A 72,089-nucleotide genomic window follows, 5' to 3' on the forward strand; every position below is an offset into this window, starting at 1 on the left:
TATAGAAATAGCTTCTTCTATATTCAATAAAACAGGTAACATAAAAGGCTCTATTTCTGTATTTATGTGGAACTAAGTTTCTTTCTCCCTTTGGACATGGGAAAAAATTGTTGGGCATGAAGCATTTGCTATAACAAGAAGATGTCAAAACAATAAAAAATGCAACATTGTAGTTGTGAGACTTTATAAAAGTAATTGAACGTTCTTGTTCTCATAGAGGCATTGGGAGGGAAATATGTAGCAAAGCAAAGCTCCGACATATGAAAAATTGTAGTAATGAATTTTATCCTCAGGCATCAGAAACAATGGGAGATGGGAGAATTCAATGGAAAGTCCAACATGTTCAGATGTGTATTGTAGAAACCTCTCTACCAGCTGTACATGATTACTATCTTTTGATGATGATTACGAATTTAAGGGATTTTATTTAGTGGAATATAAATGAAAGATAAAATTAAACAGTAGAATGGATAAATAACATGTGTGTGTGTGGGTTTCTGTGGGTATGTATGTGTGTGTAACAAAAGGTAATAGGGCAGAGATAAGGGCCTAGAAAAAATGATTAGTATAAAAAACGAATACAACTAAGATTAAATAAAAATTTGTCAAATTAAAAATGTATATCCTACAAATTAAGAAGACTAAGGGAAGAAGTGGTTAGGGGAGAGATGGGTAAGAATGCTGAAAGGGATGAAATTGGCCAAGATTCATTGTATTTGTGAACTGCTTTATTAGCAGGAAACTCCTGTGTACACTAATAATAATAAATAAATAAGTAAATAATTATAACTAATAATAAAATGATAAAACACAGAATGATTTAAAATTTGATGTTTACAGTTAGAAGAATTAAAATTATGAGATAAAATTTCCATTCTTGCCAAGATACAATGATCACCATTGTCCTTTACAATTCAAAAAATGGCATTAACATTTACGAGTTTCTTAGCACAAGAGTTATATATTTCTGTCAAGTATTCCTATTTTTTTCTATTTAAGAATTCAGCATAATCTGTGAGATCTATTTCTAATGTTTTCCTCAAACCATCTCTCTCTGTCTCTCTCTGTGTCTCTTTGTCTCTGTCTGTCTCTGTCTCTGTCTCTGTCTCTCTCTGTCTGTCTGTCTGTCTCTCTCTCTGTCTCTCTCTCTCTCTGTCTCTCTCTCTCTGTGTCTCTGTCTCTGTCTCTGTCTCTGTCTCTCTCTCTCTCTCAAGTGATTTCTTTCCTGGCCTAAGAAATTACTGGATCTATATTTAGCCTAGTTAGCATCAATGGGTTTCTTTCTCACTGGCCTCCTTTTTAGTGTACTGAGTCATTTAATCTATTATTTTCTAATAAACCTGATGTGCAAAACAATCTGATGATACCACACCCTGTCTTAAAGTCTGAAATACATGATCATTTAAGATGAACATCATTTAGACTCCATTCACGAAGCTAATATTTTTAGCTATGTTAGCAATGAATACATATTTACCTTTCCACTAAACAGGTGACAAAAACACACAATAATACATAACAGTAATTTGGAAAATGATAATATAAGCAGTATTACATAAGACAAGAACTGCTTAGGACCTAGCGGAACTTCTATACCAGGTCACAGGCAAGATAATGTAGTTTGTTTGTAGTTGATCTTGGTTGTAGAAACAGAGTTCAATGTTCAAATGTCAAGGCAAACAAATCTGAAGCATAGGAGAAAACAATGTAGAAAGATTCAGTCCTCTGGAAGAATCCTCTTGAGTCTTACCTGAGCCTTTAGCTGCAAAAAATGTGGACATTTCTATGTTAGAAAAAGGACCCACAAAAAGCATCTGGAGAAAATGTCTGCAGCATACAAGGCTGGTTTTAGTACATGTTTCCAGTCAGAGCGTAAAGTCTAACAAGTTACATCAGGGAGAAACTCAGAATGCTAATTAATGACTCAATTATGAGGATAAATGAACTCTAGTCAGTCTAAAGGCTACTCTCAGACATACTTACCAAAGCTAAAAGTCATTCCTTGATAGGATTAAATTGAGCCAAATTACTTCACAAAATTTCAAGGCTTACTTTGCTGACAGAAAACTGATAGAATTTGATGCTCATCTTGGGAAATTAAGAAAAAGAATCACTCCAGGTTTGAGGATGTGTCTGAGTAGAAAAGTAAACCATATAGGTCTTTGAAGAAAATGCATGACAAAAAATAGACACAAAAAGGGTGAAAAACCCAAACCAACCAGAGGCTATTAATCATGTGAGAGTCAAATATTGACCTCTTAATGATTTTAGTGATCTAGGTTGTAGTATTGGTCATTCTATAACAAAATCCTAAAGAAAATTAGCATTTCTATGCTCTGAAAGTATTCTTAGGGAATAAATAACTATGAAAACCTTTAAATTTCCTGATCTGGAGAATAATTTCCAAATAAAATTCAACAAAACTAATGCTAACACTACAAATATATATTAAAAATAATATTCCACCAAATGAAATTCAGGAATATATATTGCAGACACCCTAAGTGAAACTTCCTTCAGTAATATAAGGCTGGATCAAAATTTGAAATTCCATATTGAACTTCCTCAAGTAATATTAAGAATAAAAATCTAGTCGTAGAGTGCTTGCCGAACATGCACGAAGCCCTGGGTTCAATTCCTTACTACCACATATCCAGAAAAAACCAGAATTGTTTCTGTGGCTCAAGCGGTAGAGCACTAGCCTTGAGAAAGTTCAAGGACAGTGCCCAGGCCTTGAGTTCAAGGCCCAGTGCTGGCAAAAAAAATCTTGATAATCAATGAGGAAAACTAATTTTTTAGTGGTAAGAAAACTAAGATGCACTATGTTTAAAAAAACATATTCAACATGTAAGACTTCGTATATGTCACTTCTGATTTTTAATTACAGGTTCTCATTTTAAAATTATTGGAGGTGGATAAAATTGGATTTTATTAAGGCTTGAAACCATCTTGGGTATACCAGAAGTTGTTCTATTAAACTGTGTCACAGATTTCAGGCATATGTGATGTGACAGAAAACATGGATAAGGTGTTTCTGTCTCTTATTAAGAAGGCAAAACATTCCCATAAACCCCCTAGTAAGAATCATTGTGTTTGGCATTTACCACTGGATTCAGCCACTCTGTGGCTTGGGGAATTGTTTCCATGATAGGCCAGGGTCTATAATACTCATGTGAACTGCTGGTTTGACAAATATGTGAGAATAATCCATTTTACAATGTGATCATTCATCAGGGAGCTGGCGACAGTTTTCCTGAATTAGATACATAAAATAGTTATAGTTAGAGGACACTAAAGGGCAAATCACTAGTATTGGTAATTACTCTTGTATGATGTACTTCACACATCAAGAAATAAAATGATGTGAATATGGGAACAGCTAAGGCGATATATGAGTGTTCCCCCAGCTATGGGAGACTACTTTTCCTTGCCTCATTCCACAATGTCATGCACTTAAAGTTATGTATTATGGAAATGTGACACAGAAGGAATACTTTATGCTTCAGAGCCCAATCTATACAACTGTGGAAGGTGTAGCATTGCACAGCCAGCCACCTTCCAATTTGGAAGGTGCTTGTAAGTCAAGGCTGTGTGGTCTACTGTCTTTCACCCAAAGTTTTCTTCAAATAAACAGAATAAAGAAAGACATTCCTGAATCTAATGCATTAGCTGTCTATCAATTTGCAATGTTCTTCCCTGTAAATGGTTGTGGTTCAGGATGGAATTCTGACTCAAAATTATTGAAGAGTAAAATAATTAGGAGACCGTTTTTCTTTAGTCACATCTTCAAGAATTTATGATGAATTAACCAAACAGTAATATGAATCAGGATTATATTAAATGTGCACAATGGAGAAAGAAGGCTCTTTAAAAAAAAGTGAACAAGAAGAACTGTTAGGAGCTGATGTGGAGTGGTGAGCTGATAGAAGTTAAAAGTGCTATTCTGCATCTTCCTGGCTAAGAGATGAGAGTGTTGAATTTTTCTCCCTGGAACAATTAGAAGCAAAGTCATTTTGCTGATGTGGCTCACGTAGCAGGCTCATACTGTGACAATAATTCCAAAGTAGAAAATGCAGGAAGTCCAAGCTTTTGGCATTTTTTTTTTGGCACAGATTATTCTTGGCTCTCTCCGTTCTTCTCTTGGCTTGCCTGAACCTGACAGCCCTATCCTACTTTCTGGGGTACCTGTCATTCTTATTCTGAGCTTGGTGTCTTGTTGCACATTGATAAAGGTTTGAGCAACCATGCTTTCAGCACTAGTAACGTGGTGGATGTGCTGTGCTTCTAGGAGACATTAATCAGGAAGATGGATTTATTTGACCTGACATTTTCTATTCTGCACCATTACTTTTTGTTTTGTTGGATTGTTTCTATCAATATATCAAAAATTCTTTAGTCATCTCCTGCTTGAAACCACAAGCAAGACCTTGGATCATCATTTCTGACCCATACTTGCCATCTAGCATGTTGCTTGTACTCTCCTTCATCTTACTCTTATCCAGATTCTTATATATCTGTGGTTAGAGTTACTGTATCATCTTCAAATGCATTGCTTCTCTCGATGTATGCAATCTTTCAATATATGTTTATACAACATTCATAGATGCCCTACAGATTGTACCATTAAAATTCGTTTCTTATTGTAAAGGTGATATACAGAAGGGTCACAGTTACATAAGCCAGGTATTAAGTACATTTCTTTTTGAAGAGTGTTACTCCCTCCCTTATTTTCTCCGAGTTTTTTTCCTTCCAGGCTCCCCCTCCATCCCTCCACAATTGTATAATTCATTTCTAACATAATGTCTTGCAAGTATGACTGCTGAATTGGATCATCATTTGTTATATTTTTTCTGTGCCTGCCCTTCTTCTCCTCAAAATAGATAAACATATACAAGAAAAAAGGGTACAGAACTTATAAACAGGGACAATGAGGGAAAAGAAAGAAAGAAAAAAAGGGAAGAAAGGAAGGAAGGAAGGGGACAAAAATACCTGCAAATAGTAAAAATCCTCTTGTTTCCATTTATTGGAGTTCATTTCAATAAGCATCATTTGATATGCTTTCCCTCTATTTAGAATGAAACCTAGGCTCCTTTCACAAAGTTTCTATATACTTGAACCTTTACCGTTTGCTTTTTTTCAGCATTGTCTCAATCTATGCTGCTCCCACGTTTTCTTTCCCCAAATACATGCATCCTATTCACTACATTCCAAGTTCATGCAATATTCACTTTAATTTCCTATTCTTCAGTCTTGGATTGCTGCTTTGAACTTTGAATGGTACTTTTTCATCCATACACAGTGCTAAACTCAGCCATTGACTTCAAGATTTGATTAGAATTAGAACTTCAACCTACAAACTTCACCCCTGATTGAAGTTACTTTCATTAAATCTTTAACCATGTAATTACTTTGTTTTTTTTAAATGAGAGTACTTTTATTGTAATTAATAGAAGGGTTATATTATATTCACCAAATAGAAGGTGCATTACTTCACAAACATTGATACCCTTTCTCATGACATGGTCCCCATTATCCTCCCACCCTCCCCCGCTTATCTTGATTTCCCCCCTTCCCTATTCAATTACAAATAACCAATTAAGCACATATAAAATATATCAGGTAACAAGGTGAAATATTATAGCAATATGAGATAACCAAAGGATGACAAAAGAGATGAGAGATAACATAGTACATTAAGGACAACAGTCACTCATTATATGGCTTTTGTTTCCTTATCCTGGAGGTCCTTACATTTAATGTCATACTATTTGGTCTAATGTCTCTAGATTTTGTTCTATTGCAAATCTCTGCTAGTAGAGCCCAAGGTTTCTACTGATTATGACAAATGAGGGAAACCATTGACCCTATGTGCATTTGAGTCTGGCTTACTTCACTTAATATGACTTTTTCTAAGTCTTTCTATTTCCTTACAAATGGGGCTATGTCATTCTTTCTGACAGCAGCATAGAATTCTTTTGTGTATAAATACCACATCTTGTTGATTCATTCATCAACTGAAGGGCATCTGGGTTGGTTCCATATCTTTGCTATGGTAAATAGTGCTGCAATGAACATCGTTGTGCTAGTGGATTTAGTATGCCCTTGTTTCTGGACTACTGGGTAAATGCCAAGTAGTGGAATTTCTGGGTCATAAGGGAGCTCTATGTTTAGTCTTTTGAGGCACTGCCATACTGCTTTCCATAGTGGTTGAACAAGTTTGCACTCCCACCAACAATGTAGTAGTGATCCCTCCTGGCCATATCCCCTCCAGCATCTGTTGTTATTAGTTTTCTTGATCTTGGCCATTCTAACTGGAGTGAGGTGGAATCTTAGAGTTGTTTTTATTTGCATTTCTTTTATGACCAGAGATGTGGAATATTTCTTCATGTGTCTATACGCCATTTTTGTTTCTTCTTCAGAGAAGACTTCTCTTTAAGTCTTTGGCCCATCTTTTAATGGGATGTTTGTTACTTTGGAGATTAGTTTGGGAGTGATTAATTTTTTGAGCTGTTGATATATTTTAGATATGAGGCCTTTGTTCGTTGTATGGTTAGTGAAGACCTTCTCTCATTCTGTAGGCTTCCTAATTAATTTACTAGCTATGTCCTTTGCCATACAGAAGCTCTTCAGTTTAATGCAGTCCCACTTATCTAGCCTTTCTCTGATTTGTTGTGTTTATTGAGGAAGTTTCAACCTGTGCCAAGGAGGCCTACTGTATCTCCTATTCCTTCTTGTAAAGTTTATAGTGTGTCAGCTTTTACCTCGTCTTTAATCCATTTGGAGTTAATTCTAGTGCAGGATGACAAAGAATGATGCAACTTTGGTTTTCCAAGCTCCTTGAGCTGATTCAAAACTTTGGAAAGTTAGCAGGGTATAAAATTAACCCTCAAAAATAAACTGCCTTCCTATATGCCACAGTGACAGGAACTAGGCAACAATAAGGAAAGCAATTCCTTTTGCAATAGCCTCAAAGAAAATAAAGTACTTAGGAATTATCTTAACTATGAATGTAAAGGACCTTTTTGATGAAAACTTTAAAACCCTGAAAAAGGAAATTAAAGCAGAACTGAGGAAATGGAATAACCCCCTATGCTCCTGGATTGGAAGAATCAATATCGTGAAAATGACAATCTTGCCAAGGGCTATCTACAATTTCAACGCAATACCCATCAATATCCCAATGTCATTGTACGAAGAAATAGAAGAGGCAATCCAAAATTTCATATGGAATTATAAAAGACCCCGTATAGCAAAAACACTTCTTAGCAGAAAGAACAGCACAGAAGGAATTTCAATACCAAACTTTAGACTCTATTACAGAGCTATAATCATCAAAACAGCTTGGCACTGGCACAAGAACAGGCCTGAAGACCAATGGAATAGACTCAGCAGCCAGATATTAAACCACAGACCTATGGCTACCTAATCATTGATAAGGGAGCCAAAAAAATACTATGTAATCACTTTGATCTACACATTCTTCGTGTATTTCCTCTATTTTTGTACTCATAAAATACAGACTAACAGATTAAGTGGCAAAGTATAAATATGGGCCCAATGGTCCAGACATCTGGGTCAACTTTCAGACTCCTAGGCCTCCTTGCCAAACAATTCACAAAATTCCATGACACACATTAGATGGCTAATAGACATCAAATGTAGAGCTTAGAAAGCATGTCATGCATCTTACAAGCAACAAAGGTGATTTTCAGAACAATCAGTAGTGTAGATAACTCTACTTTCTGTATTTTGTAGAAGACACAGCCAAAGCAAAAGAGAACCGTCTGTGGTTCCTAGTGATTTTCTCTAAGAGAAGATGCAATGTCTTTTTTGAGGGAGGGGTGGAATTTGTAAAACTTTACTGTAGTTTAGAGGGTTCAAGATGTACTGTCTTTGACAATAACAGATTATTTCTAGTAATAAAACACAAATATAGGAGAGGATAAGTCTAATAGATGGAGAAATGAATGAATATTACAATAGTAGAAAGGATGAGATAATTCATATGCTTTCGATGCCGTCTACTTTAATTGCAGTTGGTTCAGAGGAGAGAAGGTTTAAAGAACACTTGAAAAACACAATTTAGATGCAGGAGAAGAAGGAAACAAGTAAAATATTTTTCTAACAGAGCAACCCATCTCACTTTTTAAAATTTGATTTTAATTAATTGCATTATTTCCACTGAACTCATTTTCTTTCACTTCATTCTTTTTTATTTTTGTAATTCAATGATTATTGATACTTTCTCAAAGCAAAGTTCTTTGATGTTGGGAGTAAGATGAGTATTATAAAGATAAGTGCTTATTTTCCTCAAGATGTTTGAAATCGCAGAAGGGAGTAATTTATCTCTAGGAATTAGATAGCTCTACTTAAATTGTAGGAGTCAAATAATCAGGCTTTTTAAAAATTAATTTTCATGAATCAAATTATGTGCACTTATGTGTGTATGTATATAGTCATACCTGTTGAATAAACACCTACAAACTGTGACATGGTAAAGTTTTCTCTCTCTTCTTAAAATCCTGAAATAATGAAGTAAGTATTATATAGGATACTGTTTACAATTTCAAGAATTTCTGTCGGAATATGTTTTATATTCACAGACTAATGTCTTTAATATTGACATTTCATATTGGCTTCCCATTTATTATATATAATAATGAGAGTCTAGTTTTTAAAATATCTTTTTAAATCAAAAGTTTGCTTGAAAATTCTTCCTGAAAACTAAGTTTCAGAGTGAAATGAATTGCCACACATAGTGATTGGTTAACATGGTTATCTTCCTTGCTATGCCTTACTTATTGCTTTAAAACATATTTACTAATAAAGTTTTCTGTACAATGACCATATCCTCAATAACAAATAAGTAATTCAGGAAATATTTGACAAAATATTTTTAAGACTGAGTTTTTTTCTACCTTTGATCCTCCCCTCCTTCCTTCCTTCCCTTGACAATTATATATCAAGTTCTTCTTATGACACATTTTTTCTCAAGAGCTTAATTTCTAATTTTGACAAAATAAGTATAATAAGTGGTGTACCATGATGCTTCAATCAGTTAACTTCCTTTGTTCTTATAATCTTTTTATACTTTTTTAGGGGGGGGTGTTAATCTGAGGATCTGCTCAATGGTCCCATATCTTTTCTCTTCAAGGTTAGCTTTCTATCACTTGAGCCACAGTTCCATGTTCACCTTTTTTTTTTGCTGTTTATTTAGAGATATAAATCTCACAAACTTTCCTGCCCTTACTGCCTTCACATTGCATTCCTCCAAGCTCAGCTTGCTAACTAATTACAGGTATGTGCCACCAATGACTAGCAACTTCAGAAATTAATCAAACACATGGGCAACAAACACATAATCACAAACATGTGTACACATGTATCCACAAACACACACTTTAAAAATGATCTCTGGGGAATTTACCCAGGTAAAGGGCTAACATTTAAAACTAAATCTGTACCTTAAAGATAATATGATTTTTATCAATACTTGACTAGAATTAAAACAGAAATGATCTCTGGGGAATTTGCCCAGGTAAAGGGCTTACATTTAAAACTAAATCTGTACCTTAAAGATAATATGATTTTTATCAATACTTGACTAGAATTAAAACAGAACGGCCTAAAATAGAAATAATTACATAATTTGAAGTGCAATATTGTGTAAGGTAAAGTTTATTGAGGTACTTACAAATTTGAAGAATGGTCTCCACAAAAATTATCTATAGATTCAATACAGAGAAATTAATACTAAAATTCATTAATTAAACTGTGTGCCAGTGGCTCAAGGCTTCAATTTATAATACTCAGAAGGCTGAAATCTGGGATAAAGTACTGGAGTTTAAAGCCAGCTGAGGAAAAAGTCTGAGACCCTATCTTCCAGCCAAAGGCTAGGCTGCAGGTTTTTCTGAGGTAGTAGAATACCTGTAAGCAATTCTGCACAAATAGGAGTCCTAAAGGACTCAAATCCTGGTACTGGTGAAAAATTAATTTTTGGTGTAAGTCATGGACTACTAAATGATGACATAGTGGTGACAGTGCAATCCTAAATTAATCAGTGCTTGTAAAATTTAAATTTTATAAATATCTTGCGTGTGCTATTGTATATCTAATTGTATCTTTAATATCTTTAAAAACAACTGGTTGCTAGTCTTATTTTTTTCTCTACTTTCTCTCCAATCCTTGAAAAGTCATTCAAAAGATATATGACTCAGTACTGAAATACAAGTCTTGGATTGTATGGCTCAGGGATGTAATAAAGGATGAGGAGGAACTGTCATTAATTGCATGAGCTCTGACAGCCTGTCATTTCACCCTTACTTATGAGCTGAGTCTCTCTCCAGAGTATCCAGGAGCTCTTTGTACTTGAGGAAATACAATTGTGCGAGCTTCCCCTTAGCTTCTCCATGTTGGATATTGAGTCATTTTTCCTTGGAGAAGGAAACTTGCCAGAGAATTACAGGAAACATTTAGAAGCTCTCAGTTTCTCACATATGTCACCACATATAAACGAGATTAACATCTGACTTGTTATGAGAAATGATGTGCCAAGTAGATTTAAAACTGTAAGTAATTGAACTGGTGTATTGAAAAAGGACTTTTAGCTAAAAGAAGAGAAGAAGGGAGTGGCATGGCCAACAATTTGGCTGAAGCTTGCAAAAAACTGAAGATAGGATAAGTGGACCCAAATAAAACTCATATTGCATTATGTAAGGTGAACAAATATATAATATGCATATAAATAATGAAAGAAAGTAGCTAATGTAGAGATACATCTATTTATGTATTAAAAAAGAAAAATAGAAGAGGGAAGAGGTGACACAAAGAAATGGGCTCATTATCTGACTTATGTAACTGTAACACCTCTGTATATCAGCTTTACAATAAAAACTAAAAAGAAGAAAAAAAAAAGAAGAATCAACAAAAAAGCTCCAGAGCATCCATTTGCCATACTGTCTGTAAGAGTTTAGTTGTAAAATAAATGAAAGAGAAATTATTACTTCACGGGAAAGAGAAAAAATTGATGCAAAAAAACCAATGTGTGTGTGTGTGTGTGTGTGTGTGTGTGCGCGTGCGCGTGTGTTTGTGTGTGTGTGTGAAAGGGCTCTAAGTCCAACTGCCACAAACAATAAAAGATTCCAAATAAAAATGTATGGATCAAAATGATTTGTGGATCAAAATCCATAAGGGAATGAAAATGAACAGCAATGAAAAAAGAATTCAAATGAAAAAAGCTTCAGAATGTGTGAAATGACAAGAATATATACATGAATTAAGTGCATAGTGGGAACTTTGCCAGGAAAGAAGAAGAAAAAAAGAAAATAGGAAGAATCAAGGGAACAAAATGTATCAGTTTGATTTGAAAATAATTTATACATGTAAGTGCTCATTCAGCTCTGAGTGGAAAAGCACAGAATATCCTCATCAAGACACAAAATCCCTGTAGGAGTAAAACTTCACATTTTGCAACACATATATGATTTTCTATTAGACACACTGTGACTATACTGTAACTGGTATGAAGGTTTTCTTTGTAGATACTGGACAGGCTCCATGGTTTATTGTGTTAAAGTCAGAACTTTAAAAGTATAGAAAACAGTAGACTGAACATTTACAGTATTTCTTGTTCCCTCAACAACCATACACTTAGATACACTGAGATTATATGATAATAATTTTCATGTCTTACACATTAGCCTAATTTATTACAACTGAATATTATGCAGGTCATAACAAATCACTGAAGGTGATATTGATAAAGCATATACTTCTCCTGATTTCACTCTTCCTTTCTCAGGAATCCCCTGTGGAAGAATAAGATTCTGGTACATAAATTTCAAACTAATTCATCCAAGGATCCAGAATTACTAATTGCATAAAATTGGTAGAATATTTTAGAAAATTTTGCTAGATTATTTCATTTCTTTCTAGATTTGTTTTTGCATACAAAGAGCATTCTCATCTAACAACATTTTAAAAACATGTTTTGTAACAAAATGGTATATAGGTTTACATGTAGGAGTTTTGCTCTAACAGGAACAGTAAACTTCACCTGCGAGGAATGAAATATAATTGCTTTCAAAGATCTAATTTCCTTGATTTCAACATGTTCCAAATAAGTTGACTTCATTTCCATGGCATGCACCTGCATACACTATTTTAAGCAATGCATTCCATCACTTTACATTAGCATAAACTCTATATTGTATCGTAATATCATATTGCTTATTCTGATTCTTAAATATACATAAGTAATTCTCTGTCAAGAGATTAAGTTAAATTTACATTCCTCTTCCATTTAAAGAAAACTGAATTGCATTTTAAAAGTAATGGTTTTTTTATTTTCATAATGAAAAAATACTCTTATACATTTATAAAAATCCACAGAAGGTTTTGTATTAACATGTTTAAATCTTTCCTATTGAGGTCATTGAACACCAATTTAGAATTTTGGATCATTTAAAATGATGGCTTAATTTTAACACGATTAAAAATTTTATAAGGAGTCCATAGACCTGCCCAGCCTTCCTTTCCCTCCCTCTATCCTTCCTTCACTCTTTCCCACCTTCCTCCCTCCCTCCCTCCCTCCCTCTCTCCCTTCCTTCCTTCCTTCCTTCCTTCCTTCCTTCCTAAAATATGAAACACTTTACAAATTTGCTTGTTTCTCATGAGATGAGCTGATGGTAAGTTTTTTAGCATACTATTCTTAGAATATATACTGCTAAAGCAAGCTATTTTATTTATTATGTTAAACTGCACTTGGTAATTAATACTTACCTTATTGGTTATATGAACAATGACTATAGATGACATACTACTTTTAATTAAGTCTGTGTGCAAAAAATAGGCTTTTGCTTTGATAGTAATAGACTGAACTCAGAGGCGTTGGCACTCTACCATTTGAGCCACACTTGCAGCCATTTTGGGCTTTAGGGTACAATTTAGGTGCAGTTTTATCTTAAAGATGGCCTCAGACAGTGGATTACCTCTCTCAGCATCCTACTTACGTAGAATTACTATAATAAGAAAAAATAGCATTTTGTAGGGTAAAATTCTCACATGTCAAGATGTGATTGAACTTAAATATACATGATATAATTTGTAATATGTTGAGAAGTGGTAAGATAAAGGTGCTCTACAAAAATATTTGGTAATAAGGGACTTATTTAATAATCTGGAAAGATTTTCAGTAAAAAAAGATACCTCATAAAATACACTTGTGTATAATAAACTGTAATTATTGTACCTTTATTTTAATCTTTATTCTTTTAGTGTATAACATGAACATATACACATAAAAGATGCATTGACATTTAGTGGGAATTTTGTGTTGATTATAGAAATTATTGGGACCATTTAATTCTATACACACATGACTATCTCATGAACAACAACATGTGTGTATAGCATACTAGATACTATAATATATTGTCACTTTTTATTTGTATTTTATTGTCAGGGTGATGTATAAAGGGGTTACAGTTACATTTGTTAGGTAGTGAGTGCATTACTTTATACTTCATTGATATACCTTCTCATGTTTTTCTCCCACTTTTCCTTCCCCCACCCCCTCCAAGTCACTTTTCCATGTCACAAAATATTATTTCTGTGAAATACATATGCGATTTTTGCTCATGTTTATAGCTTTCATCACTATCTGGGCTTCATCATCTTTGCCTATGTGATTCATATAAAAATTATGAAATCTAAATTTGAGCCTTTCAATTAAAATATAGAAATTGACAATAGTTCAGCAATGACCACATATCATATAAATTTGAATCTCCTTTGCAATTCCCTATAGCGATTTGCTAGAAATATGTGTACAACTAAATATTATTTTTACCAAATAGTTAAATTTCTCTATAGAAAAACTGTAGGAAATAACATATAGCATCTTATTTATATTGCCATTTACTATTGTCAATGACAATTAAAAAGTTTATCCAGACGCAATGGCTAGTGGCTTGTGGCTGTAATCCTAGCTACTTAGGAGGCTAATATCTGAGGATCATGGATCAAAGCCATTGTGAGCAGACAAATCCTTGAGAGTCTTCTAACCAGCAAATTCAGAAGTGAAGACATGTTTGGCTTAGAACACTAGCTTGAGTGAAAAAGCCAAGTGAGGGTAAGAGGCTCCAAATTCTAGTGTTATTATTCTCCCCCCACCTCTCTCTCTCTCTCTCTCTCTCTCTCTCTCTCTCTCTCTCTCTCTCTCTCTCTCTCTCTCTCGCTCGCTCTCTCTCTCGCTCTCTCTCTCTCTCTCTCGCTCTCACGTGCACACATACATAAACACAACTAAATCAACTTACAAATAAGTCAACTTTTTATTATTGTTGTTGGTCATAGGGCTTCAACTCTGGGCCTGGGCAATGTCCCTAAGCTCTTCAGCTCAAGGCTAGTATTCTACCACTTTGAGCCACAACACCACTTCTGGTTTTCTGGTGGGTAATTGGAGATAAGGGTCTCACAGACTTTCATGCCCAGGCTGGTCTTACACCTCGATCCTCAGATCTCAGCATTCTGAGTAGCTAGGATTACTAGCATGAGCCACCAGCATCTGGCACTTCCTTGATATTTTTAAGCAAAAAAAAAAAAAAAAAAAAAAAAAGCTAAGGGATGTACCCAGGCACTGAGTTAAAGCCCCAGGACTGTTGCCAAAGAAAAAAAAAGAGAAGAGGGGAGGGGAGGGGAAGGGAGGGGAGGGAAAATTTAAGCAAAGCAACCAGAGGTATGGAGAGGGGAAGCTTACTAAATGTGGCTTTTTATTTCCCTCAAATTTAAGAATTCTCTCTCTCTCTCTCTCTCTCTCTCTCTCTCTCTCTCTCTCTCTCTCTCTCTCTCTCTCTCTCTCTCTTCTCATCTCTCATTCTCTCTCTCTCCCTCTCACATCCACACACACATAGAGATCACATACAGATCTTATTTATGAATTCCTTAAGACAGAAAATTTTTAAGAACTCGTCCACTATGATAAATACAATTTTTGTTAGTGATTCATAAGCTATGAATAATATACTAAATGATTGCTAAAAACTTGCACTTTGCAGGAGATATACTAGAAGAGCTATCAATTTATAATTTAGAAAACTAGTGTGTCAAACAAGTGTTTGCCTCCAAGGATTTACAAAGGAAAACTTGTATCAAATTAAATTTTTAGGACTATTAATTGATACCTAAAAACTTCTCCAAGATTACTGAATATATCCATCACTATGAATTAGTTATTCTTGCTCTTAAATACACAATGGAGGCTGGGAGTTTGGCCCAGTGGTAGAGTACTTGCTTAGCATGCGTGGTACCACATATATAGAAAAAAGCTGGAAGTGGTTCTGTGGCTCAAGTGGTAGAGCTCTAGCCTTGAGTAAGCCCAAGGACAGTGCTCAAGTCCTGAGTTCAAGCCAGGACTGGCCCCTCCAAAATTTTAAAAAACACAATGGCTTAGGAATAGCACTATTAAATTTTTATAGTATCTTATTCTCAGAATAATGTATAGAAGGTTTACAATTACATTATTTCTCAAACTTGATACACCTTCTCATGTATTTGTCGCACTTTCCTTCCCCCACCCTCTCCCAATCATCTTGTTTTCCCCCTTCCATTCCCCATTTCAAATAAACAAATAAATGTATATACGATACATCAGGTAACAAAATCAGATACATTAACAACAACATGAGATTAAGCATAAGAAGAAAAAAGAGAAAACAAATAATTTCACATAGTACATTAGGAGCAATAATCACAAAGATAAATCACATGTTTCCTCATCCTAGAGTTCATTTCATTTAGTCTCATCCTGTATGACCATATGTACATAACTTTTGAGCTATTGTGATCTTCTGCTACGAAAGTCCTAGATGTGTACTAATTATTACAAATGAAGGAAACTGTGGAGCCTATGTTCCTTTGGGTCTGGCTTACTAAGTCTTTTCATTTCCTTATGAATGCTGCAATGTCTTTCTTTCTGATGGCAGCATAGAATTCCATTTTGTATAAGTACAAAATCTTCTTGATCCATTCATCTACTGAGGAACACCTGGGTTGATTACATATCTTAACTATGGTAAATAATTATTCAATATACTAGTAGCTTTAGTATGTCCTTGTTTCTGGACATTTGGGTAAATGCCAAGGAGTAGGATTGCTGGGTCATTGGTGAGCTCTATGTTTGGTCTTTTGAGGAATCGACATACTACTTTCCAGAGTAGTGGAACAAGTTTAAAATCTCACCAACAGTGTAACAATGATCCCTCCTGGCCACATCCTCACCAACATATGTTATTTTATTTCTTGATCTTGGCCATTCTAACTGGAGTGAGGTGGAATCTCAAAGTTGTTTTATTTGCATTTCTTTTATGGATAGAGATGTCGAGCATTTCTTCAAGTATCTATTGGCCATTCTTATTTCCTCTTTAGAGAAGGGCTCTCTTTAGGTCTTTAGCTCACTTCGTAATGGGATGGTTGTTTCTTTGAGGATTTGTTTCTGGAAGATTTACATTTTTTGAGTTCTAAGTAGAGCTATGAGGCCCTTTTTGGTTGTATTGCTGGTGAAGTTCATCTCCCAGTTTGTCGGATCTTTCTATTTAGCTTGCCAGCTATGCAATAAAAATAGACCTCTCCTTGGATCCAGCAATTCTATTCTTGGGAATTTACTGAAACCACCGCCAAAAAAGGCCATACTAAACTATTTACCATATCTAAGCTGTGGAACCAACCCAGGTACCCTTCAGTAGATGAATAGATCAAGAAGTGGTATATATGCGAATTCTATGCTTCCATCATAAAGAATCACATAAGAAAATGAAAAGTCTTGGAAAAAATAATATTAAGCGAAGCAAGGCCCAAACAAAAGTAGGTTACATAGTTTCCCTCATTTGTAGTAACTAGAATATGTCTATGATATTCTTGAGAGGCTCACAATAACCCAATTACTAAAGACATAGGACTATATATAATGAAACATATCCAAATCAATTCCAAGAATTGGAATCAAGAGATACTTATTATGTCCTGTGTACATTAATTTCTATTTTTTCTGTTTTAACTTTCCTTATCTTTTTTCTTTTATGTAAATTTATCTGGAAGAGAAGGAGAATCACAGAAATATTAGGACAAATGGTAAGCTAATACAAAAATGATACTCATTAGATACTATTTTGGAAATAAACTATACAATTTGTGTGGGAGAGGGGAGTAGGTGAGGGTTCTAGGAGGAAGTGGAGGGGGTAACAAAATTTTAAAAGAAATATACTCAGATGCAGCAGAAGATGGAATAATAAAAGACCCCATATAGCAAAAACACTTCTTAGCAGAAAGAACAGGGCAGAAGGAATTTCAATACCAAACTTCAGACTCTATTACAGAGCTATAATTATCAAAACAGCTTGGTAATGGCACAAGAACAGGCCTGAAGACCAATGGAATAGAACTGAGGACCCAGATATTAAACCACAGACCTGTGGCTACCTAATCTTTGACAAGGGAGCCAAAAAAATAGATTGGAAGAAAGATAGCCTCTTCAACAAGTGGTGCTGGCAGAACTGGTTAAGCACCTGCAGAAAACTAAAGTTGGATCCTTCTTTGTCACCCTGCAGTAGAAGTAACTCCAAATAGATCAAAGATCTGGAGGTAAAAGCTGACACACTAAAAACTTTACAAGAAGGAATAGGAGATACACTAGGCCTCCTTGGCACAGGTTGAAACTTTCTTAAGAAGAACCAAGAATCACAACAAATCAGAGAAAGGCTGGATAAGTGGGACTGCATTAAATTGCAGAGCTTCTGTATGGCAAAAGACATAGCTAGTAAATTAATTAAGAAGCCTACAGAGTGGGAGAAGATCTTCACCAACCATACAAGGGACAAAGGCCTCATATCTAAAATATATGAACAGCTCAAAAAATTGAGTCACTCCGAAACTAATCTCCAAAGTAAAAACCATCCCATTAAAAAATGGGCCAAAGACTTAAAGAGAGTCTTCTCTGAAGAAGAAACAAAAATAGTCTATAGACACATGAAGAAATGCTCAACATCTCTAGTCATAAAAGAAATGCAAATCAAAACAACTCTAAGATTCCACCTCACTCCAGTTAGAATGGTCAGGATCAAGAAAACTAATAACAACAGATGCTGGAGGGGATGTGGCCAGGAGGGATCACTACTGCACTGTTGGTGGGAGTGCAAACTTGTTCAACCACTATGTAAAGCAGTATGGCAGTGCCTCAAAAGGCTAAACATAGAGCTCCCCTATGACCCACTACTTGGCATTTACCTAGTCATCCAGAAACAAGGGCATACTAAATCCACTAGCACAACAATGTTCATTGCAGCACTATTCACCATAGCAAAGATATGGAACCAACCTAGATGTCCCTCAGTTGATGAATGGATCAACAAGATGTGGTATTTGTACACAATGGAATTCTATGCTGCTGTCAGAAAAAACAATATTGCCCCATATGTTAGGAAATCGAAACACTTAGAAAAAAACATATTAAGTGAAGTAAGCCAGACTCAAAGGAACATAGGCTCAGTGGTTTCCCTCATTTGTCATAATCAGTAGAAACCTTGGGCTCTACTAGCAGAGATCTGTAATAGAGCAAAACCTTGATACATAAGGCCATATAGTATGAAACTAAGTGAAAGGACCTCTAGGATGTTGAAAGAAAAGCCATATAATGAGTGATTCTTGTCCTCAATATACTATGTTATCTCTCATCTCTTTTGCTTTCCCTTGGTTATCTCATGTTGTTACAGTATCTCACTTTGTTATCTAATATATTGGATATATTTGTATTTGGTTATTTGAAATTGGATAGGGAAGGGGGGAAAACCAAGATGGGAGGGTGGGGGGGAGGTTAATGGGGACCAAGACATGTGAAAGGCTATCAATGTATGTGAATTAATGCACCTTCTATCTGGCAAATATTATCTCACCCTTTTATTAATTACAATAAAAGTATTAAAAATAAAATAAAATAGAATTGTTAAAAAATGAGATGGGGATAGAAAGTAAAATAACTGGTAAGGAAGATCAAAGTACAATACACATTACAGGAACATCACAATGAAACATATTTATACAATTAATATATGCTAACTAAAACTAAAATAAAAAAGAACTCAATTTGCCTTCACTATTCTATTAGTCTATTATGCATACATTTATGAATTAAATAACAGAAAACCAAATGTAAAATAAGTGATCAGAAATTAAATAGAAAGTAAGCCAAATATTAATGCTATGTATGTGTATATATGCACGTACAATTTTAAGTAGGGCTCAAATTTAAGCCAGGGTCAACACAGAGTTATTATTTTTTTTCATTGTATTCTATTGTTGGGATAATGCATAGAGAGGTTACAGTTACATTCATTAGGTAATGAGTACATTACTTCTCAAATCTTGATACCCTTTCTCACGTTTTTGTCCATCTTTCCTTTCCCCAACCCCTCTCAATCATCTTGTTTTCCACTTTCCCTTCCCTATTTCAAATAAACAGATAAGTATATATATATATATATATATATAATACCGAATAACAAAATCAGATACAGTAACCACATGAGATTAACCATAGGTTGACAATTATTTTAACCAATTATTAATAATGATTAATTGTATAACATTCCTTGATTAGATAAAATTACCCCATCTTTTCTCTCCCTTAACCCATTCTCTTTTTCTGAAACTAATGTCAATAAACTTCATTGTTCCATGTCAAAAAAAGAAATATACTCATTACCTTACCCATGTGATATAATGCCTTTGTTCATCATCACCTTTGCAATGAATAAATATTCATTGTACATAAAATAAAGATATGGAAGTATTTTTTAAAAAAGAATGTGAATTTGCAATTTTATGCAGGAAGAAATATCTGATTAAGAAAATTAATGCATTTCATTTACCACCAAGGAGTTTTTAAGTCTCCAAGGAAATAAAGCAGAATGAGCCATTAATTTTTCTGGCATACCTTTAAGAAACTGCCAGTTTAGTATACCAGAATATTGTTTAGAATTTTCCCATATCATACTTCCACTGCACTTTTAAAAAAATTAAAGTTGATGTACAGAAACATAATTACATAAGTGAGGTAATGAGTGCATTTCTTTTTGTAAATTTAATTTTATTATAAATATGTACAGAGGCGTTAGTTAAATACATAAGGTATAATATTTCTTGAATGTTGTTACCCCCTCCTTTATTTTTTCTTTCATTTTCCCTCCCCTACAATTGTAAAGTGCATTTCTAACATATTGTCTTGAGATTACCCCGTCCTCCCTCATTTTCTCTTAATCTTTCCCCTCTTAACCACCTTCTCTCCAACTTTTTCATTTCCAACCTAGTGATTACTGGACTTCACTGCTGAATTTGTTTACCCTTTGTCCCATTTTTTTGTGCTTCCCCTTACTCTCTCCAGATCAGATAAACCTGTATAGAAAATATATGGCACAGAAATTTAAAACAATACGCTGCTTCACTTTTAATATACAAAAATCAAACTTCACGTACCACAGCTATTTGCTGAAGCAGTAAACCTAGACTTAGCTTTCCTGTAGATTTTCAGTTCTCTTAAACTCTAAAATGTCATCACTTTTCTTCCATATTATATAAGAATTTTTTTTGGAAATCATTAAATGGTTTATTTTTCACACGTTTATGAAATGACTGCTTTTGTCATAAATTTAAGTGAGGCAATTTAAGTGTGGACAAATTCTAATTTTGATGTAAATTGTCCTCTGAGTTCCTCAAAGACACAAAGGTCATGGCAGTGTTCCCAGAGGGGCAGAGTTTTATAGCGCAAATACTGATATTAATGTGAATATCTGTATTCACACATGAACTCACTCCATATCATACAATCATTCCCTCTTCCACTTCAGAAATCTACAAATTATGAGAGCCTATACACATTGTGCGATCATCCCACAAGAAAACAGAATTAAGATAAAAGCAGTATCACAGGATAGCACAAACTGTTCACAGAAATCTGGAGGATGTAGCCATCTTATAACAAGCTTGTGAGATCCATGATGGGATTTCCATTATGGTAGAATTACCCAGGCTCGAAGAGCATATTAAGGCATGAAGAGGAGACAGGGCCTTGATTCTTTCACCCCAAAATGGGCCAATATGGCAAAAGTTATTACAAATGAACAACTCAGTAAATGAGAAAATGGAAGTATTTTCACAAATAGTCAAATTTCTTATCTATTGCTGTGTGGTATGGATGTTCAAATTATGCCCCATTTAGAAGGCTGGAAGCATAAATAGGAAACTGCAGAAAGTTGCATTCATTTTTCACAAAGCCTGGCTTTCTAACAAGCATGACATGTGCATAAAAACCACTGATTTTAAATTGAGTTAAATTAGATGAGAAGAATTTACAGAGTTGTTCAGAGACAAGTATTTGTTTCATACAGTTGAAATGTGGTCAAATTCCCAATTATTTACAACCTGCTTAATATTAATAAAGATGTACAAGGGTTGTTTATTACCAAGCTATCATGATTAATTATTACTAAGATCCATGCTGCTTGTTTAGACAGCAATAGGTGCTTTCTTAATTGTAGTGATGGAGAATTAGTTTAGATTCCTTTTATTCATGAGATTATGAAATGGTGTTTGCTTCTCCTGAAGAATAATTTTCCTCCTCCTCCTCCTCCTCCTCCTCCTCCTCCTCCTCCTCCTCCTCCTCCTCCTCCTCCTCTTCTTCTTCTTCTTCTTCTTCTTCTTCTTCTTCTTCTTCTTCTTCTTCTTCTTCTTCCTCTTCTTCTACTTTTTCTTCTTCTTCTTTCTTCCTCCTCGTCCTCATCATCCTCCTCCTCTGGTTGGGCTTAAACTCTGGGCCTGGGGCATTGTCCCTGTTCTCCCTGAGCTCTTCTTCAGCTCAAAGATAGCACTCTATCACTTTGAGCCACAGTACCACTTCCAGTTTTTTGGAGATAAGAATCTGAAGAAGTTTAGTGCCTGATCTGGCTTTGAACCATGATCCTTAGATCTCAGCCTCCTGGTAGGTAGGATTACAGGCATGAGTCACCGGTGCCTGGCTGAAAAATATTCTTTTTATATATGTGTGCTGCTTCTGGGGCTTGAGCTCAGGGCTTGGGTACTGTACCTGAGCTTTTTTGTTCAAGGCTAGTGCTCTATCACTAAATTGCAATTCTACTTCTGGATTGCTTTTTTTTTTTTTTTTTTGGTGTTAAGAGTCTTATCACCAAAAAGTCTCATGAACTTTCCCTTCCAGCTGCCTTCAAACTGTGATATTTAGGTCTCAGCCTCTTGATGATGAGATGCATGAGGCATGAGCTACCAGCAGCTGGACCTTGATGGACATTATTTAGAATTTTATTAATTACTTAATTTATAACCATTTATCAATAAGTAAAGATACAGGGATCCAAAACTAGGTATAATTTTTCCTTACTTGTAGAAATAATAGAAGTTTTGAAAGCCCACAAAAGTCGCATTGACATTAAAGTCAGTTGTGTTATTGTTCACTTATGATTAGTAGCAAATATTTCAGTTACTAAAAAAAATCTGAAAACTGTACAGATGACTTCATAATTCTAACAAGGGCTTAAGAAAATTCATATATATATATAAAAATTTTTAAATTCTTATATTAGAACGAGTAGTGCATAAAATATTGGAGTTATTTTCCAGTGTATTTTTCCATAGACTTTAGATTTTTCTTCATTGAGTTGCTTGTAAGTAAAAATTCCCACAAATAACACAAATTACACAATAATGAAGTGATCACTGATTGAGAAAACATGAATATTGCTAAAAATCATAAAATTTGAATAGGTTTCAATGATTCAAGATAAAGTTTCATTTAGGAAAAAGAAATGAGACTAGAAATGTCCTTAGAATAGACTAGTGTCCTAGTTTAGCTCAGAGGCTTTTATCTATCCTATGTAGCATGACAGCAATGTTAATTCAAAATTATGGGAAATGATTATATGAATTATTGAATGAGCTATTGAAACTTTTAATATTGGAAATCAAAATTGTTTAGAAATTAAAGCCAAACTTTGAGTTTAGGATATAATGGCTTATTGAGTAAAACTAGAAGTCAATTTAACTTGCTAAGAAAAATGAATTATTTTCTTCAAAAAATAAATATTAGTATCATTTACAAATGAACTCAGAGTGTTCTGAGAAATCTGTGAGAAATACACAGACTAGTTTATGTCTTCTATCAACATGTAATTTTTATCACATAGTGGACACATGTTTTCCTTTTTGTTTAATATTATGAATTCTCTTCTGATATATGGGAATCATGAAAGATAAACATTAGTAAACATTTGAAAGAAAAAAATGTGGCAATACACTTAGGCAAAGGGAAATTGTTACACTATATTTCATAGTTTTCAATAGAATTAAAAACATTTCATCTTAAATAAACTGTAATAATTTTCCCTAACTTTTTGTTTTCCTTTACAAAGATGAAAAATCAAATAAAACTGACTTATTACTCAGAGTTAGACAAGTATTTTCATTTTTTTAGTTCATATGAAAGCAAGTTCCTACTTAATTCTAGTAGTCAAGGCACCAGTCTAACTCATGTTCATGATATCCTGTAAACTGGCTTGTGAATATATTAGGAAAAATTTTCATGCAAGTTTTAGTTACTAATTTTAAATGAAATTCCCAGAGGAATCTATTATCCTATCATACTTACTACTAACATAACTCCAGTATGTTCTTATAAGACTATTTATTAGATGGATTAATGGTAGCGTGAATTTCATGTTCATGCTCTTGTCAACCTAAAGAATTCAATTACCTGTTTCTCCATATTACCAACATCTTTACATTATTAAAATCCCAGCAAAAACACATTATTTTTCTTAATATTTTATTTTCAAAATAAGCAGAATTTGACCAAATTGGTATCTTCCTATCCTGTATTAACTGTCTAATTACTAATTGCTACTGACTTATCTATTATGTATAAATAGCACATATTTCAGTTCTTGCATTTCTTCTTTATAATAATATTTTCATGTTGCTTTCTTTTTTTCATTTTGATTCTGTTATGCTGTTTCCAAAGGTAAGAAACATGAGAGCAGATTCTCCATAATAGACAAGTAGTAGTGGTTGAATAAAAATTTGCAATCAATATAATGAACATTTGCTGTGTTTACAATGCTACACTTCATTCATTTCTTGTTCTCTCAAAATGTAAAATGCTTTGGGCAAGACACTGCACAACCAGTTTTGAACGATAGAGTTTCACAAGTTTGACAAGCTTTAAATTAATCATGCTTAATTATTTGTTCAGTGCTCACCCAGACAACCCACTAATCAGAGTAGTCTTTAAACCTAAAATCCTGAAGAGGAATCGTAATGCAAACATCATAGTACCAGTATGTGCTATTTGCAGTGTGATTAAATATCCATCATTTTGGTTTCTTAGCAATTATCTGTCAGACCTGCCCTATAATTAACTCTTGAAATCTGCTGAAGTTAAAATGATCAGGTAAAAGGAGATTAGAATTTAACGACACTGTCATCCAGAGTGGAGTCCTTAGCGACCAATATTGTCATTAAAAGGGAGCACCCCGGGGGGGGGGCATGATAATACTTTCCAAGAAGAACTCAAGTTATGTTACACAGGGCATGGGTCAGTGAGGTAGAAATTCTCTAGTATCATATGAAACCTAAGAGGTACAGGTCTCAAAGAGGAGGGCTCTAATGGATATTGCTGAGAACTCCTTTGCTGCTATCCAGCTTTTATGGATTTGGCCCTGGGGCACCATAGCTCTTGTCTCAAAAGCATAATAAAATAACCCCTGGCCCTCGATCTATCTTTAGGGAAAAAATATTTTCGGTAAGTAGTAAAGTGCCTTCCAGATAGCAAGATTTAAAAGAAACTTAATGGGGAAAAAAGCAAAAAGAAAGTGTGACATTGTCCAAAAGATATTGTACTCATTACCTGACTTATGGGATTGTAGACTTTTTGTACAACTCTTTAATAATAACAAGAAACAAGAAAAAATAATACATGAAATGCCTATCGACATCAATTACCTTGTGAAATAGTAGATAAATAAAAAGAATTACACAATTCTCATCTCCTCAGCAGCTTATAGTTTGAAAGGGCAGCAGGTAAAAATGACACAGTACCATCATAAATGCTGCTGGAGGAAGCCAGGAGAACTGCACCAGAGTACTTGGGAAACTGTGGGAATGGCCAGTATCATATCCAACTACTTCTTACCAAGTCTTATATAATCTGAGTGCAAAAAAACAAAATGATAAGGAAAAGCCAGACACTGGTAGCTCATGCCTATATTAATAGCTACAAGGGAAGATGAGATCTGTAGATCATGGTTCAAAAGGAGCAGAGGAAGGAATGCTTGTGAGACTTTCATCTCCAACTAACCCACAGAAAACCCAAAGTGGCACTGTGGCTCAAAGTATTGGAACATTAGTCATGTGTGGAAAAGCTCAGGGACAGTGGCTAAGCAAAGAGTTCTAACCTCACAACTGACCATAAGAAAAAAGATAAGAAAAGGGAAGAAATCTACCCTTTTTTTAAGTTTATTCTGAAATCCACTTTGCATCTTCTGTTTTATGTGCTTCTAATGAAAACAAAACGTAGAAAATAAAAATGCGAACAGAGAAATGTGATTTGAGTACTCAGCTTCTGTGATGGTGTATAATGTGAAACAGAATACTTCTGCACTTTGAGAACAGTTTCTCTGAAGGAATTCCAGCATCAGGTGGTGCAGAGAAGTAAAAAAAAAAAAGTTGGCATAGATACAAGAATGTAACTACTGCTTCTACTACAGTGTCTTACTTTCTGATATTCAGTGTAATCAGATGTAAAATATCACTGAAAGGAAGTTTGTGTTAACAGGATGAAAAATTAATGTTAAATGCTCTAATGCAAACTAAATCAAGCAAACTATTATCACTGTAACTTTTATTTGATATTATGTAGAAACTTCACATAATTCACTACCTTTATAATGAGATTCTTAGACTGGTTACTGTGTTTCTGATCCATAAAATTAATTGTTGATAAATTAATTGTTTGAAAATAATGACTCTGTAAAGAATACGATGAAGCAGATACAAAGGCAAATTACAGACTGGAAAATATACATCCAAAGTTTTGACTGACAGTAAAAAGGTATCTATAAAAGGAGGGAAGCAAGATGGTGCCAAAACAATAGGGACCCAGCCTAGCTCTCTCCCACAAAAAGAGAGGATCAGGGAATCCCATGAGCCAACTACCATAAGAAATCCACAACAACAAATTCAAGAAGCAATGGAGAATTATACAAACCAGAAAAGAAATCCAGATAAAGCTTATATCCAACGTTCCCACAGAATACGAAATGTGAGGATTCCTCCCCTACCCCTTGCTGCTGATCCAAGCTGCAAAAGCCACAGCAGAGGGTGCCAGGGCCTGGGAATCCCTGAACTCCAGCAAGTGGCAGATTCCAGATGCAGGAACCCACATAGATCGGGCACAAAGGCAGTGGTGGCCAGCGCCAGTGCCAGGAAGCCTGGAACTGCAGCAAGTGGTGGATTCCAGACGCAGGAACCCCACACTGACCGGGGCACGGACAGCACAGATAGCGGCAGAGACCGGAGGGGAAGCGAACCACCCTGCAACACTTCGGAGCAGCTCATAGCCAAACACCGAAGAATAAGTAGTTCTGTGGGTTCCCCAAAACCCATCAGATTAGCAGAGCTGGTGGCAAGCTACAGAACTTAACCCAGACCCCTCCACGCTGTGCAAGAAAGATTGGCAAGTGCAGGGAAGCAAGGAATTCAGAATTCTGTCCCTTCCCCCAACAGCCTCTCCCCCAGGACATTGACTGGAGACTGAGAGACGGATGGGCACTAAGACCCAGCACCCCAATAAAGGGTGTAGAGGTGTCCCTGCTCCCATCTGCCCAACAGCTTCCTCTCCCAGGCCACTGAAACTGGAGACTGAGGGGCACTGAGACCTGCCTTCCAACAGTGGGTAGAGGTGTGCATGAGTCTGTGTGCCAGCATCTCACTGAACCAAAACTAAGTGGGGCACCCTCCTGCTGGGAGCCACTGGCAAGCCAGCATCAGGGGGCCCCCCATGGAGTCACAGAAAGACTGTCGGACAAAGCAGCCCAGTACTTCCCTGAAACATAGCAGGAACTGAAGGGCAGAACAGCTGGGGGTGATCTTGCCCTCAGAAAACCAGAAAGGCATGGCTTTGCCCTCAGAGCCCACCTCCTCTGTTTGGCCCCGCCCCTGGGAACATAGCCTCAAGTTAGTCGGCGCCCCTGGAAGCTTCCGAACCTCCCAAACCCCAGGCATTCGGCTGGCCCCACCCTAGGGAATAGGGTGGGCAAACTAGCTGCTGGGCCCTGCGGCCGAAGCCCCCAAACTGTGCCCACAGCAGTGCCACTGGTTGGACTAGCTGTGTACAGGTACACAGTCTTTGGAAACAGGCAGACACATCTGTACAAGCTGCAATCTCTGATCTAGTCAGCAACTGAACTAATTTGGCTGAGAACCACACATATAAACAGATTCCCAGAACCACCAGCCCTGAACCAAGTAAAGACTGCCTCCTACTGACCACAGAGCGAACCTACAACAACAGTCTCCAATGCATTGGAAATCGCAACAACAAATCACGAAATGTATAAATAATCAAAGTCCCACACAAAGCATAACAGGAAACAAGAGTGAAGGGACTAGAGAGATGTCACCATCCAAAGAAATGTCACCTGAAGAGACAGGAGACATGATCTTGTTCAAGGAGATGATTGTGGACATGACTAAAGAGATCAAGGCAGAATTCCCAAAACAATTCCAGGAACATAAGCAGGAATCGACAAGAAGCTCCTCGATCTCAAAAGAAAAATAGAACAAAAATTATACTTCTCTAGAAGAAAAGATAAATTCCCTCACAACAGACATGATCAGTTCATTGTCCACAATGCAAAAAAAAAAAAAAAGGAAACATTAAGCAACAGATTGACTGAGACGAAGAATAGGACATCAGGAACAGAAGACAAAGCAGGAGAGATGGAACATAGAATCATCCGTCTGGAGAAATCATTAAGAACTCCGGACCTGGCAGACACAGCCAAGAAATCTAATCTTCATATAATAGGAATAGAAGAAGGGCAGGAGTTTCAAAATAAGGGAATACAATCCATATGCACCAAAATCAACCTCAAAAGGGAATATACTTACATTGTTGAAGGCTTCAGAACTCCAAGCAGGCAACATCCTAGAAGGAACTCATCTAGACACATCATAATAAAAACATTAGATCAGAATACTAAGGAGATGATTATTAAATGCCGCAAAAACAAAGAAAGAGCTATACTACAATGGAAAAAAATTAGAATAATTCTCCATGCAAACCCTAACTGCAAGAAAAGCTTGGAAAAATATCACTCAGGCCCCGAAGACCAACAACTTCCAACCCAGACTGATATATCCAGTGAAACTAGCATTTACATTTGAGGGAGAAACAAGAATATTTCATTCCACAGAGAAGCTATATAAATACCTGCACATTAAACCAACATTACAAAAAATATTAAATAATCAAGAACAAATTTCAGAACAGCAAGAACCCCCATCAAGAAACAATCACCTAAAAATCACTAAACACAAAAGGGGAAAAAAGAAAGAGAAAGAAACACAGAAGTAAAAATAAATAATGACAAAGGACACTGACCATTTCTCCATAATTTCCCTAAATGTGAACTGGCTGAAAAATCCAATCAAAAGACACGGAGCGGCAGACTGGATTAAGAAACACCATCCATCCATATGTTGCCTCCAAGAGATTCACCTCACTGCCAAAGACAGAAACAAATTCCAAGTAAAAGGATGGAAAATAATTTTCCACTCCAATGCACTGGTCAAAAAAGCAGGAGTAGCCATTTTTATCTCTGACAAAATTAACTACTCAGTAAAATCAGTACATAAAGATAAAGATGGCCACTACATATTAGTAAAGGGTATAATCCATACCCATATTATTACAGTTATAGACATTTACTCCCCCAACACAGGAACACCCAAATTCGTCAAGCAAACTCTCTTAGAATTAGAGAACAAGATAGATTCAAACACAATCATAGTGGGAGACCTCAATACACCACTCTCAACAAATGACAGGTCAACTCAACAAAAGATAAGCAAAGACACCATTGACTTAAACAACATCATAGCCCAGCTGGGCTTAACAGATATACACAGAGTCTTCCATCCAACGGTGAAACTTTATACATTTTTCTCAGCAGCACATGGAACACAATACAAAATAGATCATATAATAGTTCATACAGAAAACTTTTAAAAATTTTTTGATATTTTTATTGTAATTAATAAAAGGGTTACATTATATTTTCCAGATAGAATGTGCATTAATTCACATACATTGATACCCTTTCACATGTCTTGGTCCCCATTACCCTCTCCCCCAACCCCCCATCTTGTTTTCCCCGCTGCCCTATCCAATTTCAAATAACCAAATACAATTATATCCAATGTATCAGATAACAAAGTGAGATACTGTAACAATATGAGATAACCAAGGACAGCAAAAGAGCTGAGAGATAACATAGTACCTTAAGGACAACAATCATTCATTATATGGCTTTTGTTTCTATATCCTAGAGGTCCTTTCAATTAGCTTCATACTATATGGCCTTATGTATCAAGGTTTTGCTCTATTGCAAACCTCTGCTAGTAGAGCCCAAGGTTTCTACTGAAAACTTAAGCAGATAGAAGAGGACATATACAATCCCATGCATTCTATCTGATCAGAGTGGTGTTAGACTAGTTCTGAACAATGCAACAAAAGTAAAAAAAAAATTCAAACACTTGGAAGCTGAACAACACACTTCAGAATAACTTCTGGGTTACAGATGAGATCAAAGAAGAAATTTAAAACGTTCTTGAATGTAATGACAATCAAGGGATATTACAAAGGAACTTATGAGACACAGAGAAGTTAGTTGTAAGGGGAAAATTTATCGCACTAGGAGCACATATTAAAAAGACAGAAGAAGAACTTGAAGCCATTTGGGAGAAAGGAAAAGTTAATTTTAAAACAACTAGAAAGACAGAAATAACAAAAATAAAAGCAGAAATATCAGAGATCAAAATAAGATCCACTATACACAAAATTAATAACTCAAAAAGTTGGTTCTTTGAAAGAGTCAACAAATTGACAGACCCCTGCCAAGATTAATCAAAAAAAGGAGAGGGGAGACTCAAATAAACAAGATTAGAAACCCTAGGGGAACAATCACAACTGATATCCAAGAAATTCAGTCCATTATGAATAAGTACTACCAGGGCCTATATTCAAAGGACCAAGAAAATTTAGTAGAAATGGATGATTTCTTAAATAAATATAGGCTACCCACATTGAAAAAAATGATGAGGTAAACAAATTGAACAAACATATTTCATACAATGAAATTGTGGAAGCAATCAGGAAAATGCCAACCAAAAAGAGCCCAGGTCCAGATGGTTTCACTGAGAAATTCTACAAGATGTTTAAAGATGAAGTAACACTTACATTCTTGAAAAACTTTCAAGAAATAGAAGCAGAAGGAGCCATACCAAACTCATTCTATGAAGCTAATATTACTCTCATCCCCAAACCAGGGAAAGACCCAACAACAAAAAAAGAAAACTACAGACCTATCTCTCCAATGAACACAGACACAAAACTCCTCAATAAAATATTAGCCAACAGAATCCAGAAACAAATTTAAAAAAATATACACTATGATCAAATAGGACTCATCCCACAGATGCAAGCCAGGTTTAACATTCGCAAATCAATTAATGTAATACATCATGTCAATAGAGCTAAGGATAAGAATCATATGATAGGGCCGGGAGTTTGGCCTAGTGGTTAAAGTGCTTGCCTAGCATGCATGAAGACCAGGGTTTGATTCCTCGGTACCACAAGGTAGAGCTCTAGCCTTGAGAAAGTCCAAAGTCCAAGGACAGTGCTCAGGCCCTGAGCCCAAGCCCAGGACTGGCAAAAAAAAAAAAAAAGAATCATATGATAATTTCTCTAGATGCAGAGAAGGCATTTGAAAAGCACAACATCCATTCATGTTGAAAGCACTAGAAAAAATGGGAATAAGAGGTACATTCCTTAAAATAATTAAAGCCATATATGACAAACCTACAACCAGTATTATACTAAATGGATAAGACTGGAGCCATTTACCTTAAAATTAGGAACTAGACAGGGGTACCTATTCTCTTCACTTCTCTTCAGTACAGTGCTGGAACCCTTAGCCAGAGCAATAAGGCAAGAGAAGGATTTCAAAGGGATCCATATAGGGAAAGAAGAAATTAAACTATCCCTATTAGGAGCTCACATGATCCTCTACCTGAGTGACCCAATAAACTCCACTCTCAAACTCTTAGAATTAAGAGTTTATCAAAGTGGCAGGATTCAAAATTAACCTTCAAAAGTCAGTAGCCTTCGTGTACGCCAACAACATACAAAGAGAAGGCCAAATCAAGAAAATGATACCATTTGCAATAGCCCCCAAAAGAATAAAATATTTAGGAATTAACTTACCCAAAGATGTAAAGGAATTATTTAATGTAAACTATAAAAGCCTAACAAAATAAATTAATGAGGACACTAGAAATGGAAAGGCATGTCATGCCCATGGGTAGGGAGAATCAATATAGTGAAAATGGCCATATGCCAAAATTGATTTACAAATTCATTGCAATCCCCATCAAAATCCCAAAGACATAGGTTCATATGGAACAAGAAAAGACCTAGAAGAGCCAAAACAATTCTAGGCAAAAAGAGCAATGCAGGTGGTATTACAATACCATATTCCAAACTCTACTATAGAGCTGTAATAACAAAAACAGTATGGTATTGGAACAAAAATACACCAGAAGATCAATGGAACGGAATAGAAGATCCAGAAATAGAACCACATACCTATAGTCAACTTGTATTTGACAAAGGAGCCAAAGATATACAGTGGAAGAAACACAGCCTATTCAGTTATTAGTGTTGGCCAAACTGGGCAGCCACATGCAGAAAATTAAAATTCATGCTAGCTTTTCACCATGCCTAAGCATTAACTCAAAATGGATCAAAAACCTCAATGTCAGACTGGAAACCTTGAAACTGCTACATGATAGAGTTGGAGAGACACCACAACTCATAGGCACAGGCAAAAAATTCCTGAACAGAATCCCAGGGTCACAACAGATTGGAGACTCGATAAATGGGACTACTGAAAAATAAAAAGTTTCTGCACAGATAAAAGCATAGCTACTAAAGTAGAAAGACAGCCAACCAACTGGAAAAAATATATTTACCAATAATACATCTGACAAATGCTTAATATCCAGTATTTGCAGGGAACTCAAGAAACTAATCCCCCTGCCCCCCAAACCCAACAAACCAATCACTAAATGGGCAAGTGAATTAAAGAGAGATTTATCCAAAGAAGAATTCAAAATGGCAGAAAAGCATATGAGAAAATGCTCATCATCAATGGTCGTAAAAGAAATGCAAATAAAAACAACCCTAAACTACCACCTTACCCCAATAGAATGGCCAATATTTTGAACTCAAACAATGACAGATGCTGACTGGGTTGTGGAGAAAAAGAACACTAATGCACTGCTGGTGGGCTTGTAAGCTAGTTCAGCCACTCTGGAAAGCAGTGTGGAGATTTCTTAAAGAACTGAAAATAGACCTTCCCTACTATCCCACCATACCACTCCTGGGCATGTGTCCTGAACATCATAATCCTGGATATGATAAGGACACCTGCTCAGCCATGTTCATCTCTGCACTATTTACAATAGCCAAATGATAGAAACAACCCAGATGCCCCACTACAGATGAATGGATACAAAAATGTGATATACATATATATATATTTATGTATATATAATGGAATTCTACATAGCCATCAGACAAGACAAAATAATGGCATTTGCAGGGAAGTGGATGAATCTAGATCGAACTATGTTCAGTGAACAAGTCAAGACCAAAATAACAAAAGGCACATGGTATCCTTAATATGTGGCTATTAGATCCAAACAGTACAAGAGCGAGAACTCAATATTTGCATACCCAATGCTGTGGACATGGTACTGGGAATATAAACACAACTACATAGACATAAAATCTATGACTATATAGACATAATGTTTTATTACATAGATTAATATGTATCTATGACATACAAACCCTCAGCCTAATTTTAATTATGTTCTAAAATCTAAGTGCCAGTGATTATATATAGAGATTCCCTCCTTGAATACTTGTTTGTTAACTACATCATTTGAAATATGATGTAAAAATCAATGATAATAAATTATTTAATAAAAATAGTATCTATGAAAATAAAGAAATCTATAACATATTAGAAGAAAGACAAAAAACTTAAAAATGTTCATGTATTTCACCAGAGAGAATGTGCAAATAGATGTTAGGTTCCTAAAAATGTATTTGATATCATTTGCCTTTATGACCTGAAAATTAAAACTGAGAGGACAGATGTGAGTGAGCATGTGGAAATCTGGATCACTCCCTTTGGAAAATGTTTAGCAATTTCTTTTTTTTTTTAACTTTTGATTTCTTTTTTTTTTCTTTTTCTTTTTTTTTATTGTAATTAGTAAAAGGGTTACATGATATTTGCCAGATAGAAGGTGCATTAATTCACATACATTGATACCCTTTCACATGTCTTGGTACCCATTTCCCTCCCCCCACCCCCCACCCCCCACCCGTCTTGGTTTTCCCCCCTTCTCTATGAAATTTCAAATATCCAAATACAAATAAGTTCAATATATCAGATAACAAAGTGAGATACTATACCAATATGAGATAACCAAGGGACAGCAAAGGAGATGAGAGACAACATAGTACATTAAGGACAACAATCATTCATTATATGGCTTTTGTTTCACTATCCTGGAGGTCCTTTCAATTAGCTTCACATTATATGTCCTTATGTATCAAGAGTTTGCTCTATTGCAGATCTCTGCTAGTAGAGCCCAAGGTTTCTACTGATTATGACGAATGAGGGAAACCATTGAGCCTAAGTTCCTTTGAGTCTGGCTTACTTCACTTAATATGATTTTTTCTAAGTCTTTCCATTTCCTAACAAATGGGGCGATGTCATTCTTTCTGACAGCAGCATAGAATTCCATTGTGTTCAAATACCACAACTTGTTGATCCACTCATCAACTTTAGCAATTTCTTATAAAGCACTATTGCAGGTTACTTCAAAGAAATGAAAACCCATATCTCCCCACATTTTACCATCACCACAACTGTCCTTGAGTGTTTATGACTATTTTGTCTACAATAACCATACACTAGATATAATCTAGATTTCTTGTAGTAGTTGACTTTTTCATCCATTCCATAATTTTGCCATTTAGCCATAGAAATGAATTGTTTAGTCACACGGCTCTATTTCTCCATGAAGCTATACTGAGTCAAAAGAAATGAACTGTACATTTTAGATAGTATATACTATATACTTTCATTATTTAATTTTTTTAGAATTGTGAAAATTGTGAACTAATCATTTATCAGGGTTATTGTTCCCAGGGTGAAAATACACCATCAAGGGGTAAAAAATATGTCTCTGAAGAACTCTGGTCCATCTTCAATTCTTTATATAGACTTCATTGCCTCTGAGATCCTCCTGATTCAGACTTGTAAAGGAAAAAAATTACATAGTATTCATATAATATAATATATATTTATAACTACACCAGGCTCAGCCACTAATAAAGATGACCTTTGTAAAATATGATATTGCCAGTTTCTTTCCTATAAAATGTTTGGCCTTCACCAAAACAGTTTTTCAAGCAAAAATATGTCAAAACATTGTTTAAGAGTTGTGATAGGCTAGAGCTTGTTGTATACATGTAAGTCTTAGGTGAGACCTGGACACTTCAGGATTTTTTTCCCCAAAAGAATAAATTGATAAGGAAAGAAGTAAAATTAAGTGCAGTATGTGAACATGAATGGGCATAGATGAGGTCAGGGACCACTTGCTGCTGGTGTGAAGGCATGCTTCTACTTGGTATAGTCTTTCAGAAAATGAAGTACAAGCAGTGGGAATTCTTCGGGAATATTAGAGATTATTCAAATATGATTAAAGCAACAGTACACCAGGGCAGGATCTTGTACATTATGCACTCTACTTTTAATTTTTCCTACACTCTATTGTGTATTCAGAGAGAATGGCATTTAAAGAAATGATAGAACTTAAAAGAATATTTCACTGATAAACTGATGGAATTGGAAATCCATTGCTTTTAGAAAATTTGAAATAATGCTTCATAATGAAAAGAGAGAAGACAATTGTAAACACAATAATGACTCTCATTCAGAAGAGAGGCTCTCATTGAGAACCTTAAGGCTAACCTTCTCATGATTGAAATTTCAAACAATTATCCTCTATTTACTCTTCGCACTTAATTATTTACTGTTACCTTTTCAAATTAAAAAACTAAAACATTATTAAAACCTTACTTCAGTCTTTATGATTTTTGGGGCTCTGTCTTTGTTTTAATACAATATTTTCAATAGATGTAGAACTGTGAGTTTATGCAGTCAAATACCTAGGATGTCATGAACAAAAGCAATATACACACAGATCAAAGCAAATGTTTACTGAGTCATATATAATGATAGATAGACAAGTAGGTATATAGTGAATGAAAGATATTTTTAAAGATATTCAATCATCTTTCTGAGCTCTCCCATATAGAAAATGCTCACTAAATAGATATAGGTTCCAAATGTTTCTTGCTGAAGTAACTTTAAATGTACTTAGAAGCAAGGTGAGCTTATTTACTTTTTAAGTATTTATATTTCTTCTTTGCTACTTGTTTTTAACTAGTTGCCCTTACTTGGTCATATAACAACTCACTCTTACTTTGTAATCACATTTTTTTTTGGTGGGTCATGGGGATTGAACTCTGGGCCTGGGCGGTCTCCCTGAGCTCTTCAGCTCAAGGCTACCACCCTACCCTTAGCGCCACAGCCACACTTTCCGTTTATGAGGGATTAATTGGAGACAAGAGTCTCTTGGTCTTGGTACCCCGGCTGGATTTGGACCTCATTTCTCAGATCTCAGATCTCAGCACTGCACTAGCCTGCAGTCACAATTCCTTTTATTACTATCAGTATTATTATTATTATTGTAATGTTTACAGAAATTACAGTTATATGCGCCAGGTACATTGCTTCTCACACATTGATACATGTTCTCATGTTTTTTCCCCATTTCCCTCTCCCCACCCCCTTCCAATCATCCTCTCTTCCCTTTCCTATTTCAAATGAACAAATAAACATATATACAATATGCCAGGTAATAAAGTCAGATACTGTAACAATATGAAATGTTAAACAACAAAAGAGAAGAGAAATAACATAGTACATTAAGAACAACAATCACACAAAATAAAGCTTTTGTTTCCATATCCTGGAGGCTCATCCTAAATGGCCTTATGTATTTAGATTTTGCACTATTGTAATCCACTGCTAGGAGAGTCCTAGGTGTGTACTAATTATTACAAATGAGGGAAACCATTGAGTCTATGTTCCTTTGGGTCTGGCATACTTCACTTAATATGTGTAATCACAATTCTTCTTTCTAGTATCATAGATAATTTCTGCCTATATGAAGTCTTATAAAATGTGATCATAAATTCACGTAGTTCAGAGTTTGGGTTCTTTCACTTAATGTTGTTAATTAGAATTAATGTTTTTTGTTCTATATGTTAGTAATTTTCTCATTTTAATTGCTGAGCTATTTCCCACTGAAGGCCTGTATCACAATTTATGTTCATATTAATAGAAATTTGGTTAATTTCTATTGTCTGCCTAACCTTTACAATGCTACTATATTTGACAATACCATAATCGTTAATGTTAAGACTTGAAACTTTGAAACAACTACAGAAAACATAGGAGAAATACTTCAACATAAGCAATGACTTTCTAAAAAGGGTTATTTTTATTGTGATTTTATTTTTTATTTTAAGGTGATGTACAAACAGGTTAATATTACATAAGTCAGATAATGGGTACATTTCTTTTTGAACAGTGTCACCCCCTCCCTCATTTTCTCCTAATCTTTTCCTTTGCTACTCCCCTGCCCCAGACTATATAGTTCATTTCCAACATTTGCCTACTGAGTAACATTGCTGAATTAGTTCACTCTTTGAACCATTATTTCTGTACTTCCACTTCCCTGCCCCAAATCAGATAAACTTACATGTAATCAAAAGGGTACACAAATTAAAGAGTGAAAAAGAGGGGGGGAACAGAAAAGACCACAAACAGCACAATTTAAAGTTGCTTGTTTCCATTCCTTAGAGTTCATTTCATTATGCATCAATTGATATGATCATATGCACATAGCTATTGAGTCCTGTGAGTCTCTTCTAAGAGAGAATTTTTTTTTTGCCAGTCCTGGGCTTGAGCTCAGGGCCTGAGCACTGTCCTTGGACTTTCTCAAGGCTAGAGCTCTACCATTTGAGCCACAGCACCACTTCCGGCTTTTTTCTATGTATGTGGTACCAAGGAATTGAACCCGGGTCTTCGTGCATGCTAGGCAGGCACTTTAACCACTAGGCCAAACTCCCGGCCCCTAAGAGAGAATCTTTTTGTCTCACTGTGTCAGTGTTTAGCATCCTATTTAATTTATCTTGCCAAAGTGTAATTTTTGTCACTTACCATCCATTGTGTTTACTTATATATTTATAAGGTAATTCTAATGATTACAAATGAGGGAAAACATACAACTTATGATTCTCTGAATATGGATTACTTTGCTTAATATATTTTTTCCAGGTCTTCCAATAACTTTACCAATGTGGCAATGCTATTGTTTCTGATGGCAACGTACAAGTATGTTAGGTATATATATACCACACTTTCCTGATCCAGTCCTCCATTGAAGAGCATCTGTATCGATTCTATGTCTTAGCTACAGTAAATAATGCTGCATTGAACATAGTTGTGCTGGTGGTTTTAGTGTGGCCTAATTTATGGTTATTCCGATTAATGCCCTGGAATGGGATTGTTGGGTTGTAAGAAAACTGTATTTAGTCTTTTAAGGAACCTCTATATTACTTTCTAGAGTGGCTGAATTAGTTTCCATTTCTATTAATGTAGTAACATTCCCTGAAGTAGATATTTCAGCATCTGTTATTGTTAGCTTTCTTTATACTGACCATTCTAATTGGGGTAGAGTGGAATCTCAATGTTGTCTTGATTTGTATTTCTTTTATGAGCAAAGATGTTGAATATCTCTTCATGTGTCTATTTATAATTTTTACTTCTGGTAGAATTTTCTATATGCATGGAGAAAACTGAAACTAGATCCTTATATTTCTGTACCAGAATCAATTTCAAATGATCAAAGACCTCAGTGTAAGATCAGATACCCTGAAAAATATTACAAGGGATAGGATAGGAGAAACATTATGGCTCCTTGGTACAGATCAAAAGTTCCTAAGTAAAGTTGGAGAATCACAACAAATCAAAGAAAGACTGGATAATGGGAATTGCTTCAAACTGAAGAGTTTCTGCATGGCAAGGACATAGCTAGTAATATAAACAGAAAGCTTACTGAATGGGAGAAGATCTTTACTAGCTATGCATCAAAGGCTTCATATCTAATGTATTTGAGCTCAATAAATTAAACCTCCCCAAAACAAATTTTCAAAGAAACAAAAACCCAGTTAGTAAATGAGCTAAAGCCTTAAAGAGGGACTTCTCTTAAACAGGATTCTAACAGCTCAATGAATAAGAGCGAGAATTGTAGAGAAGATTGTAGTAAATTACCAAGATACTATCCAGGCATCTGTGGTTCGTGCTTGTAATGGTTATGTTTTTGGGAGGCTGAGGTCTGTGTGTCATGGTTCAATGGTATCCTTGACAAGAAAGACCTTACAATTAATTTCTCATACAACCAGCAAAAGTCCATGAATGGAGCTGTGTCTCAGGTTTTAGAGTGCTACCCTTGAATAAAAAAAGCTAAAGGACAAAACTCAAGCCCCAGTTCTGGAAATAAAAACAAGCCAAACGTTTTACATAGAGCAAAAGAAACAACCAGGGCTGGAGTTTGCCCTAGTGGTAGAGTTCTTGCCTAGCATGACTGAAGACCTGGGTTCGATTCCTTGGTACCACATACATAGAACAACAACAACAACAACAACAAAAACGGGAAGTGGTGCTGTGGCTAACGTGATAGACTAATAACATTGAGAAGAAAAAAGGCCAAGGCCAGTGCTCAGGCTCTGAGTTGGCCCCAGAATTCCGCCCCCCCAAAGAGAGAGACAAAGAGAGAGAGAGAGAAACAGAGAGACAGAGATAAAGAGTGAGAGAGACAGAGAGACAGAGACAGAGAGAGACAGAGAGAGAGACAGAGACAGAATGGATGGAGGCAGATGGACAGATAGCCTACAGAATAGAAATATCTTTGTTACTCATCAATGAATGAATATATAAGGAACTCAAAATGAGCATAATTCAATAAACAAATGGAAAAATGAACAAAGCAGACCCTTTTCAATAAAGCAGTGCAAATATCCAATAAGTCCATTAAAATATATTTAACATTCTTAGCCACTGGGGAATTGCACATAAAATCTACATTGGAATTTTATTTCATTCCAGTCAGTAATGAACATCACACGCACGAAAAATAATTGTTGGCAAATGTGCAGTGAGAAAGAAAAGTATGGGGTCCTGGGACTGGGCCCTGTCTCTGAGCTTTTCAACCCTACTTCAGGTTATCTGGTGGTTAACTGGAGATTAGACTCTCAGTACTTTAGTGCCAGGGCTGGCTTTGAATCATGATCCTCAGTTCTCGGCCTCCTGAGTAGCTAGGATTACAGGCATGAGCTACCCCATCTGGCGAAAGAAATGAGTTTTGCATTGCTAGGAGGAAATAAAAATAGAACTTTCTTATAGTGCAAAAATACATCTTCTGAGCCTACATTAAAAATAATCACTTAGTTCCAAATAACCAAATACAAATGATATATCAGATAACAAAATGAGATACTGTAACAATATGAGATTACCAAGGGACAGCAAAAGAGATGAGAGGGGGGAAAACAAGATGAGAAGTGTGGGGGTGTGGGGGGAGGGAAATGGGGACCAAGACATAAGAAAGGTATCAATGTATGTGAATTAATGCACCTCCTATCTGGCAAACATAATGTAACCCTTCTATTAATTACAATAAAAATATATGAAAAAAACCTCTGCTTGCAGCTAAAAAAAAATCATTTAGCTTATACTAGAGATAGCTGTATACCAGACATAATAGCCTGATTATGGGATCTGTTTAGGTATAAATTAGTGGATAAATGAAGAAAGTTAATGTAGTCAATGTACACAAGTGAGTTTGATTTAGCACTAAGAAAAAATAGAATAAGCAGGGTGTGGTTGCTCATGCCTGTAACACTAGTTACTCAGGAGGCTGAGATCTGAGGATCAAGGTCCAAAGCTAGCCTGGGCACAAAAAAAAAAACTTGAGACTCTTATCTCCAATTAACCTCTAGAAAAGGGGAAGTGGGGCTTGGCTCAAGGGTAGGGTGGTAGCCTTCAGCTGAAAAGCTCAGGGACAGTGCCAGGCCAAGTTCATGCCCCATGACCACCCCCCACAAAAAAAAGAATAAAATGATATTGTTATGTCATTTGCTGGAAAATGGATGGTATTGGAGTGCATAAAGTTAAATAAGCTAGTCTAGGAAAGACAATTTTGCATACTTTCTCTTAGAAAGTAGAGTGTAGGAAATGAACATATAATTAACTGAAAAATATTAGGGATTCGAAAAGGCATAAGGAGACAGAATTACAAGTTATCGATGGGAAAATATGAGAAAAGTACATCATACACCCACATGGAAACATCATATCCAAACATCTTATGAGACAATATTTACCATTAAAATTGTTCCTACTGCAAAAAGATGAAATTCATTCAGGTTTAAAATAAACTACGAAGACCCTACTGAATCAAAATTTGCACGCTGGATGATGTATTATCAAATCACAGAAGTAGAAGTTCACTTCTTGTATTTTAAAGGTTCCCTTAGAAGTAATATCTGGAAAGGGCTTATGAAGATCATTATTCAAAGAGGCACTAACTAGCTGAAAAAAATATAAAAAAGACGTGAAATAAGTATATCCTAATTATTCATTAAGGCTGGACCCTAGAGGATTGCCACTCAGTGATACATCTCTTACTTCATTTTCTTTTAATTTGTATATATGAAAAATGAGAATTCAAGTGTCAACACGTATTTTCAAATCTATTTTATTTATTCAAATTAGCTAAAAAGGCAGGTTTTCTCATAGCTGCTGGTTCCAGGTCATTTGGCCCTATTTAGATTGTGTAGATGTATTCACCTGTTATGTATTCAAATGAATACATAACTATCCCTCCTCATTTTCTAAAAAGAAAGCAGCAGATTAGAACATATGTCCTGCATCTCAACTATAGCAAAATGATGGGCTTCTGATGTTTTCTCTCTCTGCCTCTGTGTGTGTGTGTGTGTGTGTGTGTGTGTGTGTGTGTGTGGTGTGTGTGTGTTTATTTAAAATTTCTTGTATTATCTCTGCAGAATCCAACATTTGTCAGCCAGAGCCCAGCTAGTGACTAGGACAAAGATGGACTATTTGGAAGTCAATTGTGTAAGTTCAATTTCCTCCTTCTTTTCAATGGAAAATTACATAGAGAATATTATGAGCACCACTTTAGGAGAAATGGGAAAAACTGGCACTGTCCATAACCATATCTTTTAGTGAAACAACAGAAGAAAGAGGAATTTTGTAGATGAACCATGCAAGAAATATATGTATATATATATATATATATATTACATTCACACACACATATTATATTCACACACATACACATATATAAATATATATATATATATATATTCTTCCTGGAGATCACGTTATACCTGCAATTAGACAATGAAGAAAATGAACATTATAGAATACATATTATGAATTGAAAGATAAGTTTAATATGCCACTATATAGTATAATCAAAACTGGAAGCTTTCTTTGAATGAAATGTATTTTGTTGTTGTTTTCTGATGCTACCAAATTTTTAACCCAGGTCTCTGCGTTTATGAGGAAAACATTCTTTTATGAGAGCCACTTTCCAAGTTCTTTTTACTTTAGTTATTTTTCAGTTAGGTTCTTGCGTTTTTGCTTGTGTTGACCTCAAGAATGAACCCTCTTATCTAAAGCTCTGTGTAACTATGACCACAAGTTTGCAGCACCAGGACCAGTGGAAAAGTTATATTATTTATAATCATTGTAGAATGACAATAACTGAAATCCACTATTAATCCTATGGAGGTTTTATTGATTATCAACAAAAAAGCAAGGAAAGGAAGCTCTGATGACTATACATGAAAAATAATACTTAACTTGATAAGATTGGTTTTTACAAATTGGTTTTAACTTGTATGAAATCTTGTTCTTACAAGAATTTCTCTTTCTCTCTCTCCTCCCCTACATATATATATATCTTGAAATTAGAAAAAGTTTCGTTTCATCTAGCTCATGCAGGGTTTACAAAGCATGACTAGATATATAGCTTTTCACAACATCATTCTGGCTTTTTCTATGTATGTAGTACCAAGGAATCGAACCTGCGTCTTTGTGCATGCTAGGCAAACATTTTACCACTAGGCCAAACTCCTGGCTCACCAGGAGAGCTTTAGGAGGAATACTTCACATACTTGAACATTGCTTTAGTAATGACCACCAAATCTGACCTTCTATATATTGATATACTTAAAATTAAATATAATTATTATTAGTATATTTGTATCCACATGTCTGTTATGAATGAAGGATGCACAGGTAAAAGGCATATCTAAGAAACTTATTTTGAATTGGTAAGCAAACAAGACCATGACCGTGAAAAAAGGGACCTTTATTGCCTCTCATAGTTCAAGTAAGAGCAAGAAAATTTTGTGTTGTACATTGTTTATCATTAACAACTTTTCTCTTCCCTCTTTAAATTCTTCACCAAAAAGAAAAGTTTTTAAGAATCAATTTTATTTCCGTAGACTTATTCTTTTTGAAATTCTGTTGTAAGGGTGATGTACAGAGTGGGTGCAGAGACAAGTAATGAGTACTTTTCCTTTTGAAAATGTTCCTCCCCCTGCTCTCCAGTTTTTTCCCCTTCCAACTCCTTTTCTCCCAAATTTACAGTTCATTCTCAGCATAGAGTCAACTGGGTTTCATTTCTGAATTGTTTCATCCTTTGTCCCATCATTTCTGTTCCTCCCTTTCCGTTCACCAAATCCAATAAACCTATAAAGAAGACAAAGGGTATAGAAATTAAAAGCAAAGACATAAAGAAATAAGGAAAGGAGAAAAGAAATGTTAAAATACTGCAGATAGAATAATAATAATAGTAATAGTAATAATAATAATAAAACCCATTCTATTTCTTGGAGTTCATTTCAGTAAGAATTAGTTTATAGGATCGTAGACTCTTTTACTGATATTTTTAGGTTAAGAACTTATTTACTCTAGAACACTACAGACTTTCCATCATTGTTGCGTCCTTTCCACCTCAACAAGTTCACAAATAAATTCCAATTTTATTAGCCTTATGTCATTTAAGTAGTAATGGAAGTAGCAGAAGGCTCAAACTGAATGTAAGAAAAATAATTACATTGTAATTGTAGAGAGGGACAGAAAAAAACAGAAAACATAATAACACAATATAAAAATAAGTGACAGTGCAGAAAATAAAATTGTAAGACATGGTTTAGTAATAAGCATGTAAAGTATAGAGTGGACAAAGGAGGATTAGAATGGAAATATATAAAATTAGAAATGTGTACATAGTAGTATGTAGAAGGTAGGCTGTTTCCTTTCTTTTTCCCTACACATATGACAGAAAAAGGTAATTTTATTGATTACTGGAGAGATTAGAGATTTCAAGAACATAAGTAGCAGCATTTATTCATTAATGTATTAAAGATGTAGCAACTATGAGTTCACTTATCACTATGAAACAGGAACAATAAGCTGAACAGAAATTCAATAAAATCTGGACATTGACACTACCCCCCCCCTCTCTCTATCTCTATCTCTCTCTCTCTCTCTCTCTCACACACACACACACACACACACACACACACACACACACACACACTGTGCACCACCACTCATTTAAACACTCAGATACAGACACCACACAACACATTCCTCCCCATATTGAACCACTCATACACATGAACATTATGCATTTACCTACATTTCTCAAAAAGCCATCGTTAAATAATATGCAACTGGTGTTCTTTGTGTTGTTTTCTTCTATTTTTTTTCTGCATATGTGTGTTGTGTGTGTGTGTGTGTGTGTGTGTGTGTGTGTGTGTGTTTTCTGGTTTACTCTGGAGGAAGAATGATGGAGCTAAAGTTCATTTCAGTTCATGCAAGTACCCCAATCAAATAGCATAAAACTATGTCAGTGCTCATGGCTCTGATTCACTGTCCACATTTTCTAACTGGTGACTAAGGATCTGAAGATAAGTTAGAGTTCTGGCTATTATTGCTTCCTTCTTTTTTTCTGGCAAATGTCATTTGCTTGCATGGCTATCCAATGCATTGCCCTGGTATGCTAAACCTGAATGTAATAAGATAATGTAATAGGACTGCATAAAATGCTAAGAAGGGAAATTCCATGAGTAATATATTCAAATGTGCAAAATGGAAGAGTAGAATTTCTGGAGATCTCACTAGCATTCATTAAAATATCATTACAAAATGCCAGTCTTGAGAAAACTATAAATACTTGTTTCAAAGTTTATAAGACAAGTTATAGTTGCATAGTGGATTCAAGGGAAAATTGAGATGCAGAAGAGAGTGATATTTAAGAAACCCTCCCTTAATTTAGGCAATGTATTGGATAATGTTGAATCAGTAAATACAGTTTCTGAAGGAGTCCTTAATTTTAAGAAATGTATGATCTATTCATGTAGAAACATATGAATCTCATGGAGCATTGTAATAGATGGAGTTTATTTTAATCTCTAGAAGTGCAGAGAAGGTATGAAAAGAGTATCAATCAATGAGGTGCTGAGAGACCCAAAAGCGTTATGTTTTGGGGAGAAATGCTGATGAGTGTTAGAGGACATTTTAAAGATATTTCCAAAGAGAAGCTATTTCCTTTTAAAGTACCAGATGGTAGGTAGTGAATCTGAAGAATAGTAAGCAGATTAGCCTAAGGATAGAGTTTCATGCTTGGGATACTGAAAATCAAAGTTCAATTTTAATGGTGAGCTCAGTGGTACTCAAAGTCTTTATAAAAATTACACTGTGAGGACTCCTCCATAACTCACAGAAGCCAAATTTTCCTTTGTAATTCCCAAGAATAGACATAGTTACAATCACTGAGATTGATTCTTCTGCATTTTATAGATGACATTGACAAATGAAAGTGTCCAGAGGTAGAAGCAGTACAGATGTAGGAAATGTTATACCCACTGTTTTACTAGTACCTTAGGGCATTGAGCCTGGAGCAGAAAATATGAGAGAGAAATTTGTTGGATGGACACTCACCATATATCTAAAGAAATTTGCAATAGAGCAAAACCTTGATACATAAGGCCATATAATATGATGCTAAATGAAAGGACCTCTAGGATATAGAAACAAAAGCCATCTAACAAATGCTTGTTGTCCTTAATGTACTATGTTATCTCTCATCTTTTTGCTGTCCCTTGGTTATCTCATATTGTTACAGTATCCCACTTTGTTACCTGATATATCAGATATATTTGTATTCGGTTATTTGAAATTGGATAGGGAAGGGGGGGAAACAAGATGAGGGGTGAATGTAGGGGGGAGGGAATTGGGGAGCAAGACATGTGAAAGGGTATCAATGTATGTGAATTAATGTACCTCCTATCTGGCAAATATCATGTAACCCTTCTATTAATTACAATAAAAATATATGAAAAAAAGAAAAAAAAGAATAATGAAAAAGAAATGTTATATGGGAAAGGAGGTAGAGGAGTAGTCCTGAGCCCTAAAAGAAAGACAAAAGGATTCCAAACGTCTACATACAAAGGTTATTATTTATTTAGCTGGAGTAAATAATACTAAATAGAAGGAGCAAAACCCAGAGAGAGTGAAATTTTCTATTGAGATTGTCCATTCTCAATTTCATTTTCCATTGCCACCTTTAGGTTTAGAGAATAAAAATATTCATCTCAAAAATATTATTAACATCCACATGCAAGTTTTTGTTTTAACTGCACAGTTGTAGTGGGGATTAAACTCAGGGCCTTGACACTTGAATCCTTTCTTCAGAAACTTTTGTTCATTTTTATTTTGTTCCTAACCTGAATTTTAAACTCAGGGCCTTCGTGCTGCTCCTGAGCTTAAAAAATATTATAAAGATGATGTTCAGAAGTCATGTAATGAGTACATTCCTTTTTGAATAGTATCACCCCTTCCCTCATTTTTTGTCCCACACAGCGACCTTCTCACACCTTGTATAGCTCATTTTCAACATAGTATCTAGTGAGTATCACTGTTGCATTCATTCAACATTTCTGTGTTCTACTTTAAGTGCTCTCCAAATCACAAAACTTACATACAAGATAAAACACAAAGAAATTGAAAAAAAAAACAATGACAAAGGAGAGGTAAAAAATCAATACAACAAAAAATCTTTGTTTCCATGTCTTGGAGTTCATTTTGATGAGACATAATTTTATATGATCATATGCAAGTAACCATTGGTCTTTTCTTAAAAATATCCTCTTTTGGTTTCACTGTGTGAATACTTAGAGTCCCATGTAATTTACCATATCTAAGTTTATTTTTTTTGTCTTTTACCATTCAGTGTGTTTACTTGCAGATTTATAGGCACAACTTAGCTTCCATAAATGCAGAAAACTATGCAACCTATGTTTCTTTTGGTTTGGCTTACTTCACTTAATATATTTTTCCCAAATCTTTCCATATCCTTATGAATGATGCAACATCATTCTTTCTGATGAAAGTGTAGATTTCCATTGTGTATATATAACGTATTTTTTCCATTCATCCACTGAGGGACATCTGGGTTTATTCCATATGCTGCTTCAATGAACATGATTGTATTAGTAATTTAGTGCTCTCTTTTTTTATGATATATTGGAAAAATCCTTGATTAGATAAATACTGGGTCATAAGAGAAGCTCTATGTCAAGTGTTTTTTACATGTAATACTTTCTTTTTTTCATTTTATTTTTATTATTGAGGTAATGTATAGAGGGGTTACAGTTGCATTCACCAGATAGTGGATGCATTACTTCTCACAAATTGATATCCCTTCTTAAGTTTTGTCCCATTTTCGTCCCGCACCACCTCCAAATCATCTTGTTTTCCTCCCTTTCCTTTCCCATTTCAAATAAACAAAAACATATATACAATATATCAGGTAATAAAGTTCAGATACTGTAACAATGAGATTAACCAAAGGTTCACAAAGGAGAAGATAAATAACATAGTACATTAAAAACAACAATAACTCAATATAAAGCTCTTGTTTCCATATCCTAGAGATATTTTCATTTAGTTTCATCCTATTTGACCTTATGTATCTAGGTTTTGCGCAATTGTAATTCTCTGCTAGGAAAGTCCTAGATGTGTACTAATTATTACAAATAAGGGAAACCATTGAGCCTATGTTCCTTTGGGTCTGGCTTACTACAGTTAATATGATTTTTTTCCAAGTCTTTCCATTTCCTTACAAATGGGGTGATACCATTTTTTTCTGATGGCAGAATAGAATTCCATTGTGTATAAATACCACATCTTCCTGATCCAATGAGATTTTTGGTATTCAATTAGAGGTAAGGATCTCATAGCCTTTTTTTTCCAGCCTGTTTTCAACTTTTGACTATGAACCTCAGATCTCCATAGCCTGAGTAACTTGTATTAATGGTGTGAGCCACTGGTACCTGGCCTCTTCCTTCATTTTAAAAAATTAAGTGGCTTGCCATATTGTAAGATGTCTTACACATATCAATATCAACATATAATATATAAAAATTAATTTGTAAATATTTAACCCATTCTATAAATGTTTCATCATATTGATCACGTTATTGAATATATAGAAATCTGGAATTTGTGGACACCGTTATAAATACATCTTTTTGTGGGTTGTTTGCTATAAATTTTTAAGTCTAGGTTATATAAACATTTACTGCTATTTTCGTTGTTAATTTTCAGTTTTAGGTCTTAAGGTTTTTGCCTCTATTTAGAGTTATCTATGGTATAAAATAAGTAGCCCATGTCATCTTTTGCATTTGGATGTCTATGCACTTGTTCACGCATTGTCAGAAAATTCCCTCCTTGCTAAGGGATCTTGGCACTCTTTCTGAAAATCAATTGGCCATTCATGCCTGTGTTTATTCCTGGTCTTTCTGGATTTTTTCCCAATTGATTTCCACCTATACTTGTGTCGTTAATTTTTTTCATACATATTTCTTAGGTGAGTCTGGGGATTTTTACCTTGGTTCTCACATATATTAAGTAGTGACTAACTTACATCCCTTTCTCCTGTTTTGATTCTCATACTTGGAATCCAAGTGTTAGTTTTGAAAAGTGTGAGTTCCTTACCTCTGATATTATTTGAGAAGGCATTTGTTATTAGAATTTTTTGTAGTTGTTATTGGTATTATTTGCAGTCACAGTTTCTTATTTAAATATCTTTCTGTATATGTGACATAAAGCATTTTATTTAGCTTTTAAATATATAAGTATCTTTAAAAGAGGTGAAAATTAGTAGTTTATTTGTAAATTACTTACATTGATATAGTAATATTATCTGATGGATGTTTTTAGTGAATTCAATAATTTCTAAGGTATTATGCTATATTTATGTGTACATAAATGGAATTTTTGTTAGACTAAGAGAAACAACTGAGTTACATGTTGGTCTGACATTCTGGTTAAGAACATTTTACCATTTTTGTTTAGTTTTTATGTTCCTACATCCATAATCATGTCATTACAAACATATTTCCTTTCTGAATTAGGAATCTTGTGTTAATATTACTGGATAGAAGTTGAAATATGCTAATGATTAAAGTGGCAAAAGTAGGGACACTTGGTTTGCTCCTTGTTTAAGAGCAAAGAAGATATCTTTCAGGAACAGGTGGCTGATGCCATGGAATAACGGGCAGTGACGAATCTCATGAACGAAGGTCTGTATAAATGATACAACAAAATAATCTTCCCCTTGGTATCCCTGTCCTGTTTAAACTGCAGGATTCCATCGAGGATCCTTAAGGGGGTAATCATAATCATTTTACTTTTCATATAATTGTCTTGCTTTGAAACTTTTATTGTTTTTTGTATTGACTGGAATAAAGCCTAGGGTCTTACACATAATGGAACAAGTTCACTGTCATTTGAGCTATGTCCCCAGGCTTTCTGGTATGTATGTAGGATTTGTTTGTTTGTTTGTTTATTTATTTATAGGAAAGTTCTCTACCACTTGAAGTACATCCCTAACTCCTTTAAGTTTTCGTTATTTTTCATATAAGATCTCAAGCTTTTGTCTGAGTCAGCTTCAGAGCCTTCTACATTATCCTGCAGAGCTAGATGAGGCATATGCAACACTATGTCAGGCTTATTGGTTGAGAATAGGGTCTTACTGATTTTTTTTCCTGGCTAAACTCAATCCATGATCCTCTCAATTTCTACCTAATAAATAGATGGGAATATACATGTAAGCCACTGGACCAGATTCCTTTACACCTTCTTATAATCATTGTAAAATATCTCTTGACATTTTGTTTCTGTCTCAGCATTTTCTTCCAGTGATATTTGATCAATTGAGAACCACAAGGAGTTATTTCTGCTACATGTTCTGCGTTGAGTCAATATAGATCATTAATATTCTAAATGAAACCCAGTGATAAAATCACATACCATACTCTGTAGTATAAAATTCTTAAGCAATTCATATTACAGACCAAACTTCTCTAAAGGAAAGGCTACAGAATTTTTTTATCTCCACAGATTTTAATATGTAAATATTACTTGCCATGCTGAAGTTCCATTTAAGAAATTCATTTTAGTAGGAGTATTCTCTGAAAACTTTATACAGATAATCACATTTTTAAAGCCACAAGAAAAGAATTCTACCATCAGTGATCAGACATTAACCTTAAAGTCATATATTCCAAGTGTTTTATTGTCATTTAAAAAATTTATCAGAAAATCAAAGCTGCACAAACACACATGAATTAATTGTGCCCACGGATAGAGGGAAAATTGGTATTTGATTAACTTTTAGGATTCTCTGGACAGAAAACTACCATAAAGTTTGTCACAACAAAATTCATATACTGAAGAGTTTAAGCTCCACCAGAGATCTGAAGTTGTATCGGAATGTATTCAGAAGAAATTACATTTCTTAAGAATCATATTATAATACTTAATTCCAAAATAATCATTCTGGATTCCCTCAACCTATCTGGTGTCTAGAATAAAGTACTTTCTTGAATTCATTTTAATAACTCACCTGTACTATTATAAGCATAGGTTTTAATATATAGTTAGTATTTTAAACAACATAAACACTTACTTGATTTCATGGAACTATTGTCTTCTGACATCACGTTGACATTATGACATGAGCAGTGCCAAGAAGCAGTTTCATCACTTTCCCTGTCTTGGGAGAGCAGGAAGCTTGTGTTCTCTCTCATGCCAGCATCCTCTTCATCTGTCCATACCTCTTCTGTATTGCTCTAGTTCCTCTAAAGCACATGAGGGATATTACAGAGAGGAGCTAAGCAGAGTGACCATGAGAAGGGTGGGCTATCACAGATAGTGACCAGAGGGAGAACACACCAACATGGAAGATTATGAGGCACCAATGATCCTGGGCCATAATTTAGTTTAAAAAATCAGTTCTGGTATTAAAACCTCACATACTTGGCATCTACAAAGGAAGAATGCATACCAGTTAAAAATAAATTAATCTTCCTAAAAGTGAGGAAACTCAGACAGGTAAGTGTGCAATAAAATATCCTGTCCAATCTTGCCAAGGGCTATGTACAAATTCAACACAATACCCATCAATATCCCAATGGCATTCTTTAAAGAAATAGAAGAGGCAATTCAAAATTTCATGTGGAATAATAAAAGACCCCGTACAGCAAAAACACTTCTTAGCAGAAAGAACAGCGCTGGAGGAATTTCAATTCCAAACTTTAGACTCTATTACAGAGCTATAATTCTCAAAACAGCTTGGTAATGGCACAAGAACAGGCCTAAAGACCCATGGAATAGAACTGAGGACCCAGATATTAAACCACAGACCTATGGCCACCTAATCTTTGACAAGGGAGCCAAAAAAGTAGAATGGAAGAAAGACAGCCTCTTCAACGAGTTGTGCTGGCAGAACTGGTTAAGCACCTGCAGAAAACTAAAGTTGGATCCTTTTTTGTCACCCTGAACTAGAAGTAACTCCAAATGGATCAAAGACCTGGAGGTAAAAGCTGACACACTGAAAACTTTACAGGAAGGAATAGGAGATACACTAGGCCTCCTTGGCACAGGTTGAAACTTTTTTAATAAGGAGCAAGAATCACAACAAATCAGAGAAAGGCTGGATAAATGGGACTGCATTAAACTGCGGAGCTTTTGTATGGCAAAGGACATAGCTAGTAAATTAATTAGGAAGCCTACAGAGTGGGAGAAGATCTTCACCAACCAAACAACGGACAAAGGCCTCATATCTAAAATTTATCAACAACTCAAAAAATTGAATCACTCCAAAACTAATCTCCAAAGTAACAACCATCCCATTAAAAGATGGGCCAAAGACAAAGAGAGTCTTCTCTGAAGAAGAAACAAAAATGGCCTACAGACACATGAAGAAAGGCTCAACATCTCTGGTCATAAAAGAAATGCAAATCAAAACAACTCTAAGATTCCACCTCACTCCAGTTAGAATGGCCAGGATCAGGAAAACGAATAATAACAGATGCTGGAGAGGATGTGGCCAGGAGGGATCACTACTACACTATTGGTGGGAGTGCAAACTCGTTCAACCACTATGGAAAGCAGTGTGGCAGTGCCTCAAAAGGCTAAACATAGAACTCCCCTATGACCCAGCATTTACCCAACCATCCAGAAACAAGGGCATACTAAATCCACTAGCACAACAATGTTCATTGCAGCACTATTCACCATAGCAAAGATATGGAACCAACCTAGATGTCCCTCAGTTGATGAGTGAATCAACAAGATGTGGTATTTGTACACAATGGAATTCTATGCTGCTGTCAGAAAGAACGACATCGCCCCATTTGTTAGGAAATGGAAAGACTTAGAAAAAATCATATTAAGTGAAGTAAGCCAGACTCAAAGGAACTTAGGCTCAATGGTTTCCCTCATTTGCCATAATCAGTAGAAACCTTGGGCTCTACTAGCAGAGATCTGTAATAGAGCAAAATCTTGATACATAAGGCCATATAGTATGAAGCTAATTGAAAGGACCTCCAGGATATTGAAACAAAAGCCATATAACGAATGATTGTTGTCTTTAATGTACTATGCTCTATCTCATCTCCTTTGCTGTCCCTTGGGTATCTCATATTGTTACAGTATCTCACTTTGTTATCTGATATATTGAATTTATTTGTATTTGGTTATTTGAAATTTGATAGGGAAGGGGGGAAAACCAAGACGGGTGGGAGGGTGGAGGCAGGGTAATGGGTACCAAGACATGTGAAAGGGTATCAATGTATGTGAATTAATGCACCTTCTATCTGGCAAATATTATGTAACCCTTATATTAATTACAATAAAAATATTTAAAAAAAGAAAGGATATGGGAGGAAGAAGAGTGGGTAAAGAGATGTTGGGTTTGTTTAGTACACATTAGACAAATGCATGTATGAAAATCTCACACTCAACCCTGCTGATATTCATGATTAATGTTAGTTTTAAGTTGATATTGCTTTACCTATAAGCTTTTATTTTTCACAGCAAAATCTTGCAATCCTTATGTTCAAAGATCTTAGAAACTAGTATGGCAGGATAGCTGAATGTGGTAAGTAGAATAAAGGTTGAATTGTTGAAAAAAAAATATCCTGTGCAGATCATTTGCAGATATGATTAAAATGCCTGGAAATGAATGTTTCTTGGAGTTCATTTTTTTTGTACATTATAGAAAGCTAAGACGCTGGAGAAAGTAAAACTAAAGCAACTTAACCATTCAGAAGCTGGCCTTTTAATTCTTCTAGGCTAAATTATCTTCCTACTTTTTTACATGAGAAATTTCACAGAATACCAGCCTCAGACAAGGCAAGTCCATGAAAGGAGAGACTAAAGAGGTCACATGATTTTAGACCAGCACAAACAGAAGCAAGACTAAATATTCACTGTTTCCTAAAATGAATGCCTGGTATGTCTTTGCCAGTTATTTGTTGATAAGGTGCTTTGTTCTCTCAAGTCTACCTTTCTTGGAGATATATTAAGCTATTCAACTGCAGAATTGATCCAGCTTTCTGAAGCATCCAATATAGAGTAATCCCATTTCCTTAAACCCTCTCCAAATCACCGAAGCAGAGCCCAAGCCCTACAGTAAAGTCTAATTCCTCCTCACAGAGCTTCTTCATGGATCCTCCTGTTGAAGGATCCTTCTTGCCATACTAAGTAATAAATTCAACTTATTCAAACTTAGGCATGTTCCTAAATGTGAGTGGAAAATATTACCATGTCACATTTTACCTGTCTGGTTACTTTTGACAATCAATGAGTACAAGGATTGTAGGTTTTCTTATCAAATGTTTTGCCAACATATTTCTAGAGCTTGTGAATGTGGGCATGAAAGTCTGATAATGTCTTAAATAGCTATCTCAAATTTAGCTAACTTCTTTGGGTCAGTATTTATGAGAAAAAATTCAGAAGTAGCCGTCTATGTTTGAATCTACCAAGATAAATTTATTTATCCATCAGACTATTAAGCAACTATGAAACACAATGTATAAAAGAAATTTTGATGATGAGAAAAATGCAAATTATATAATGCTGAGTCAAAAAAAAAGACAAAATTACACATAAGGCAAGATCACCTGGAAATTTACCAAATAAAAAAATAGCCGCTCTCATTGATTTTTGTGTGTTTTACTTTTTAATTTTTCTCTTCTGTTGTTGAATATTTTTTTAGTTCATTGTGAACAGAAAATAGCCGTGTTTTGAGGTTACGAACATTGGTCATTGTTTTTTATGAACTAGTGGTTTGAATGCAATCTTTCTGAAAGCCAAATATGGAAATAAATTAAATCATTTCTTAGAAGTTCATAAATAAGGCCTGTATAAATAGAACAATTAAATATCAAGCAAACACTTATTATTGCAAAAGTATATGCAGTACATTAATTGGTTGTAATCAGATGTGAAGTTAAAAGGGACTGTTTTAGATATAAGTATCTTTCAAAGGAACATATATAGCCAGCCTGCTTACTGTATTGAGTGAGGGGAGTTTTTGCCTTAAGGTGATTTCCATAATCTGTCAAATAAATGGCTAGTGTCATTCTTGAGAAAATTATTTGGAAATGAGGAAAGTATCTATTTAAGAAAACAGCTATACTAACAAGGGTTAAAAATTCAAATTATCAAGGCATTTGCTCCAAAAATTATACGTGAAATAGAGAGGTCCTTAGGCAATATACTCTTTGTAGTGAGCATCTTTTCCTTGGCATTTTTATTCTCTGCAGTAATTCCATTAAAAGAGCAGAGTTTATTGCACATCTGTCTTTGCAGATTTTATCAATGATGAAACCTTTTAAGCTGAGAATAGGATTAAATAAACCCCATTTACCAACATGGTATAATATAATAGACACCTACCCCATTAAATGGCCAACTAAATCAATATATCCACTTGGCAGCAATTTCCAGAAGATAAGGTGAAGCCCTTCCTATCTGTTTGATAGATGGGTAAACTTAAAGGGAAGAATTTACAGTAGATTCGGTCTTGAGGGAGTGTTTGCTCTTCTCAAATTACCTTCTCATCTTGGCAGATATGTGTGAGTAAACAGAAAGACCATTTGTATTCCCTTCCTGTGTGGCTGCAGATGGGGCTTTGAAGTAACTGATGTGATTGGCAGAGGAACATTTGGGTCTACTCAGTGAAAAAGAGATTACAGCTGCATTTAAAAGGTAGGTATAAATTTTAATTGTGGAAGATATAGTGTTCCAAACCATACAAATATTGTGGTTGCCTATAACAGTTAATAGGGGAGACAGTGAAGCAAGTTAAAGAAATAATAACATAATGAAATAGGTCTCATAGTAAACTAGGTCTGTACACATTCTTTCTCCCATTGTTCATTTCACATACTAGATAATTTAACAGAAATCAATTGAAGGAGGGAAACTTTTGTTTATAATCTACCAGAAACTATTTTTGACACTTTAACATTATTATTCATTTTACTTTCATAAATAAGCTTTGAGGTAGATATTAGGAATTTAAGAACAGAGGACTTAAAATGCTTTAATTCTATAAATTTCTGTTTTTCATTGATTAGCAGTGTCCTTAATAAACAGTCTAACTTCTAGTCTGTGACGAAGAAGGCTTCATGGTCTAAGTATTCAAGATGTGCGAAATGACAGATTAAAGGCAAGCAAGAGAATTCTGTAATTATTTGTCAGTATAAAAATAAAGTCATAATCTCAAAGGAAACTGTACCTAAAAGCCCTTAGCTATGCATTGGACATAGTTTAGCTTTGCTAAAAGCCCATTGTTTCTAGAGATTGGACTGTGTTTTACACAGGGACAGTTCATATTTACATGAACAAGAGTTGAACTAGAATTCAAGTTACACACTTTTTGCATTCTTCAGCTATGGGCCTAAGGACAATTGTCTAAGGTTAATTAAGCTTATTATGACTCGGATTCTTCATTTGTGAAATGAAGGCAACTTATGATTTTTACACAAAATCATTTTATAATACATTTAAAGCAGTTAGCCTACTGTTTGACATTAATAAATGCCCAATAAACGTCTATACCCAATATATTCTCTCTGTATGCACACAATATGTTATATATACAAACATGTTTCATGCACACTTGTATAGTGTGCATATTTTAACTATGTGTAATTTAATTAAATGTGCATATACAAATTAAATTATTATACATAAGTATGTATTTTATGTTATTGACTAATGGTCAATTTAAAAGTTTTTTTAGCTTTTTTTAATACCATTATATATATACATATATATGTTCTTTTTTATCTTGGTTAGAAATAATTTTTATTATCCTCTCCCCCCATGTACAGATGACTTCTCAGAGACACGAAGGTTTTATCAATGTTCTTTTTATATTTTAGTAATATTTTCCATGTGTGGAAATTTTTTTATTTAATCTTTAATTTAAATTAATTTCATTGTCAAGGTGATGTACAGAGGAGTTAAAGTTACATATGTAATATAATGAGCACATTTCTTGTCAAACTTTGTTATCCACTCCCTTGATTTTCTCCCACTTTCTGCCCATCCCTACCCCAAGTTTTAGAGTTCATTTCTAACACATGGTCCTGTGAGTATTGCTAGGAGATTATGTTAATTTCCAAGCTAACCTGGACTAGAACCCTCCTGGTAATACTTACTATGTAATAGAAGAGGACATTCCTATGGGCATACAGCATTTATCTTCGAAAGTTTTCAATGTTACCTTAGTGTTTTATTGGAAATTTAGAAAAGCTGGCATTTCTCTGCTGTATACAATATTTTCTAGAGTACATTTGTATATATCGCTTACTTTGTTTTGTAATAGATGTTATATTATTCGCATTACTTGCTTAGAAGAGAAAAAGAAGATACTAACTTGTCACACAAAAAAATTCATGCTTTTAATTTATAATTAAGAAAAATAACAAAAATTACTCCCATTTGCAGATGATATGGCCGTATACTTAAAGGACTATAAAGATACTATGAAACTTCTTAGATATTATACATTTTTAGCAACAGAATAGAATATAAATTCAACATAAAAATTGGTAGCTTCCATTTATATCAATAATCATCTGGTTATGAAATAAAAAAGAAATCAAAACAGCCTGAAAAATAGGATTGGAAATTTAAACAAAATGATGAACTTGTCTTCCCAGGTTTTCTTACATTTGACATGTCCTCAGATATGTCCTTGTTTTGATAGTCTTGAGTGTTTGGAGGTATACCCATCATTATTTTGAAGAATTCTCCCAAATTCCTCCTGACTATAAGGGGATAATTAGCTTAAGAAGATTACTGAGACTAGTATAATTCCTATCATATCATACCAAGGGTAAACGCTAGCCATGTGATTCACTCTGTTTGATATTAATCTTGATCGATTAGCAGAGATTGTATTGTATAAAATAACTTTTTCCTTTTTTAACTTCCTCTTAGAAAGGAGATCGTTATAAAGGGTCATACTTAAAAAATGGGGAGTAATACTCCTTGCAGGTAGAAGCAGAATATTGAGAAACATTCTTCTGCTTGAGTTTACTCTATCAGTTTGCATGTGTATTGAAGTGACTTATAGTTAATTGTATTTTGTTTACTTTGAGTTGTAATTCAATTGTATCTGTTTTATTTTGTTGCTGAAATGCTTGAAGCATTGGTCATAGGAAGCTCTTACAGCTGCTTTCTATTTCTATCTTATCAAATATTAGCATTGTGTAGTGCCCATTTTAGTGCCCATTTAGTTTTCAAACATGCATCATTTTCAAAAATTAGTTTTGTATGTGAAGTAGAAAAATATATAAACATATTTACATATGTATTGAAATTATAGAATAAATTAGGCATAATTTATTCACAAACTTCAATGTCTGCACTGGATGAGCTACAACTACATGTACTGTTCTTTAGAGATTCAATTCTGATCCACTCATTTTATGACTTTACCTCACTTCAATCTTGCATGTCAATATTGTAGATTTTTACTTTCAATCCTATTTCTAGTGGATCCTACTTTTCCTGTACAATGAACCATAGTAGGGCATAGGCAAAGAGAATATATAAATGGATATGGTTTTGTGAATCAGGGCACCAAGAAGACCAAGATAGAACTTAAATATGACAGCTGAAGCATACCCACAAGAGTTATATAAATAGGAATGTGAGCTTATGAAAAGTGCCAGAATGACAAACTGTTGGACAGGAGAAATGTATCTTTAACTTACCTGAGGATGGGTGACACCTATTCCTGCTAAAATGCTTTAAACTGTTGCTTAAAGAAAAAGAGTTTATATTGTATAATAGGCAAATTTTGCCATATCATTTGATGTCGGAGACATTCTCCCCTTCCCTGAATTCTTAGTGTAAGAATGTGCCTGCATGCCTGCTTGCATTGATATGCAAACATCCTACCACCTGGCCTCTACCCTGAGCAGGAGCAAACATCCTACTACCGGACCCCCTGCCCCAAGCAGTTCCTACACCCCAACCCCCTCCTGCCTCTCCTGAAGAGGCATATAAACCCCTGTGTAAAAAATAAAATTTGCACGGCCGGGAGTTTGGCCTAGTGGTTAAAGTGCTTGCCTAGCATGCACGAAGACCTGGGTTCAAGTCCTCGGTACCACATACATAGAAAAAAGCCAGAAGTAGTGCTGAGGCTCAAGTGGTAGAGCGCTAGCCTTGAGAAAGTCCAAGGACAGTGCTCAGGCCCTGAGCTCAAGGCCAGGACTGGCAAAAAAAAAAATAAATAAATAAAATAAATAAAATAAAATAAAATTTGCAGCTTGATCAGAGCACTTGTTTTGCTGCCTTCTTCGTGTCTCCTGTCCCTTTCATTCCTCCCTCTAGGTTCTTGGCCCTAGTTGACGTCCCGCCGGACAGGACAATTTGACTTATTGTCAGACTGCTAAAATGATAGTTTGGACTGGCCTACATGTAGGAGGTATTGAATAATTTTCTCCTTATCTGACTTATTTTATGTAGAGCCAGCTACATTTAGTGGGAAGGATGTATTGATTTCCAGCCTTCAAAGATTGAGATTTTTCATGGGAAGAGAAAACAAACACATGTTCTAAAAACCAAACAGTATTTAAAACATGAAAGCATAAAAGAGAAATGATAGATTCGGAAAATAAGAAAAGTGGTAAAGAAAACAAGAAAGAGAGTTCACTATGGTGATCAGTCAGCATTTCTTCCAGAACCATATCCTACCTGACCATTTCTGTGGGGTAGAAGCACTAAAATGGATCTAAGTAAAATTAAAATGCCTCAGCCCTTAAGGAAACACCACCGACCCACAGATCTAGTCTCTCAAAATAACCTGTTACAGCGTGTAAGATTCAAAGGTATTCCTGCTGCTATCTATGCTCTTAGGGAGCAGCATTTGCTGCTTGCTGTAACTGCTCATTTCGCTTCAGTGATGCTTCCTATCCCTGTCTGAAAGGCTGTCTGCTGCCCATTGTCAAGTCTCACTTCCTTGTGATCCTTTCTGCTTATGTGTGTTTTTTTTCATCTCAATAATTTGTCCATCAAAAAGCTTAAACTTCAGCCCTTTTACCTCTCTCACTGTCTACATTTTCAGCCACTGTGTGGCCCCCTTCATTATCACAGTAAACCAGATTAAATGTATACAGTCCTTTTGTTTATTAAGCCTTTTCCACTTGATAACATATATAATATTATTAATAGTCAGCTTCATAGTCCTAAACCTGAAAGAGAAGCATCAGCATAAAGAGTGCAAATACGGTGAAGATGTAAATACTGACTTTAGCTAGAATAATAATCTAATGCTCATCATAGCATTTGTGTTATGTCATAACATAGGAATTACCATTTTCAGTTATACCAATTTTTTTCCAACAGTTAAAGAGCTCCTTGTTTGAAGGCAGTGTTCATTAGTCTTTATCATAAAGGTATGCATGCAGTTCTATATAAAATTTTTGGTAAGCAAATAAAAAGAAAAAGAAAAGGAGACAGTGCTCATCACTAACTAGATGAAAGAAATAGGGCTATTTTAGACAGTGTGTGGTTGAATAGGTGAAAACATACTGTATTTGAACATATTTGAGAATATTTTGGTACTCACTGAATTAACTTTTTCTTTTTTTGCCATGGGGCTTGAACTCTGGGTCTAGAAGTTATGCCTGAGCTCTTCAACTCAAGGCTAGCACTCTACCACTTAAGCCACAGCAACACTTTCGGTTTTCTGGTGGTTAATTGAAAATAAGAGTTTCACAGATTTTCGTGCCTAGGCTGGCTTTGAGCCTTGATCCTCAGATTTCAGCCTCCTGAGTATCTAGGATTATAGGCATGAACCATCTGCGCCCTGTAGTTTCATAAACATTTTAAGAATAAAGGTAGAAATTATTAAATATGTAGAGCTTCAGTAGTCTTATCAGAGGGCAGGTTGTTCTTCATGTAGCTCATATTGGGATTATCACTTGCAGTTATGTGTATCTAAACCTTTCCTTGATCTCATTGTCATTTCCATTTATAAATAGTTGAAATCTGATCAAAATAGACAGCTCCCCAAAGTAATACCAATATATGGAATGCTGACTTTCACAAATATTCTTTTTTTAAATAAAGAATAGCAAAGGAAATATATTGAAGTATAAAATCTTATTCTTGCATCTTATGTAAATACAGTCCCCATAAATTTTAAATGTTCTCAATATGCCACTCATCAGTCTCTAAACAAATATAGTACTCCTGAAAAAATACATATTAAGTCTTATAATAGAAGGAAATGAAGAATTTTTCTCTTCCTCATTAATATATAGAATTTGAGGACCAGTAGCTGATGACAGGTATTAAAGCCACTGATAATAGAGCACCTGCAATATGTGTACTTTTTAATAGAGATAAGTGTTTCTTATGCAGTTACAAGAATATTTGAGTAAAAATTATTCATAATAGAAATGTACAAATGATCTAGCCACCTACAGGATTGGACAGAGTCAAAGATTGTGAATAAAAAGAAGTAAATCTCAATACATTCTCCATATCTAGAGTTGTTCCTGGATTACAGGTCTTCATCATTCCAAGTGATAAGTGTTAGAGTTTGTGGACAGCAATCCATTTTTGGATCATTTAAAACACATTTAATGTCAAGGAGTATATAGATAATTTGTCCCATTTTCAGGATTTCTTTCTCTCCAAAAACATTGTTCTTTATAGGAATATCCAGACATTTCTACTGGACATGTAGGAAAAAGAAAAATATCTTCTATTACTGTTATTTATCTGTAATGCTATTTTTTCAGTGAAATTATATAAGCAGAAGTTCAAAAATTTGAATAGGTACCAGAATTAGGACTAATATTTAGGATGATCCAGCAATTCAACTCCTACAAACCGTGATGCAGTAAAGCTACTGGCACATAATCATTTCCACAGAAGCACTATTCACCACAGCCAAGGTATGGAATCAGCTCACATACTCCCCAGTAGAAGACTGGATCGAGAAAATTCTGTACACACACACACATATATACATATATATATATATGTGTGTATATATATGTGAATTTTACCCATCTATTAGAAAGAATGACACTATACTATTATAAAGAATGGATGACTAGAATTCCATTGTGTGTGTGTGTGTGTGTGTGTGTGTGTGTGTGTGTGTGTGTGTGTGCATGAAACCAAGCATAAGAGTAGTGGGCAAAGGCTCAATAGCTATCGATGCACAGATGATTATAGAAAAGAATATTCTGTAAAATGAACTCCAAAAAGGAAACATGTGATACACTTTAGTTGCCATTGTTGCTGTTCTGGTTTTCTTCCTTTTGAATTGTTTACTTTGAATTTAGTAGGTCAAAGGAGGACAAATTATAAGTAGAACAAGGATGAACAAATACAACAATGATACTCACCAGATACGATGTAGGAAAGGAACTGGATATATTATGAGGGGACAAGAGGGAAAGTTTGGGACAGAGCAGCAAAAGGGGAAAAAAATCTTTCAAACTCCCAGTCGTGGGCTGGGAGTTTGGCCTAGTGGTAGAGTGCTTGGGTTTCATTTCTTGTTACCACATACACAGAATAAGCTGGGAGTGATACTGGCTTAAGTGATACAGTGCTAGTCTTGAGGAAAGCCCAGGGACAATGCTCAGGACCTGACTTCAAACCTCAGGAAGGGCAAAAAAAAAATAATGCACTGATTGTACCTGATTCATGTAACTGCAACCCCTTTCTATATCAAATACACAAAAAGAATAACAAAAATAGAAATGGAAAGACTTGAAAAAATTACATTAAGTGAAGTTAGGCCCCTATATGTGGAAGCTAGATTTAGTTTACCAACTCATAAATAAATATGTTGGGTGGCATGGAAGTGTATACAAAGGCATTAACTGAAATACAGCAGATTCGAAGGAGATCTCAAATAGCATAGGAAGATAAGAGAAAACACCAGGAGGTGGGTACTGTAAAGGGGTTAGGTAGGATCAAGGGGAAATGAGTAGATAAACGAAGTGAAGAAGAGGGGGAAATGCAGCCAAGAATTCAATGTGCGTTCTATAAAATTTAATAGAGAAATGGGAAGGAAAGTTGAGAGCTTTGTAAGGATTGAGCAGTATATAATGCATTAAAGAAGTGTTCTGTTAAAGCGTAACTTCTTTGTACACCTACTTAAAGATAATAAAAAAAAATGAAAAAAAAATTTGCTGTTTTCCAGTGGCTCAAGTGCACAATACTGGTACTCAGGAGATTGAGATAAGGTAATCAAGGTTCAAACTAGCCGAGGCTTTTAGTTAATCACTGAGAAAACTGATGCAAGTGATAGACTATCAGCCATGAGAGGAAAAGTTGAAACTTGGGTGCACTCTTAAACTGACATGCTGAATTAAAACCCCTTTATATAACTATTAGATAATATAAAAGTCAGAAGATAAATGAGGACAAAAGAAAGAGAGAGAGAGAGAGAGAAAGAGAGAGAGAGAGAGAGAGAGAGAGAGAGAGAGAGAGAGAGAGAGAGAGAGAAGCAGACATATAACAAAAGAAAAACTAAACTGGAGGCTTGGTTCAAGTGATAGAGCACTGGCAGACTTCCAAGTTCAATGACCAGAAATGTTACAAAAATCAATTAAAAGTCAATGCTACATAAGTAAATAAAAATAAAAATCATAGCCAGGAGTTCATGGTTAATGCCTATAATCCTACCTATTGAAGACTGAGATCTGAGACTTGTCATTCAAAGCCAGCCTGGGTAGAAAAATCTGTGAGACACTTATCTCCAATAAAGTTCCAAAAAGTTAGAAGTAGCACTATAGTAGCTTAGATGGTAGGATACTTTCCTTGAACAAAAAGCTCAGGGGCAGAGTTCAAGCCCTAATCAGGACATACTAGGTAAATAGCACTACAAGCCATACCAGCATTTATACTGATTTATATGATTTATATCATATCAATTATAAACATACTTGCATAGGACTTAAATCTTTTTAAAGTTGCAAGGAAAAAATAAACACCAACTACTTGTCATTTTTTTCCAGTCTTGGGGCTTGAATTTGCAGCTTGAATTTAGGCATGGTCCCTGAGTTTCTTTTGCTAGCACTCTATCACTTGAGGCACACTTCTACTTCTGTTTTATTCTATTTTGGTTTTTGTTTTGTTTTTCTGTTTTGTGGTACTGTGGAAGCAAACCCAAGGCTTCATACATGCTAGGCAAGCACTCTATCAGTAAAGCTACCTTCCCAATCTAAATTTACATTGCTATAGCATCAGAATAACTTGACATCTGGGTAAATTAAAAAGAAAACCAGTCTTAATTTCTCATGGTTCTTGAGGCTTGGTAGTCCAAGGTCAAGGCAGTAGTGTTTTGATGCCTGAAGGTCCTTCTGATGCATATTCCTATAGCACAAATGAGTACAACAGGAGAAACTAACTAAAGGGTGTATCACAAAAGTCAGTATCATAAAAGCCTTCATTCCACCAGCAGGAGAGGAATTTATCCAGGCCTCCTCACCTTTTAAAGGCCCTGCTTCTTTTTCTTATACTGGAAACACCTGAATTTTAGAGGAAACACATCTGAACCATCAACACTCACTTCAAGAAATATAGGAAGAAACATTTTAAATGCAAATGAAATATTTCAAGGGAAGTGTGAACAAATAAATGACAAAATATAATATGTTGTTAAACTTTAAAAGGCCAAGCAGATAGATAAAAATAGCCTTTGTAGTGGTTATTAGATTTTCAGCAATGTAATGAGAATACTAACTTATTTTATACTAGAAAGAGTAACATAAGATTTTTTATGAAAAATCAAGAAACACATTGAAACAGTAGAACAAGAAAGTAGAAATGAAGCTATGTGAAAACAAAATCTGATAGTTCTCTTTCAGAGTTTTGAAGGAGAATTTTAATATACAGCCCAGCTCATGATCTTCCAGACTCAGTCTCCTAAGTGTTGGGATTAGAGGTTGTGGCTCTGTGCCTGGATAAATATGGTATTTCAAATCACTGTTAGTTAAATCTGTATAGTTTATGCAAGGCTTAACAGACCAGACAATGAACCCAATATTAGATGTATATATACACAAAAGGAGTTATCAGTATGAAATAGGACAGAGATTGTTATTTTGCTATATAGAAAATGACACTGAAATTTAATGACTTACCATTGTATTAAGGTATCATCACTCAGATTTTTGTGGGTTAGTAATTGGGAGTCCCTTAAGTATGTGGTCCTGATTCTGGTTAGTCAGGTCTCTGTCACTCACAGGTCTGCTATCTAGGCTGACAGCAGATTAATACAGATGTTCCCTAGGAATCTTTCTCTACCTCTCCACAATGTTTCCCAACTGTGGCAGTGTCAGTACAGTCAGACATCTTAATTGGTTGCTCAAAGTTCCAAAGATGTATTTCCTGACATGTGAGGCATTATCTAGCCATGTAAACCATAAAGCACATCTTCCATCTCCTGGCGATAGTTGAGGCAGTTAAACAAGGACTTAAGTGCATATGAGTGAACATAGACTTAATGCTTGCCAATTAAAGTTCATAGAAAAATGATGTATCTAATTTTGGAAAATATAATCTATAAGAGTTTTTTTCAAACTAAACTTTTGAAAAAAGAATTATTCAATAAATTAATTTCAAAGCTTATTGGAAATCATATGCCTGTATTTAACAACAGTATTATCAATTTCCTAGTATATAGACCATGAAAATATAGAATTATATAACCACAAGTTATTACAGGAAGATCTTAGCAATTCTTTTTTCAGTTTCAAGTATTTCTCAGATTCAAAACCAATTTAGAGGTGTTTATTAACTTAGATAAAACATTTTTCATGGTCTCAAGCAAAAGGAAAGATAAATTGTAAGATGTGTGGAAAAGCTCTAAGAAATGTTTACATATCTCACCACCAAGTTCTAATATTGCTTATCTTCTTAAATCAATATTATTAAAAATAATAACCCAAAAAAGGACATGAGAAAAGAAATGAGTACCAAATAAAGTGCTATTAATGCACGTAGAAAGTTAATGAATCTAATATATAATAAAAACTTAAAGCTAGATATGAGTAAGTCTGATACCATTTTATAATTGATTAGCAGATAGTTCTAGTCATGTCTATGAGGAAGAAATAATGTAATGATTTGATTTTTTAATTTTTATTGTAATTGTAATGTACAGAGGGGTTACAGTTTCATAAGTCAGGAAGTTTGAGCCTTCTTTCCTCATTTTCTCTGTTTTATTTTCCCTCCTGATCCCTACCCTTACAAATTGCACTGTTCATTTTCAACATAGTGTCTGCTGAGTACTGGTGCTGAATTAGTTCACCCTTTGTTTTATATGCAAAGCTTTTAAAAGAATTATAAAGGGGGGAAACAAGATGAGGGGAGAGGGTGGCGGAGGGAAATGGGAACCAAGACATGAGAAAGGGTATCAATGTTTGTGAAGTAATGCACCTTCTATCTGGCGAATATAATGTAACCCTTCTATTAATTACAATAAAAAATTTAAAAAGAATCACTCCAGTGAGGGATTCTTGACAATTTATTTCAAAATTGCAAATGACCCCATTATTTGCCTTGATGTATATATCTGTTATAGGCAAGATTCTACCAAAACCTCTAATAATCCATGTATCATTATAGTTCAGACACCTGAAGGGCAGAATCACCAATGGGTCATCGAAGAGATCAGAATGGAAATCAAACAGTTTATGAAATTTAACAAAAAGGAGCACACAACATACCAGCTCCTTTGGGACACAAAGGCAGTACTCAGAGGAAAATTTATAGCTCTGAGTGCCTATAACAAGTTGGAAAAATCACAAACCAATAAGTTAATGTGTCACTTTAAGCTCCTGGAAAATGAGCAACAAACCAACCCTAATCCCACTAGAAGGAAGCAAATTATTAAAATCAAAGCAGAATTAAATGAATAGGAATCCAAAAAAAAACTATAGAAAGAATCAACAAAACAAGGAGTTGCTTCTTTGAAAGAATTAACAAAATTGACAAACCCTTAGCAAATCTTACCAAAAAAAGAAGAGAGCAGACCGAAATAAACAAAATTGCAGACGAAAATGGTAATATCATGACAGAAATTACAAACATCCAGAGTATCATGAGGGAATTACTCTCAAACCTTTACGCCAAAAAATTTGAGACTCTAGAAGAAATGGACGAATTCCTAGCCAATATTAACATACCCACACGGAACCAAGAAGAACTAACCCAACTAAACAGGCCTATTTCAAGCACTGAAATAGAAATGGCATTAAGAGACCTTCCACCTAAGAAAAGCCCAGGGCCAGATGGAGTCAGGTGAATTCTATAAGGTCTTCAAAGCAGAGCTCACACCAATACTCCTCAAGCTCTTCAACGAAATTGAAAATGAAAGTTCTTTACCAAACTCATTCTATGAAGCCAGTATAACCCTCATTCCCAAACCAGATATTCATCAAAGAAAGAGAACTATACACCTATTTCTTTGATGAACATCGATGCAAAACTTCTCAACAAAATACTGGCCAACCGTCTACAACAACTTATCAAAAAATATATACACTATGATCAAACAGGATTCATCACAGGGAGGCAAAGCTGGTTCAACATACGCAAATGAATGAATATAATTCAACACATCAACAGGAGCAAGGACAAAAATCACATGATTATCTCAATAGATGTAGAAAAGGCATTTGACACCACCCCTTTATGTTAAAAGCTCTGGAGAAACTAGGAATCCATGGAACATTCCTCAATATAATAAAGGCTGTGTATGACAAACCCACAGCGAGTATTATACTTAATGGCAAAAAGCTAAAGCCATTCCCTATAAAATCAGGAATGAGACAAGGATGCCCACTCTCTCCACTCTTTAACATAGGATTAGATTTCCTAGCCAGTACAATAAGGCAAGAAGCAAGCATAAAGGGGATCCAAGTAGAGAAAGAGGAAGTAAAAATTTCCCTCTTTGCAGATGACATGATTCTGTATTTAAAGAATCTTATAGACTCTACTCCCAAGCTCCTTGAGCTGATTCAAAACTTTGGAAGGGTAGCAGGCTATAAAATTAACCCTCAAAAATCAACTTCCTTCCTCTGTGCCAACAGTGAGAGGAACGAGGCAAAAATCAGGAAAGCAACTCCTTTCACAATAGCCTCAAAGAAAATAAAGTACCTAGGAATTAGCTTAACTAAGAATGTAAAGGACCTTTTTGATGAAAACTTTAAAACCCTGAAAAAGGAAATTATAGCCGAACTGAGGAAATGGAAAAACCTCCCATGCTCCTGGATTGGAAGAATCAACATCGTGAAAATGACAATCTTGCCAAGAGCTATCTACAAATTCAACGCAATACCCATCAATATCCCAATGTCATTCTTTAAAGAAATAGAAGAGGCAATCCAAAATTTCATATGGAATAATAAAAGACCCCGTACAGCAAAAACACTTCGTAGCAGAAAGAACAGTGCAGGAGGAATTTCAATACCAAACTTTAGACTCTATTACAGAGCTATAATTCTCAAAACAGCTTGATACTGGCACAAGAACAGGCCTGAAGACCAGTGGATCTGAGGATCCAGATATTAATCCACAGACCTATGGCCACTTAATCTTTGACAAGGGAGCCAAAAAAAAATAGAATGGAAGAAAGATAGCCTTTTCAACAAGTTGTGCTGGCAGAACTGGTTAAGCACCTGCAGAAAACTAAAGTTGGATCCTTCTTTGTCACCCTGCACTAGAAGTAACTCCAAATGGATCAAAGACCTGGAGGTAAAAGCTGACACACTGAAAACTTTATAGGAAGGAATAGGAGATACACTAGGCCTCCTTGGCACTGGTCAAAACTTTCTTAATAAGGACCAAGAATCACAACAAATCAGAGAAAGGCTGGATAAGTGGGACTGCATTAAACTGCAGAGCTTTTGTAAGGCAAAGGACATAGCTAGTAAATTAATTAGGAAGCCTACAGAATGGGAGAAGATCTTCACCAACCATACAGCGGACAAAGGCCTCAAATCTAAAATATATCAACAGCTCAAAAAGTAACAACCATCCCATTAAAAGATGGTCCAAAAACTTAAAGAGAGTCTTCTCTGAAGAAGAAACAAAAATGGGCCAGGAGTTTGGCCTAGTGGTTAAAGTGCTTGCCTAGCATGCATGAAGACCCGGGTTCGATTCCTCAGTACCACATATAGAAAAAAGCCAGAAGTGGTGCTGAGGCTCAAGTGGTAGAGCTCTGCCTTGAGAAAGTCCACGGACAGTGCTCAGGCCCTGAGCTCATGCCCAGGACTGGGAAAAAAAAAAGAAAGGAAAAAAAAAGAAGAAGAAACAAAAATGGCCTATAGACACATGAAGAAATGCTCAACATGTCTGGTCATAAAAGAAATGCAAATCAAAACAACTCTAAGATTCCACCTCACTCCAGTTAGAATGGCCATGATCAAGAAATCTAATAACAACAGATGCTGGAGGGGATGTGGCCAGGAGGGATCACTACTACACTGTTGGTGGGAGTGCAAACTCGTTCAACTACTATGGAAAGCAGTGTGGCAGTGCCTCAAAAGGCTAAACATAGAACTCCCCTATAACCCAGCAATTCCACTACTTGGCATTTACCCAACCATCCAGAAACAAGGGCATACTAAATCCACTAGCACAACAGTGTTCATTGCAGCACTATTCACCATAGCAAAGATATGGAACCAACCTAGATGTCCCTCAGTTGATGAATGGATCAACAAGTTGTGGTATTTGTACACAATGGAATTCTATGCTGCTGTCAGAAAGAATGACATCGCCCTTTTGTTAGGAAATGGAAAGACTTAGAAAAAGTCATATTAAGTGATGTAAGCCAGACTCAAAGGAACTTAGGCTCAATGGTTTCCCTCATTTGTCATAATCAGTAGAAACCTTGGGCTCTCTTAGCAGAGATTTGCAATAGAGCAAAACCTTGATACATAAGGCCATATAGTATGAAGCTAATTGAAAGGACCTCCAGGATATTGAAACAAAAGCCATATAATGAGTGACTGTTGTCCTTAATGTACTATGTTATCTCTCATCTCTTTTGCTGTCCCTTGGTTATCTCATGTTGTTACAGTATCTCACTTTGTTATCTGATATATTTTATTTATTTGTATTTGGTTATTTGAAATTGGATAGGGAAGGGGGGAAAACCAAGATGAAGGGGTGGAGGGGGAGGGTAATTTGGACCAAGACATGTGAAAGGCTATCAATGTATGTGCACCTTCTATCTGGCAAATATCATGTAACCCTTTTATTAATTACAATAAAAAATATTTAAAAAAAGAATTATAAAGGGGGAAAACAAGATGAGGGGAGAGGGTGGGGGAGGGAAATGGGAACCAAGACATGAGAAAGGGTATCAATGTATGTGAAGTAATGCACCTTCTCTCTGGCAAATATAATGTAACCCTTCTATTAATTACAATAAAAAATTTAAAAAGAATCATCCCAGTGAGGGATTCTTGACAATTCATTTCAAAATTGCAAATGAGCCCATTAATTGCCCTGAGGTATATATCTGTTGTAGGCAAGATTCTACCAAAACCTCTAATGATTCATGTATCATTATAATTCAGACACCTGAAGGGCATACAGGACCTCCAATTCTATTCTTCACTGATAGAACATGATGAAGGTGATGTGCTATCACTCCTTCTGTAATTATATTAAGATATATATATATATATATATATATATATATGCCAGAGATAAAGGAATATTACCAGAGTAATTAAGGTCTTTAATCAGCCAAACTTAAGCAAAGGAAAGGTTATCCTAGGTGGAAATGAACTAAATCAAGCAAGTACTTAAAAAGAGGATCTAAAGAAAGTAAGTCCTAAAAGGAGTCTGACATTTTCTCACTCCTGAAGGCCTGAAATAAGCAACACACAATGAGATCTGCTATTCCTGTTGATCTGCCAACAACCTGAATGGGTTTGGAAGAGAAGACCAGCCCCCATGTGTAACATGGTTAGACAGCTTACAGCTTTGTAAGAATCTGAGTAGAAGACGCCTTTAACTGGATTCCTGACCCACAGAAACTGGGAAGTAATAAATAAGTGTTATTCTAAGGGGTTAATTAGATGATCCTATTTATGTGGCAATTGAATGAGAATATTTTTCCCAAATGGGAACATATGGAAATTGATACATGGTAAATAGCTGCATTACTTATAATAGAAACATAGCACAGAGAAACTGCAAGTCCATCAACAAAGTGCTAGATGAACAATCTCTCTATTGTGTGTGTGTGTGTATATATATATATATATTACTTTTATTGCATTAACTGTGATGGGAAAATAGTAGTGAAGAAATTCTTCATTGCTGAAGCAGAAATAACTTCAAAACTCCAATAAATGAAAACAAGAGGGTTTTTTCATATATTTTTATTGTAATTAATAGAACGGCTACATTATATTCACCAGATAGAAGGTGAATTACTTCACATACACTGATCCCTTTCTCATGTCTTGGTCCCCATACTATATGTTTCTTTGGGTTAGTCTGTCATATCTACTTTTCTTCTTGGAAGCTGTGGGAATGAAATCTTTAGATGTAGTATGCTTGTGTCACTTCTACTCCACTCCCATCAGGTATAAATAAATGTAAATAAAATGCATGCATACATAAATAAATACATCAAGACCACCAGCAAGAATTCCATGGTAATTTTTTATTCTTTGTAATTCATTCTAATTTCCTACTTTTTAAGATTCCACGTGGGAACGGTTACACATTGCAGGAAGCACTGTTTGCTGTAGCAGGCCACAGGGGAATGATGAGTGGACCAACTGTAATTTATAAAATGCTCTGCTTTCTAGTCTACAAAGTACAGTGTACAAGGTAGGAATTAATCCAACAAACTCATCAGGACACAAGAACTTCAGCAAAGCAAAGAATTAATACCATAGTACAAAATGAAGAGCTTGGAAATCTCATGTGTGTTTTTACATGAGCTACAGTTATAATAAAATACAAATTCCTATATTTTTTTAGCCTTTGAATAAAAGTATTAGCAAGTTCATTCCTGAGTCTCAGGATAATTCCCAAGATTGAAAAGTTTTATTTATTTTATTTCCCTATCAGGAAAAGTAGGCAATGAATCTTATCCTTGATTAACATCCATTTCTAATGTTAATGACTTATGTCTTTTCATTTTTGAAGGTTAGTCTTCACAGAAGTTTACCAATTAGTATACTTATATGCATATGTATATATGTATATGTATTGGCTCTGGTCTTGATGCTTGAATCAGTGCCTGAACACTGTCCCTGAGGTTTTTTTTTTTTGTTTTGTTTTGTTTTTGGCTCAAGGCAAGTGCTCTATCACTTGAGTCACAGCTCTACTCTTGGCTTTTTTGCCAGTCAACTGGAGATAATAGATAAAGTTATAGAGTACTAACCTTGAACAAAATAGCATGAGAAAAGAACCCAATCCCCAAATTCAAGGCCCAGGACCAACACACACACACACACACACACACACACACACACACACATACACACACTGAGCAACAAGCATACTATA

Source organism: Megascapheus bottae, chromosome 7, assembly GCF_031878675.1.
Source record: "Megascapheus bottae isolate mThoBot1 chromosome 7, mThoBot2.hap1, whole genome shotgun sequence".
NCBI classification, from domain to species: Eukaryota; Metazoa; Chordata; class Mammalia; order Rodentia; family Geomyidae; genus Megascapheus; species Megascapheus bottae.